General features: G+C 40.4%; 1 non-coding gene across 1 annotated transcript; it reads left to right on the forward strand.

Moving 5' to 3' along the window:
- The first annotated feature begins 31,444 nt into the window (after positions 1–31,444).
- LOC148880153 (small nucleolar RNA R71) lies at positions 31,445–31,551 on the forward strand. The gene has a single exon (XR_016106153.1). It is a non-coding gene; the product is annotated as a small nucleolar RNA R71 (small nucleolar RNA).
- Positions 31,552–72,089: the final 40,538 nt, after the last annotated feature.

Genomic DNA, 72,089 nt, shown 5'->3' on the forward strand with positions numbered 1-72,089 from the left:
GAACCATAATCAAACCAGATCTGTACCAAAAGATAAATGGGAGGAATATACCTGATCCGGAGAAACAGTATCTCCCAAAGTTGGTGTTCACACCCAAAGAATGCTCCAAGATACGTTCCTGCTGAAGATGACATAGCTGTGGATGGAACAGAACCAGCAGGGTGCGTCCTACACACTGGATCCTTCACAAGAATCCTCTAGAAACACTAAACACTGAATCCTTTTAGTCTTTGTTGCAAGACTAATGTCAAGAACAGATTTCTTGACTTTCTTTTTCTGCAAAGATCTAATCTTACAAAAACAGATGGCGGCGGCAGGAGGAGAACTCTAAAGGCGAAAAGGCTGAACTGCCTTTTTCTTTTCTGGAGTATGAAATTGAGATCCTATCTCAATTCGCAGGAGATATCCTATGTCTCTTCATGGTGGTTCAAAATCTGATATTTCTCTCTCTTGGTTAGGGTTTTTCTCCTTTCTTTTTGATTAAGAATCCTCCTAATTAGGAGTTATACCAATCCAAATCAGTATTTGGATAGGGGATAATCTTAATCCTATCTGCAGATAAAGTTAGCTTACTCCTGATCTTATCAGGAGGTTACCAGATTCAAATCCAATTTGAATTTGGTGTCCAAGAGTGGATAAGGCAAAAGGCCCAATCCTTTTACTAACATTAATCTCAGATTCGCCCCAAGGATGGGTGATCATATCAGCCCACCTCGAAATGGGCTTCTGGCCCATTAAGTGTTCAGTGTCTAATTACTTTCCAATCTGCTGCCCAGTTGGGCTTCTTTGTATGGCGTGGGACCCAAGCATTGATCTACACACCATCCACATGGGTTCGGCCCAGCCTTTAATACAAGGCCCAGCCAAATTCACTGAAAAACTCAATGAACCCCTTGAGTCCATCATATGGACCCTATGGGCCCAACACTTACATTAAGTGGTCCCTGGGCCAAGCCATCTTATAAAAACCTAGGGACTGTGGGCAGGTGCAAGATTAGCCCATCAGGTATTATCCTCAATGGTCTTACACTTAACCTCTCAGCCCTTAATGATCAAGCACTGCTCGACAAGAGAGGACCTCTCCCTCGGCTGCAAGGAACAATGCCGCACTCTCCTCTCACATGGATCCCGGTAATTAAAACCATTTGCAAACAATTCGAAACCGTACATATATATATATAAATATATTAATTTTGCAAAACAAAATTCCAACGATTGAAATCAACTGCCGGCAGTTTGGTTTCCATCAGAGAGAGTGCATTCCCGATCATTACCCTTTGTCTAACAAAGTGGCTGATTCTGTCACTATGATCACCCACTCAAATGAATTCTCAAACTGCCCCAACATACCCAGGTTTCGATCCCTGCTAAGGATCTCACTGATTGGCATATCAAAGGCAGCCTGATGCAACACCTAGTGAAGTGTCATAATCGAGTCTAGGGGTTAGGTGTAACTTTCCAGTTTTGCCCATCTATCTCCAAGGTCCAGGGCAAGACTAGAAATCTGGTCCGGTTCAAGGATTCAAGTAATCCCATACTGCATGTGCCTCGGGTCTTACCCTGATGGCTGAGACAGGCCATCCCAACACTTGGTGGCACACCAGCATCAGCCTTGGCAGGATAAATCTCCCCAGACTTATCCAACGGCTGTGAACATTTAAAACTAACACGAGTCTCTAAAAATGTCCAGTTTTAGGGTTTTACACAATTAAACCAAACAACATGAATCAAACATGCACTTTATTTATTTCCACTAAATAACAAAAGCACATCAAATCAGATTGAAGCTAAGGGCATACAAAAACTGTCTAACAGTCATCAAGAAGCTTTGCAAAAGATTCGTTTGCCATTTTCTGATAAAAGAGCAAACATCAGTCCACAACCTAATTTGATTCATGTTCATTTCATAGAAATGGATTTTAATCTACGATCCATTTCCATTTATTCATCTCTGAGGTTTACCTCCTTTCTCAGTGACGGAGACTGCGGGTTGTCTCTGGAAATGTGGGAAATCACATAGGGTGCATGGAGCCAACTGTTTCAGCTGCATAACCCCACCACCTTTCTATGAAGGATCATATCCACTCATCATATGAGTTTTCCCTTTGGCCTCTATCAGACAAGGTTCAGAGCCGTTTTCAGGTAAACCTTTCTGTCCAGTGAGTGCTTACCCATCATATTCGTGAATGCCAAGGTACCGTGAGAGAGTTCCCATTTTCTGGTGAAGCCCCTCCCACATCGGTCTATGACGCCCCTATCATCTTATGAAACACTCAGACAATCCCAACAGCAAATAGACAGCCCATTTTCTGGTTCGTCTTCTCATTACTGAAGGACCCATCCTCATGCTAATGATGGAAGGCCTTTAGAGAGTTCATCATATGAATCTCCCTATCACATGCACTCATATTAGCTGGAGGGAACAAATAATTACGCCCTACTTTGATTTAGGTCAAACCAAAGTGGCTCCCACAGACTTTCATAAAGCCAGATTTCGGTGGGCCTTAAATCGGCTAGGGTTCCACACGTAACCTCTCGATGAGGTGTGGGGCCCACCACTAAGGGAGGTCATCCAATGACCCAAAGGGACACCATGGCATTGATGTGCTTTCAGTCATGGTGTGCGCAAGAGCCACTATCGAATGAGCATGGGCCAAGTACTTATGGCCCATGTACGAAGCACATCACACATCCATACATCTCATGTAGGGATAAATTGATCCAATCAATTAATTATCTGTAAGGCCCATTGGAAGCCCGCTAAAATTCCATAATATTAACCATTAATATTATCTATGTATACGGGCTGAATTAGGGTTACCCAGTTCGGCCCATATAGCTTTGTCCTTTAAAATGGGCTTTTGTAGTTTTAACTATTTAAAACTGGGCCTTTATAGGCTTGGCCGATTTAACCATTTAATTAAATATCAATCCTTAGGCCCATTAGTGGGAAAATTAGGGCTGACTTTCTGCCTTGATTAAACCCAGAATTGGTCCAAACAGTTTGAACCAATCTTGGTTCGAATGGGTCTAGGGTTTGATTTTTAATTAAATCCTTAATTCAAGTAAATAATCTGAAATTAAATAACTGACAAAAGAAAAACAAAAATCAGTTAATCAGGGTTGTTCGCACACTCCATTCTGCAAAACAGAGGTTAGATCACAGATTGCAGTTTCTCAAACTGCAAATCGCAGATAGCGAATCTCGCATCTATGAAATCTCCTTCTCTGCGCCACCATATTCGATCCAAAATTAAAATAAATAGAAATCCTATTTCTATTAATTATTACATCAGATCGAATGCCTATACATTAAGTCTAAAAAAAAATATTTACAGACCAAGTGTAATAAATAAATTCAATAAACTACAAATCTTCCAGTTCTTCCTACGCAAACCAAGATTTCGATCTCCTCTTGTACGAACAGCCCATAAATCAAGAAAATTATAAAGAACTATTCTAAATAATAATCAGATTTATTTAAAATTAATTTTAGATTATTTGCCCATCTGTTTTGGGAACAAATTTCCCAAAACCCATGCTTTCCACGTGTTTCTCAAACACTTTCTGTGATAGTGGCTTTGTCAATGGGTCTGCTACATTTTCCGCTGACGCTACCTTCTGAATCAGGATGTCCCCTCTATCAACAATCTCCCTCTGTACATGGTACTTCCTCTCGATGTGCTTCAACTTTGAGTGGGCTTGTGGCTCCTTAGCCTGAGCTATAGCTCCATTGTTGTCACACAATAATGGGATGGGTGATGTGCTAGATGGAACTACTTCCAACTCGTGAACGAACTTCTTCATCCACACGGCTTCCTTAGTAGCCTCACTTGCGGCAATGTACTCGGCCTCGGTCGTGGAGTCTGTAGTGGACCCCTGTTTGCTGCTTTTCCAGCAAACAACACACAATCCTATCGTGAAAACATATCCAGATGTAGACTTTCTATCATCTGGATCCGACTGGAAATCGGCATCTGTATACCCTTGGATCTGTAGTGAGCTACCATAATACTAGACAAAACTCTTTTGTCCTTCAAAGATACTTAAATATGTTTTTCACAACAGTCCAATGCTCCTGCCCTGGTTTGGCCTGAAATCTGCTTACTACACTCACTGCCTGAGCAATATTAGGGCGAGTGCATAGCATGGCATACATGATGCTCCCTATGGCAGAGGCATAGGGAACGCCCTTCATGCCATCAATCTCCTTAGAAGTCTTGGGAGACATCTTTGTTAGACAGTTTTGTATGCCCTTAGCTTCAATCAAAATTCATGTACTTTATGAGTTTATTGTAAATGAATAAAAGTACATATTCGATTCATGTTCCCTTGGTATGTTTCTGTCTAATACCCTTAAACTGGACACTTATTGAGACTCGTGTTAGTTGATGAGACCAAAATGAACCCTAATTTTTTCCCCTAATATTCACTCTTTTACATTTATTTAGCACTTAAATGGACTCATTACTCTTGTATTTCGATTCAGGGAAAATCGGGTGATTTTGCATAGTTTCGGCGACAGTCAGTAATTTGGGCCTAACTCTCAATTCCGTACACCGAATTAGACAATTCAAGAAGAATTAGAAAGATGAAAGGAAGGCCCACAACTTTTATGTTTGGGGTTTTGACAGATTCGGCCCGAATCGAGTACGAAAACGAGCCCAAAGTCGGAGCAAGTTCGCAGCCAGGCCCATTTCACAACTTAAGCCCAACTCGCAGAAGTACCTTGAAGCAGCCCAACTCGAATTCAAGAGTTAAGAGTCAGAATTTCGAATGTAATCTCCAAGGAGAGAGTTTTATCAGATCTAAAGTCTTGAATGTAATCCTAGAGAGATAAGAAGATTGAGATTAGAGCATTAGATAAGAGATAGGATAGGATTAGTTCAAGATAAGATCAAAACTCCCTAAGGATAAGATGATCTCCTAAAAGGAGTTGGAAAACAGCCCGCTCCTTTGACTATATAAAGAGGGGGGCGAACCAGCTCTAGCAATCACTCATTCCAAGATCCAAGAGATCATCAAGAAGACCAAGAAGCAAGAAGGCAGTTCGGCTATGGAGAAGAAGAGCATGGAGATTGCGCAGATCATGAGTAGCTAAGCTTCTTTTTCTGGTTCAAGGGGGGAGGTTCGATTGTGTCATTGTGAGGTTCTGTAATTACTTTATTTTCTTTCTTTTTAATTCAAGTATTCATTGGTTCTTGTGCACATTTTTATTGGATGTTAATGTTAATTAGTCTGACAAACTGAATTAATGTTGATTTTCCTACTACTATCCATGATTTCGGTGATCTGTAATTGTCACGAATAATGGTACAAGTAGCAATTAGGTTAATATCTTTTTGGGTCAATTGTTCGTGACAGCCTTTGACCAATGTTTTAACATGGTTCAACCTAAAAGAATCGATGGAACAAAATTCAGTAATTGTAGCTATATCAAATATTGTTATTTTGTTTTAACTGTTTTCACAAATCTTGATGCTATCATTGTTTAACATGGAACGCTATCGTACCCAGTTGAGTGGTGATAAGTGTTGATCGAATGCTGGGTTTGGTCAACTGAATTAGGAAAACACAAGGTTTATTATGGCTATCCTAATAAATCTAAGGTTAAATGCTTGAATTGCAAGAATGCTGAATTGTACTTAGGATCGATGGCCAATCGATTCAACCCGAACCCTTGAACTAGAATTCGGTAAGATTGATTTTCTCTTGTTTGTTTAGTTGTTATTCTTTTAATTTTAGTTATTTAATTTCCCACACAATTACTTTACCCATTCGGCTAAGAGATTACTGATTTGCTCCCTGTGGGATTTGACCTAGAACCACTTTTACTGCAAATATTTTATTGTGGGACTAGTAATAATTTTGAGGGCTTTGACAAACCCGTCAAAATTTTGGCGTCGTTGCCGGGGAGCAACTTTAATTTCTTAGCTATTACCTTCCTCTTGTTAACCTCTTTTGTTTTATGACTCGTGCTTCTCAACGAGGTGAACTCGAGTACAATCCCGAAATTGAGAGGACCACCCGTCGTTTAAGAAAGGAGGCGAAGCAAAGGAAGGATCGTTCACCAAAGAAGGTGAATTCAGATTGTGATCTTCCCATATTCGAAGAAGTAGAAAGAATGGCTGACAGAGAGAGGACATTAAGGGAGTTGGCTGCACCAATTATGAACCAACAACCTTTATGCATCACGTACCCCACTCTTGAGGTAGCCTTTGAACTCAAATCTGGTTTGATTCAATTATTACCTCTGTTTCATGGTTTCCCAGGTGAGGACCCTCACAAACATCTAAAAGAATTTCATGTCGTCTGTTCAAGCATGAAACCCCACGGTATGACCGAGGACCAGGTAAAACTCATAGCCTTTCCATTTACTTTAAGAGATAAAGCAAAGGATTGGTTGTACATTCTTCCTTCCGGTTCAATATGCACATGGGATGAGATGAATAGGATATTTTTAGATAAATATTTTCCTGCATCCCGGGCTGCAAATATAAGAAAAGAAATATGTGGAGTTCGGCAGTTTGGTGGTGAGACATTATATGAATATTGGGAAAGGTTTAAGCAACTTGTTGCTAGTTGTCCCCACCACCAAATTCCTGAACAATTGTTAATCCAATACTTCTATGAAGGGCTTCAGCCCATGGATAGAAGTATGGTCGACGTAGCCAGTGGAGGAGCTCTAGTGAATAAGACACCTGAAGCGGCCAGGGAATTAATCTCCAATATGGCCGAAAATTCTCAGCAATTTGGTACAAGGACAGAAGGTACCATTCGAAGGGTTAACGAGGTAAGCTATGCAAATTTAGAAAACCAGATTTCTGATTTAACTGCCTAGGTTAAGCAGCTCGCAGCAGGACAGTTACAAACTGCCAGGGTGTGTGGTATCTGTTCGATCCCTGGACATCCTACGGACATGTGTCCATCATTACAAGATGGCCCGATGCAGCAAGTCAATACCATGGGAGGATTCCCGGGCCAGCCCCAACAAAAGTATGATCCTTACTCCAATCATTACAATCTGGGGTGGAGAGATCATCCAAACTTAAGCTACGGGACCCAAGGAGGACAGCAGAAATATCAGCCCCAATTTCTCAGTCGACAGCCCCAGTTTTCAACACACATCACAGTGCAAGGCCAACCCCCGAATTCAGGTATGTCTTTGGATGAAATAGTTAAGGCTCTAGCTACTAATACTCAGCAATTTCAGTAGGAAACGAGAGCTAGCATTCAGAATTTGGGGAACCAAATTAGCCAACTTGCCACTTCCATCAGCAAGTTGGAGGCGCAGAACTCTGGGAAACTACCCTCACAAACGGTAGTTAATCCGAATGAGAATGCAAGTGCGGTGGTGTTGAGAAGCGGAAGAGAGTTGCAGTCCCAACCAAGTTCACCATCGAAGAGGAAGGACAAGGGTCAAACAACAGCCCCATTGAGGTAAAATCGGACCCCCCTCTCCCTAAGGTTACTAATATTGTACCACCTTTTCCTAGCAGGTTGGCAAATTCAAAGAAAGAGGAATATGAACAAGAAGTGTTAGAAACCTTCAGGAAGGTGGAGATCAACATTCCCTTGCTAGATGCAATAAAACAAATCCCTAAATATGCAAAATTTTTGAAAGAGTTATGCACTAACAAGAGGAGGCTGCAAATTGATGAAAATGTAAGAGTAGGAGAGAACGTTTCAGCCGTGATCAAGAGGACCCTGCCAGAAAAGTGTGCTGATCCAGGTATGTTTACCCTACCCTGTGTGATTGGCAATAAACGAATCAAGCGTGCCATGCTGGACTTAGGTGCATCTATTAATGTCATGCCATACTCGATTTACTGTGCATTGAGACTAGGTCCTTTAAAAGAGACTAGAGTTGTTATTCAATTGGCTGATCGTTCTAATGCATACCCAGAAGGAATTGTTGAGGATGTATTAGTGCAGGTTAACGATTTGATCTTTCCAGGTGATTTTTACATCTTGAAGATGGAAGAAGACATAGCCACGAGTTCAGCCCCACTTCTATTAGGTCGTCCATTCATGAGAATGGCCAAGACCAAAATAGATGTGGACGAGGGTACCCTCTCCGTCGAGTTTGATGGAGAGATTGTAAAATTTAATATTTTTGATGCAATGAAATATCCTAGTGAGTGTCATTCAATCTGCTCTATTTATACTATCGATTCGATTGTGTAGGAAGTCTTTGGAGAGGAGGAAATGGATGATGAGCTAGAATATAAGGCACAATCGGATAGGGAGGAGGAGATCGATGCATCCTATGATACTCTGGAACCTGAACAGGAGGTAAGGATTTCTGATGTTCAATCAAAGGTTTCTCACACAAGGCTGCTGCCCTCTGTTTTGCAGGCTCCGGAGCTGGAACTAAAGACCCTACCTGATCACCTAAAATATGCCAATTGGGTGAAAAAGAGACACTGCCTGTGATCATTGCAAAAGGGTTGACTGAGGAGCAAGAGGAGAGGCTCATCAATGTCCTAAAGGACCATAAGGAGGCGATTGGCTGGACCCTAGCCGACATAAAAGGGGTCAGCCCCTCGATTTGCATGCATAGGATCCTTTTGGAAGATGATGCTAAACCGGTTAGAGAACCACAAAGAAAACTGAACCCGGTGATGAAAAAGGTAGTAATGAAAGAGGTGCTTAAACTGTTAGATGAAGGGATAATTTATCCAATTTCAGATAGCAAATGGGTAAGTCCTATTCATGTTGTGCCTAAGAAAACTGGGATGACTTTAGTAAAAAGTAAAAATAATGAACTAATTCCCATGAGGGTACAAGGTGGCTGGCAAATGGTAATAGATTTTCGAAAACTCAACTTGGCCACTCGAAAGGACCATTTTCCCCTACCCTTCATTGATCAGATGCTAGAGAGACTAGCAGGTAAGGCTTTCTTTTGTTTTCTCGATGGATTCTCTGGGTATTATCAGATTGTTATTGCGCAGGAGGACCAAGAGAAAATGACATTCACTTGTCCATTCGGCACCTTCGCCTACAGACGAATGCCCTTTGGTTTGTGTAACGCTCCGGGCACTTTTCAAAGATGCATGATGAGCATATTTTCTGATTTTATTGAAAAATGCATTGAAGTGTTCATGGATGATTTTACTGTTTATGGTGATTCGTTTGATGATTGTTTGAATAGTTTAAGTAAAATTCTGAATAGGTGTGTGGAAACAAATCTTGTCTTAAATTATGAAAAATGTCATTTTATGGTGAAGGAGGGTATTGTGTTGGGACATGTAGTTTCAGCTAGAGGAATAGAAGTCGACAAGGCAAAAATTGATTTGATTGTGAGTTTACCTTACCCTACAAATGTTAGGGAGGTTCGTTCCTTTCTTGGACATGCAGGCTTTTATCGCAGGTTCATCAAAGATTTTTCAAAAATTGCTCTGCCATTGTCTAGTTTGCTGCAAAAAGATGTGCCTTTCGATTTTGATGATGAGTGCAAGGAAGCTTTTAACAAGCTTAAAAATTTATTAACCATTGCACCCATCATTCAACCACCCGATTGGAACTTGCCCTTTGAGATCATGACAGATGCAAGTAATTATGCAGTAGGGGCTGTTCTAGGGCAGCGAATAAATGGGAAGAGCCATGTCATTCACTATGCTTCCAAAACGTTGAATGCTGCACAGTGCAATTACACAACCACTGAAAAAGAGTTATTAGCTATTGTGTTTGCTTTAGACAAATTTAGGTCATATTTGCTTGGCTCTAAAGTGATTGTTTTTTCTGACCATGCAGCTTTGAGATACCTACTAGCGAAGAAGGAGTCGAAACCGAGGCTGATAAGGTGGATACTCTTGTTCCAAGAGTTCGATCTAGAAATCAAGGATCGAAGGGGAGCTAAAAATTCGGTGGCTAATCACCTAAGTAGGTTGGTGAAAGACGAGGACTCCTCTCCCATTTGTGAGTTGTTTCCTGATGAGCAGTTGTTTCACATGAGAGGTATGACTCCATGGTATGCTGACATTGTGAATTACTTGGTCACAGGAATTTTGCCTAATAACCTTAGCAGATCCATAAAGAATAAAATCAAGTATGAGGCGAAATATTATGTATGGGACGAACCCTACCTATGGAAATTTTGTTCTGACCAAATGATTAGGAGATGTGTCCCTAAGGAGGAGCAGATGTCAATTCTAAAGTTTTGTCATAATTATGCTTGTGGGGGCCATTTTGGGCCAAAAAGGACTGCTCGAAAGGTCTTGGATAGTGGGCTATATTGGGCCACCCTATTTAGAGATGCCTACTTGTTTTGTAAAAACTGTGAAAGATGTCAACAAATAGGTACACTATCTCGCAGGAATGAGATGCCCCAAACCCCCATTCTTATATGTGAAATATTTGATGTTTGGGGCATTGATTTCATGGGACCCTTTCCCCACTCTTGTGGTTTTTCTTACATACTTTTGGCAGTCGATTATGTCTCAAAATGGGTGGAAGCCAAAGCCACCAAAACTGATGATTCTAAATGTGTTGTAGGGTTTATAAAGTCTAACATTTTTCAGTATGTTTGGCACTCCTAGAGCCATCATAAGCGATCAAGGGACCATTTTTGCAATAGAACAGTTGAAGCCTTGTTGAGAAGATATGGGGTGCATCACCGAATTGCCACTGCTTATCATCCCCAGACTAACGGGCAAGCTGAAATTTCCAATAGAGAGGTAAAGTCCATCTTGGAAAAGACCGTGAATCCTGGAAGGAAGGATTGGAACCTACGTCTAGATGATGCTCTCTAGGCATATCGGACAACTTACAAGACCGCAATAGGTATGTCCCCTTACAGGTTAATTTTTGGCAAATCTTGCCACTTGCCGATGGAAATTGAACATAGGGCCTATTGGGCAATCAAGCAATGCAACATGAATATGGAAGAAGTAGGGAAGGAAAGGAAGCTCCAGTTGCAAGAGCTGGAAGAGTTGAGGTTAGAAGCATACGAGAATTCAAGAATCTACAAAGAAAAGATCAAATCGTTCCATGACAATGCACTCTTAAGAAAACAATTTAAAATTGGACAAAAAGTCTTATTGTATAATTCTCGACTTCAACTCATGCCAGGTAAGCTGCGTTCCAGGTGGATGGGACCGTTTACTGTGACTAATGTTTTTCCCTATGGTGTAGTAGAGATCAAAAGTCTCGACACAGGTAAGATCTTCAAGGTGAATGGACATCGATTGAAGATGTTCCATGAGGATGCAAATGTCCCCTCTACGGTAGACATCTCGTTGGACATTCCACGGTATTTATTGGATTAAAGGAGAAAAAAAGAGGACGTCGAGCATAACGACGTTAAACAATTGCGCTTGTGGGAGGCAACCCATTGTGTTTAGTTAATTTTGTTATTTTGTTTGGTTTTGATTTTTGTGTTTAGCAGGAACCCAACAAGACAAACAGGGAAGTACCCCCAAATCCTTCTACTTTATGCATAATCACATACATTGGGGATAATGTATAACTTAAGTGTGGGGGGATTAGGAAAATCTGATGGAAATTTGGGATACCTTACCTTCTTCAAATTTCTGCTCCTGCAAACTTATCCTTGAATGATTTCAACTTATCAGGAATCATGTGCTTAGGCTGAATAGATAAGATAGGATGCAAGCATGACTAACTGAATCTTTCTTGGCTGCATATGGTACCTCATGATTTTAATCGATCAATAGGCAAGATGCATAAGGGTTTGATTGATTTTCACATAATTATCTGTCAAACATGGTTGATTATTCTAGAACTTGCTGTGTTAGGCATATAGAGACCATGATCAATGAATTCATGGATCAGGCGGTGAAACCCTGTGATTCTTTTGAAAAAAAAAAAAAAAGAGGGAGTTTGAAACTAAAATCATGACTAATGTGAGATGGAGCATAAAATGCACTCACATTTAGAAACAAAAAAAAAACAAGTGTGAGACGGAGCATAAAATGCACTCACATCTAGAAATGAAAGAAAGTGTGAGATGGAGCATAAAATGCACTTACATCTTGAAAAGAAGGCAAGGGTGAGATGGAGCATAAGATGCACTCACCCTAGAACCCCAACCCCATTCTCACCTTCAGATCCTAGGAATTCACACTAAGTGGTGAAGATGTGATACATAGCAAGCTTATGGCAATAAGCACACCTTGTTTTGATTCAAAGGAAAGTAATTGCATCTGGCTGAATTGGTTTGTTAAAAGCAATGAGCACCCATGCAGTCCAAGGAGTTTTAGCCCTGGAAGGCTTGTCTCCTTGACTATCGATTTAACTTGGGACCATGAGGAATGGTGATTTGCGATCACTCTTGGACAAGAAATAGGGGAGAAAGAGATGAAAAGGGAAAGGTTACCAAGTCTGAACTAAAGCATGAAATGAACCAGGCCTCATGTAGAGAAAAAGAAAGATTGAAAATCAATAGTTAGTCTCTCTTGTGTTACTTGAGTTTTTGCCTTGCCCGAGGACGGGCAAAGTTTAAGTGTGGGGGGATTTGATGAGACCAAAACGAACCCTAATTTTATCCCCTCATATTCACTCTTTTACATTTATTTAGCACTTAAATGGACTCATTACTCTTGTATTTCGATTCAGGGCAATAAAAAAGGCAATTGGAAGAAAACAGGGCAAATCGGGTCTAACTCTCAATTCCGTACACCGAATTAGACAATTCAAGAAGCATTAGAAAAAGGAAAGGAAGGCCCACAACTTTTATATTTTGGGTTTTGACAGATTCGGCACGCATCGAGTACTAAAACGAGCCCAAAGTCGGAGTAAGTTCGCAGCCAGGCCCATTTCACAACTTAAGCCCAACTCGCAGAAGTACCTTGAAGCAGCCCAACTCGAATTCAAGAGTTAAGAGTTGGAATTTCGAATGTAATCTCCAAGGAGAGAGTTTTATTAGATCTAAAGTCTTGAATATAATCCTAGAGAGATAAGAAGATTGAGATTAGAGCATTAGATAAGAGATAGGATAGGATTAGTTCAAGATAAGATCAAAACTCCCTAAGGATAAGATGATCTCCTAGAAGGAGTTGGAAAACAGCCCTCTCCTTTGGCTATATAAAGAGGGGGGCGAACTAGCTCTAGCAATCACTCATTCCAAGATCCAAGAGATCATCAAAAAGACCAAGAAGCAAGAAGGCAGTTCGGCTATGGAGAAGAAGAGCATGGAGATTGCGTAGATCATGAGTAACTAAGCTTCTTTTTCTGGTTCAAGGGGGGAGGTTCGATTGTGTCATTGTGAGGTTCTGTAGTTACTTTATTTTCTTTCTTTTTAATTCAAGTATTCATTGGTTCTTGTGCACAATTTTATTGGATGTTAATGTTAATTAGTCTGACAAACTGAATTAATGTTGATTTTCCTACTGCTATCCATGATTTCGGTGACCCGTAATTGTCACGAATAATGGTACATGTAGCAATTAGGTTGATATCTTTTTGGGTCAATTTTTCGTGACAGCCTTTGACCAATGTTTTAACATGGTTCAACCTAAAAGAATCGATGGAACAAAATTTAGTAATTGCAGCTATCTCAATTATTGTTATTTTGCTTTAACTATTTTCACAAATCTTAATGCTATCATTGTTTAACATGGAACGCTATCGTACCCAATTGAGTGGTGATAAGTGTTGATCGAATGCTGGGTTTGGTCAACTGAATTAGGAAAACACAAGGTTTATTATGTCTATCCTAATAAATCTAAGGTTAAATGCTTGAATTGCAAGAATGCTGAATTGTACATAGGATCGATGGCCAATCGATTCAACCCGAACCCTTGAACCAGAATTCAGTAAGACTGATTTTCTCTTGTTTGTTTAGTTGTTATTCTTTTAATTTTAGTTATTTAATTTTCCCACACAATTACTTTACCCATTCGGCTAAGAGATTACTGATTTGCTCCCTGTGGGATTCGACCTAGAACCACTTTTACTGCAAATATTTTATTGTGGGACTAGTAATAATTTTGAGGGCTTCGACAAACCCGTCATTAGTTTAGAATGTTCACAGCCAGTGGGTACCACCAAGTCGGTAGGCTGGCATGTCTCAGCTACCGTGGTGAGACCCTAGGCACATACAGTGTGGGATTAATTGAATCTTTGAACTGCACCAGATTTCCAGTATTGCCCTGGACCTTGGAGATTGATTGGCAAAACTGGAAAGTTACACCCGACCCCTAGACTCGATTATGATACTGCACTAGGTGTCAGATCGGGCTATCTTTGATGTACCAATCAGTGAGATCCTTAGCGGGGGTCAAAACCTGGGTATGTTGGGACAATCCGAGAATTCATCTGAGTGGGTGATCATAGTGACAGGATCAGCCCCTTTGTCGGACAAAGGTAATGATCGGGGATGCACTCTCACTGTTGGAAACCAAGACTGCCGGCAGCCGATTTCAACCGTTGAAATTTGTTTTGCAAAATATATTTTATATGAGATATAAAAGTATATATATTATGGTTTCTAAAATGTTTGCAAAAGGGTTTTAATTCCCGGGATCCATATAAGTGGAGAGCGCAACACTGTTCCTTGCAGTCGAGGGAGAGGTCCTCTCTTGTCGGGCAGTGTATGATCATTATGGGCTGAGAGGTTAAGTGTAAGACCATTGAGGATAATACCTGATGGGCTAATCTTGCATCTGCCCACAGTCCCTGTGTGTTACAAGGTGGCTTGGCCCAGGGACCACTTAGGGTAAGTGTTGGGCCCATAGAGACCATTTGATGGGTTTCAGGGGGTGCACTGTCTTTAACAGTGTATTCGACCAGGCCTTGTAACAAAGGCTGGGCCGAACCCCTGTGGCTGATGTGTAGATCAATGCTTGGGTTCCACGCCATACAAGGAAGCCCAACTGGGCAGCAGTTAGGAAGGTTAAGTGAACACATAAGCTTAATGGGCCTAAAGCCCATTTTGAACTGGGCTATTAATTTAGTTAATTAAAGGGGCGAATTCTGAGATGGATTAGCAGTTAGGATAGGGTCTTAATCCTATCCACTCAGAGAGTCCAGATCTGAATGTGATTCAGATCTAGAAACCTCCTAATAAGATTAGGATAAAGCTAATCTAATCTGCAGATAAGATAAGGGTTTATCCTTATCATTAGAAGAGAAGGCTGATCCAAATATGATTTGGATAAGCACCTCCTAATGGGATTAGGAGCTGATCTTTTCAAGTTAACAAAAGGAAGGAGGGGGCGGTAGCTTTGAAAGAGACCAAGAAACACATCAGATCCTCTTTAGTGCTGAAATCAAGAAGAGAGAATTCTGCACCCTGCGAATACTCTCTTGCTGCCTCCCTGCTCTTGCCGCCCTATTTTCCAGTTCGATCTCCAGCTGTGGGAGAAGTCAAGATTGGATCTTGACATCAATTCTTTGAGAAAGGATTGAAAAGGAATCTGTGCTCACGTTCCATCCTGTTGCTTCTTGCGAAGGACAGAGTTCTTGGGGAAGAACACTATTGATTCTGCTCCATCCTGCACTGCGCCATCTTCAGTGGTAGTAGTCTTTGGATCCTTCCTTGGGCATGAACACCTTCGTTGGGAGATATTGCTTCTCCGTATCAGGTATCATTCTCTCCCATTCCTTTTGGTTCAGATCTGGTTCAGTTTAAGGTTCAAGATTTATCCTTGAAATATGATTTTCTAAATAGGGAATGTGATTCCCAGATGAAGGGAGAGAAAAATTTTTGAAATTCGCCCCTTATTCCGCAATATTTGGGCGTCCATCTGATGGATCTCTCATCCCCTTCAGTGGTATCAGAGCCACAGGTTCAAATCTTGAACCATTCTATTTCAGATCTAAACCTGCACAATTAGGGAGAAGGCGTTCTACCCAATTTGCGTAGATTTGGTTTTGGGAAATTTGTCCCCAAATCAGATGGGCAAATAATCTGAAATTCATTTTAAATAAATCTGATTATTATTTAGAATTGTTCTTTATAATTTTCTTGATTTATGGACTGTTCGTGAAAGAATGGTAGGATCCATCTAATGGACGCCATAAAGGTTGCGGAATGGGTGGGCAAATTTCAAAAAATTTCCTACCTTCTCCCAACTGGGAATCATATTCCCTAAATTTAGAATACAATATTCAATGATCCTACTTGAACCATAATCAAACCAGATCTTTACCAAAAGATAAATGGGAGGAATATACCTGATCCGGAGAAGCAGTATCTCCCAAAGTTGGTGTTCACGCCCAAAGAATGCTCCAGGATCTGCTCCTGCTGAAGATGACACAGCTGTGGATGGAACAGAACCAGCAGGGTGCGTCCTACACACAGGATCATTCACAAAAATCCTCTGGAAACACTAAACAATGAATCCTTTTAGTCTTTGTTGCAAGACTAATGTCAAGAACAGATTTCTTGACTTTCTTTTTCTGCAAAGATCTAATCTTGCTAAAACAGATGGCGGCGGCAGGAGGAGAACTCTAAAAGCGAAAAGGCTAAACTGCCTTTTTCTTTTTCTGGAGTATGAATGAGATCCTATCTCAATTCACAGGAGATATCCTATATCTCTTCAAGGTGGTTCAAAATCTGATATTTCTCTTTCTTGGTTATGGTTTCTCCTCCTTTCTTCTTGATTAAGAATCCTCCTAATTAGGAGTTATCCCAATCCAAATCAGTATTTGGATAGGGGATAATCTTAATCCTATCTGCAGATAAAGTTAGCTTACTCCTGATCTTATCAGGAGGTTACCAGATTCAAATCTAATTTGAATTTGGTCTCCAAGAGTGGATAAGGCTAAAGGCCCAATCCTTTTACTAACATTAATCTTAGATTCGCCCCAAGGATGGGTGATCATATCAGCCCACCTCGAAATGGGATTCTGGCCCATTAAGTGTTCAATGTCTAATTACTTTCCAATCTGCTGCCAAGTTGGGCTTCTTTGTATGGCGTGGGACCCATGCATTGATCTACACACCAGCCACATGGGTTCGGCCCAGCCTTTAATAAAAGGCCCAGCCGAATTCACTGAAAAACTCAATGAACCCCTTGAGTCAATCATATGGACCCTATGGGCCCAACACTTACATTAAGTGGTACCTTGGCCAAGCCATCTCATAAAAACCCAGGGATTGTGGGCAGGTGCAAGATTAGCCCATCAGGTATTATCCTCAATGGTCTTACACTTAACCTCTCAGCCCTTAATGATCAAGCACTGCTCGACAATAGAGGACCTCTCCCTCGGCTGCAAGGAACAATGCCGCACTCTCCTCTCACATGGATCCAGGGAATTAAAACCATTTGCAAACAATTTTAAACCGTACATATATATATAAATATATTAATTTTGCAAAACAAAATTCCAACGATTGAAATCAACTGTCGGCAGTTTGGTTTCCATCAGAGAGAGTGCATTCCCGATCATTACCCTTTGTCCGACAAAGTGCCTGATTCTGTCACTACGATCACCCAGTCAGATGAATTCTCAAACTGCCCCAACATACCCAGGTTTTGATCCCCGCTAAGGATCTCACTGATTGGCATATCAAAGGCAGCCTGATCCAACACCTAGTGAAGTGTCATAATCGAGTCTAGGGGTCAGGTGTAACTTTTTAGTTTTGCCCATCTATCTCCATGGTCCAGGGCAATACTGGAAATCTGGTCCGGTTCAAGGATTAAAGTAATCCCATACTGCATGTGCCTCGGGTCTTACCCTGGTGGCTGAGACAGGCCATCCCAACACTTGGTGGCACACCAGTACCAGCCTTGGCAAGATAAATCTTCCCAGACTTATCCAACGGCTGTGAACATTTAAAACTAACACGAGTCTCTATAAATGTCCAGTTTTAGGGTTTTACACAGAATTAAACCAAACAACATAAATCAAACATGCACTTTATTTATTTCCACTAAATAACAAAATCACATCAAATCATATTGAAGCTAAGGGCATACAAAAACTGTCTAACACCAGCTCCGGAGCCTGCAAAACAGAGGGCAGCAGCCTTGCATGAGAAACCTTTGATTGAACATCAGAAATCCTTACCTCCTGTTTAGGTTCCAGAGTATCATAGGATGCATCGATCTTCTCCTCCCTGTCCGATTGTGCCTTATATTCTAGCTCATCATCCATGTCCTCCTCTCCAAAGACTTCCTGCACAATCGAATCAATAGTATCAATAGAGCAAATCGAATGACACTCACTAGGATATTTCATTGCATCAAAAATATTAAATTTTACAATCTCTCCATCAAACTCGACGGAGAGGGTACCCTCGTCCACATCTATTTTTGTCTTGGCCGTTCTCATGAATGGATGACCTAATAGAAGTGGGGCTTAACTTGTGGCTGTGTCTTCTTCCATCTTCAGGATGTAAAAATCAGCTAGAAAGATCAAATCGTTAACCTGCACTAATACATCCTCAACAATTCCTTCTGGGTATGCATTAGAATGATCAGCCAATTGAATAACAACTCTAGTCTCTTTTAAAGGACCTAGTCTCAATGCACAGTAAATCGACTATGGCATGACATTAATAGATGCACCTAAGTCCAGCATGGCACGCTCGATTCGTTTATTGCCAATCACACAGGGTAGGGTAAACATACCTGGATCAGCACGCTTTTCTGGCAGGGTCCTCTTGATCACGGCTGAAACGTTCTCTCCTACTCTTACCTTTTCATCAATTCGCAGCCTCCTCTTTTTAGTGCATAACTCTTTCAAAAATTTTGCATATTTAGGGATTTGTTTTATTGCATCTAGCAAGGGAATGTTGATCTCCACCTTCCTGAAGGTTTCTAACACTTCTTGTTCATATTCCTCCTTCTTTGAATTTGCCAACCTGCTAGGAAAAGGTGGTACAACATTAGTAACCTTAGGGAGAGGGGGGTCCAATTTTACCTCAATGGGGCTATCGTTTGACCCTTGTCCTTCCTCTTCCTTGGCTGCCTTCGATGGTGAACTTAGTTGGGACTGCAACTCTCTTCCGCTTCTCAACACCACCACATTTGCATTCTCTTTCGAATTAACTACCGTTTGTGAGGGTAGTTTCCTAGAGTTCTGCGCCTCCAACATGCTGATGGAAGTGGCAAGTTGGCTAATTTGGTTCCCCAAATTCTGAATGCTAGCTCTCGTTTCCTACTGAAATTGCTGAGTATTAGTAGCTAGAGCCTTAAATATTTCATCCAAAGACATACCTGAATTCGGGGGTTGGCCTTGCGCTATGATGGGTGTTGAAAACTGGGGCTGTCAACTGAGAAATTGGGGCTGATATTTCTGCTGTCCTCCTTGGGTCCCGTAGCTTATGTTTGGATGATCTCTTCGCCCCGGATTGTAATGATTGGAGTAAGGATCATACTTTCGTTGGGGCTGGCCCGGGAATCCTCCCATGGCATTGACTTGCTGCATTGGGCCATCTTGTAATGGTGGACACATGTCCGTAGGATGTCCAGGGATCGAACAGATACCACACACCCTGGCAGTTTGTACTTGTCCTACAGCGAGTTATCTTACCAAAGCAGTTAGGTCAGAAATCTGATTTTCTAAATTTACATGGCTTACCTCATTAGCCTGTCTAATGGTACCGTCTGTCCTTGCACCGAACTGCTGTGAATTTTCGGCCATGTTGGAGATTAATTCCCTGGCCGCTTCAGGTGTCTTGTTCACCAAGGCTCCTCCACTGGCTGCATCGACCATACTTCTATCCATGGGCTGCAGCCCTTCGTAGAAGTATTGGATTAACAGTTGTTCGGGTATTTGGTGATGTGGACAGCTAGCAACAAGTTTACATCTTTCCCAATATTCGTATAGTGTCTCACCACCAAATTGCTGAACTCCACATATTTCTTTTCTTATATTTGCAGCCCGGGATGCAGGAAAATATTTATCTAAAAATATCCTATTCATCTCGTCCCATGTGCGTATTGAACCGGGAGGAAGAATATACAACCAATCCTTTGCTTTATCTCTTAAAGTAAATGGAAAGGCTATGAGTTTTACCTGGTCCTCGGTCATACCGCGGGGTTTCATGCTTGAACAGACGACATGAAATTCCTTTAGATGTTTGTGAGGGTCCTCACCTGGGAAACCATGAAACAGAGGTAATAATTGAATCAAACCAGATTTGAGTTCAAAAGCTACCTCAAGAGTGGGGTACGTGATGCATAAAGGCTGTTGGTTTATAATTGGTGCAGCCAACTCCCTTAATGTCCTCTCTCTATCAGCCATTCTTTCTACTTTTTCGAAGATGGGAAGATCACAATCTGAATTCACCTTCTTTGGTGAACGATCCTTCCTTTGTTTCGCCTCCTTCCTTAAACGACGGGTAGTCTTCTCAATTTCAGGGTTGTACTCGAGTTCACCACGTTGAGAAGCACGAGTCATAAAACAAAAGAGGTTAACAAGAGGAAGGTAATAGCTAAGAAATTAAAGTTGCTCCCCGGCAACGGTGCCAAAATTTTGACGGGTTTGTCGAAGCCCTGAAAATTATTGCTAGTCCCACAATAAAATATTTGCAGTAAAAGTGGTTCTAGGTCAAATTCCACAGGGACCAAATCAATAATCTCTTAGCCGAATGGGTAAATTAATTGTGAGGGAAAATTAAATAACTAAAATTAAAAGAATAACAAACTAAACAAACAAGAGAAAATCAGTCTTACCGAATTCTGGTTCAAGGGTTCGGGTTGAATCGATTGGCCATCGATCCTAGGTACAATTCAGCATTCTTGCAATTCAAGCATTTAACCTTAGATTTATTAGGATAGACATAATAAACCTTGTGTTTTCCTAATTCAGTTGACCAAACGCAGCATTCGATCAACACTTATCACCACTCAACTGGGTACGATAGCGTTCCATGTTAAACAGTGATAGCATTAAGATTTGTGAAAACAGTTAAACCAAAATAACAATAATTGAGATAGCTGCAATTATTGAATTTTGTTCCATCGATTCTTTTAGGTTAAACCATGTTAAAACATTGGTCAAAGGCTGTCATGAACAATTGACCCAAAAAAGATATCAACCTAATTGCTACTTGTACCATTATTCGTGACAATTACGGATCACTGAAATCATGGATAGCAGTAGGAAAATCAACATTAATTCAGTTTGTCTGACTAATTAACATTAACATCCAATAAAAATGTACACAAGAACCAATGAATACTTGAATTAAAAAGAAAAAAAATAAAGTAACTACAGAACCTCACAATGACACAATCGAACCTCCCCCCTTGAACCAGAAAAAGAAGCTTAGCTACTCATGATCTGCGCAATCTCCATGCTCTTCTTCTCCATAGCCAAACTGTCTTCTTGTTTCTTGGTCTTCTTGATGATCTCTTGGATCTTGGAATGAGTGATTTCTAGAGCTGGTTCACCCCCCTCTTTATATAGCCAAAGGATAGGGCTGTTTTCCAACTCCTTCTAGGAGATCATCTTATCCTTAGGGAGTTTTGATCTTATCTTGAACTAATCCTATCTATCTCTTATCTAATGCTCTAATCTCAATCTTTTTATCTCTCTAGGATTACATTCAAGACTTTAGATCTGATAAAACTCCCTCCTTGGAGATTACATTCGAAATTCGGACTCTTAACTCTTGAATTCGAGTTGGGCTGCTTCAAGGTACTTCTGCGAGTTGGGCTTAAGTTGTGAAATGGGCCTGACTGCGAACTTGCTCCGACATTGGGCTCGTTTTCGTACTCGATGCGGGCCGAATCTGTCAAAACCCAAAATGTAAAAGTTGTGGGCCTTCCTTTCATCTTTCTAATGCTTCTTGAATTGTCCATTTCGGCGTCCGGAATTGAGAGTTAGGCACAGATTACTGACTGTCGCCGAAACTGTGCAAAATCACCCGATTTGTCCTGTTTTCTTCCAATTGCCTTCTTTATTGCCCTAGATCGAAAGACAAGAGTAATGAGTTCATTTAAGTGATAAATAAATATAAAAGAGTGAATATTAGAGGATAAAAATAGGGTTCTTTTTGGTCTCATCACCTACAAACAGGCAACGGCTAGTCTTGGATTCCAACTTGTCTGCACTCGTTCTTTTAATGTGTGTTGGACAACCCCAAATCTTCAAGTGTCTGACACTTGGTTTCTTTCCGGTCCAAAATTCATATGGAGTGTTCGGAACCGATTTGGTTGGAACCCGATTCAGCACATAAATCGTAGTCTCTAATGCGTAACCCCAAAAGGATGTGGGTAACTCTTAGTGTATGAGAAGTTACCGGACCATATCCAATAAGGTCCTATTCCTCCTCTCTGAAACACCGTTAAGTGGTGGTGTAGCAGGAGGAGCTAATTGTGATACTATCCCATTGTCCTTTAAGTAGTCCCTAAACTAGTCAGAGAGATACTTGCCACCTCGATCTGATCGAAGGGCTTTAATTTCTCTCCCCAACTGTTTCTCGACCTTTTCTCTAAAATCTTTGAACTTTTCAAAGGATTCAGACTTGTGTCTCATTAGGTACACGTAACCATATCGTGTGAAATCATCTGTGAAGGTGATGAAATACACGTGTTGATTTCATGTCGTAACACTCAGAGGACCACATAATCAGTATGTATTAGGTCAAGTGTGCTTGTAAATTTTTCAGGCTTACCGTTAAATGGCCGTTTCATCATCTTGCCTTGTAAGCAAGGCTTATCGGTGGGAAGATCTTCTACAGTTAGAAAATCCAAAGGACCATCCTTTACCAACCTTGTGATTCGGTCAACACCGATGTGGCCAAGTCGATAATGCCACAGACACGTGGGATTAACTGTATCATGGGCTCTCTTCTTGGGGATTTCAGCTGACGTAGTTTCGGTTATGTTAGTTTCTAGAGAAGGATGTAGAACATAGAGACCATTCTCCAGTTCGCCGTATGCGATGAATCTGTTATTCCTTTTAATAGTAATCGTATTACTAAAGAAGACAGAATAACCATCTGCACACAATTTTTAAATAGAAATCAAATTTCTTTTTATGTTTTGTACATAAAGACAATCTTTGAGTACAATCTTTCCTTCTCTAAAAATTAACTCCACGGTTCCTATTGCCATGGCTGCAACAGTTGCAGTAGTCCCCAAATGGAGAGTGACTTCTCCTTCACTCAGCCTTCTGCTTACCTTGAACCCTTGCAGTGAGTTACACGCATGAGTTGAAGCCCTAGAGTCAATACACCAGGACACAGAAGCTTCCAATAAATTGGTTTTTATAACACAAGTTTCGAAATTACCTTTCTTAAATTCCAGGTAGGCAGGACAATTCCGTTTTCAGTGGTCGGTCTTCTTGCAAAAGTGACAGGCATCCGATGCTTTGTCTTTCTTCTACCTTTTGCCCTTGGTGGCTTTCTTCTGAAGCTTCTTTGCCTTCCTCTTTCTCTTGCCAGTTTTGCTAGCTTCAACAAGCATAACTACAGGTTCATCTTTTTTAATCAGTTTTTTAGCTCTTTGCAACATATTGCTGAGCTCTTGCAAGCTGACATTCAATTTGTTCATGTTATAGTTCATGATGAATGGATTAAAGGAAGGAGGCAAAGAATTAAGGATAGCGTCTATCTAGGTTGCGAGGTCCAGCCCTGATCCAAGAGCCTCCAGTTCGTTGATGTAACCCATCATCCGAAGACAATGGTCGTGAACTTGTTGGCCCTTGGACATTTGAGTGGTCATGAACTGCTTCAAGACCATTTGCCGAGTAGAACGATTCTGCTCTTCATACATCATCCTCAGGCTGTCCAATATGTCCTTGGCAAGTTTGATCTGATCGAACTGCCTCTGTATTGGGTTGTCCAAGGAGGCGATGGTGTAACACCGGGCTAGGGAGTTTTTCTCCTCCCATTCCAGAAAGTCTCTCCTTCGGGCCTCAGATGCCTTGTCTCCCGGACGCTCCGAGGTCGGATTCTTTGCCACTTTGTCCAGCTTTTCTGAAGCTAGGACCAGCATAAGGTTCCTGTACCAGTCGGTGTAGTTTGGGCCCTTAAGCTTGTTGTCATCAAGAAGCTTTGCAAAAGATCCGTTTGCCATTTTCTGATAAAAGAGCAAACATCAGTCCACAACCTAATTCGATTCATGTTCATTTCATAGATATGGCTTTTAATCTATGATCCATTTCCATTTATTCAGTGGTATCAGAGCCATGGTTCAAATCTTGAACCATTTCGTGTAAGACAGTTTTTGTATGCCCTTAGCTTCAATCTGATTTGATGTGCTTTAGTTATTTAGTGGAAATAAATAAAGTGCATGTTTAATTCATGTTGTTTGGTTTAATTCTGTGTAAAACCCTAAAATTGGGCATTTATAGAGACTCGTGTTAGTTTTAAATGTTCACAGCCGTTGGATAAGTCTGGAGAGATTTATCCTGCCAAGGCTGATACTGGTGTGCCACCAAGTGTTGGGATGGCCTGTCTCAGCCACCAGGGTAAGACCCGAGGCACATGCAGTGTGGGATTACTTGAATCCTTGAACCGGACCAGATTTCCAGTATTGCCCTGGACTTTGGAGATAGATGGGCAAAACTGAAAAGTTACACCTAACCCCTAGACTCGATTATGACACATCACTAGGTGTTGGATCAGGCTGCCTTTGATATGCCAATCAGTGAGATCCTTAGCAGGGATCAAAACCTGGTATGTTGGGGCAGTTTGAGAATTCATCTGAGTGGGTGATCATAGTGACAGAACCAGCCACTTTGTCGGACAAAGGATAATGATCGGTAATGCACTCTCTCTGATGGAAACCAAATTACCGGCAGTTGATTTCAATCATTGGAATTTTGTTTCGCAAAATTAATATATTTATATATATGTACGGTTTCAAATTGTTTGCAAATGGTTTTAATTCTCGGGATCCATGTGAGAGGAGAGTTGATGTGTGGCTCATTGTGACACTAGCAAATGCACTAGCCGTTCAAGTAATAAAGTAGTGAGTGAAGTATCGTTCCCATGAGGATTTAGGAAACAATTACCAATACTAAATTGAACATTTCTTATCTGATCAACAAATAAATCAAAACTCTAATGAAAGCTAAGAAATCCTAAATTAAAATCTATCTAAATCATTGGCCCAATTGCCTTCAATTCAGGTTAGAAGAGTAAGCAGTAAATGTCAATCTCAGAATTCAGCAATGTATCAATTTGGATCATTCGAATGAATCATGATTGAGCCTTAGTTTGGTAAAACCCCAAGGTCATGAACTGCCTCTCTCAAGTGCATGTTCATCCTATGCATGAGTGACGGTTCTTCTATCTCTAGCAAGAATCTAATCCCCATGCATGCATTTCTTCAAACACTTCTAAGGCATCAATTCAAATCTGAATTGATCACCAACTGAATTGTGCAAGTTATCTCTAACCTTGCACTCAATTCAGTTCTTGAATAGTAGATCTGAATTCCTAGAGTCTCTCTCAAGCACTCTAGGAATTCCAAGCTGTAGATTAATTCGCCCAATCTGAAAATTGCAGATCTGAATTCTCTTTCAAGCAATTCAGATCTTGCAATCTCAGATCTGAGAATTCAGATCTGTGTTTTGAAGGTTAGTTGGCCGAATTAATCTACAATCACACCCTTATTCAAGAAACATCAAATACAATGCATGACCATTTGAATGAATAAAAAAGAATTAGATTGCTGAACTTGAAATTTTACAAGCTGAAATACATCAAGGAAGAATGGAAACAAGGAGAAAGAAGAAAGAACATATAACTAAGAAACTGAATTCAAATCAAAAGAGAATGAAACTACAAATGATTTATTACAGAAGATCTTTGAATCACAAACTCTCAATTTGAACTCACCTTCTTCTTCTAGCTTGCTTGTCTTGAACTTCCTTCAGCCCTTCTTCTTCTTCTTCCTTGCGCCTAGCCTTCTTCTCTTCTCTTCTCTCAAGGTGGTCGAACCTCTAAGAGTGGGAGAGCCTTCCTCTCAAGCAATTGAACAACTTTCTCCCCTCATAGAGGCCTCCTTATATAGTTTTTCAAGGGGGCTCTTGCCCCTTCTTGAAGCCTCTAGAATGGGGTGTATTGCACCCCTCATGAACCTTCAAGAGTGCTCCCTCCTTCTCTTCAAGAAACTTCTAGGAGTTGCCGCCCCTAGCTCCCTTTGGGCTGCTATTTGGGCTACAACTTAGCTTGCTTTTTGAGTTCAAGTGGGCTACACTCTAGGCTGTTATTTGGGCTAAAAATGGGCCTTCCTTGCTGGGCCGAATTCTCCTCATAGCCTCATAGCTAGGCTTTATTTTCTTGGGTTTTCTCAAGGAATTCACTTGCTCTTTTTGGGCCGAATGAAATTCTCTTGCTCTCATGGCTGGGCCAGGCTGAACTTGATAAATTTGGGGTTTTCTTTTCTTGCTTTTGCCTTCTTTTTGTTGATTTGGCTCCCCCTGAAATCTTTCTTGCAATCAAGCTAAATTAAGGCAAAAATTAATAAAACCGGCATAAAAATCCATGATAAAGTCCTCAAAAATTATAGATAAATTGTAAGTTCATCAAATACCCCCACACATAAGCTTTTGCTTGTCCTCAAGCAAAGACATCAGCCATAAACTTAACATTCCCCCCTTCTGTTCTCACCATTTACCTGGTGAACTTTTTAAGATAGAAATGCATTGAGTAGTCGGGGAACTTTTGTAAGTGCTCAACTCTTATTCTTGTAAATTACCATTTAAGATATGTATCAGATCCAAGGAAAGGAGTATATGAGTTTCATCATAGTCTAGCCTTAACTCCTAATTCATATATAAATCAGTTCCTTAATTGTCAAAGTTAATAATCAAATTTCACTAAGTTTCACATCTGTAACTGAATCTTAATGAGAGTTCAAATTTAGAGTGCCCCTTTGAACCTCAGCTATCACCACAATTTCTTAATTCTAGGGGTGAGTGCATCTTATGCTCCATCTCACCCTTTTCTTTTCTTTTTTTTTTTTTTTTTTTTCGGTGTGAGTGCATTTTATGCTCCATCTCACACACTTTTCTCTCTCTTTTTTTTTTTTTTTTTTTTTGTGTGTGAGTGCATCTTATGCTCCATCTCACACTGGTCACTTGCTTGAGGTAGGTAAATAGGACTCATGTTCTAAGCTGCTAGTTTTACTATTCAGCTCAGAATAGCGGAGTCAATTTGGGCTTTTGAACCTTCTTTGCAATTATTGAACCTCAAGAATCAACACTTCAGATGTGCACTAGCTTTCTTGACCATTAACAATGAAATCAAGGGCTTCCATACACATGAAGGAAGTTAGGGCTAGTCATGCTGAAAAGCATATTCAGCTCCCCTTTTCTCATGCATATATCAAATTGGTTCATTCACAAGAATAAAAACTTAACAAGTACATCAGTCTCCCTCAACTCATTGAATTCCTTCTTAAAAATCATCAAATAAATAGTAATGAACTTGAGGGGTTCAAGTCTTTTTTTTTTTTTTTTTTTTTTGTTATGTCATTGCCTGCATATGTGTGTTGGGGTGCATGGTTTCAGCCCCCATACCCTAGCCTCGGGCTCACTCCCCCACACTTAAGATGAACATTGTCCTCAATGTTCGTAGTGTTAGGGAGTCACACTTGCTAGAGCAAACTGAAGAAAAGAAAATGATGAACTGAGTCCTTAAAGAATTGGAATTTTGAGAAAAAGATCTTTATTTTACTAACTAATATTCTAAAAAGATAAATGACAAAAAGATTCCTTAATTTGTTCATGAGCAAGCATAAGAGATTATTGGTTATCTAGATAAACAGTGGATGGAGGGGGTACAGTACTGCCCATTAAATATGGTTTCAGGCGCTGACCATTTACTTTAAACGTGCCCTGAACCGGGTGGGTGAGTTCTATAGCCCCATGGGGAAAAACCTGTGAAATGGTAAAGGGTCCAGACCACCTGGATCTCAGCTTACCTGGAAACAAGCGGAGACGGGAATTATATAACAATACCTGTTGGCCTACATAAAAGTCCCGTCTCAGCAAGTTCTTATCATGCCAGTTTTTTATTCTTTCTTTATAAACTTTGGCATTCTCATAGGTGGTAAGTCTGAATTCATCCAATTCATTCAATTGCAACCGCCTTTTAGCCCCTGTGGCCTGAATGTCAAAATTTAAGAATTTAAGAGCCCAATAGGCCTTGTGTTCCAATTCAACTGGTAAATGGCATGCTTTACCAAAGACCAATCTGTAGGGGGACATGCCAATAGGTGTCTTAAATGCAGTTCTGTATGCCCATAATGCATCATCTAATTTGATGGACCAATCTTTTCTGGTGGATGCTACGGTCTTTTCCAGAATTCTTTTGAGTTCCCTGTTAGCCAACTCCACTTGGCCACTGGTTTGAGGGTGATAAGGGGTAGCTAATTTATGTGTAATTCCATATTTCTGCATTAACCTCTCAAATTGGCTATTGCAGAAGTGAGTTCCCCTATCACTAATTATAGCTCGCGGAGTGCCAAATCGGGAGAATAGCTTCTTTAGGAAGTGTACTACCCTTCTTGAGTCATTTGTGGGTAAAGCCATGGCTTCTACCCATTTGGATACATAGTCAACTGCAACGAGGATGTACTTATTCCCAAAAGAATTCGGGAAAGGTCCCATGAAATCTATACCCCAAACATCAAAGATTTCACAGATTAAAATATTGGAAAGGGGCATTTCATTCCGTCGGGAAATGTTTCCCGATCTTTGGCATTTGTCACATGTGGACACATACCGATGGGCATCTTTGAAGAGTGTGGGCCAATAAAAACCTGATTGCAAAACCTTGGCTGCCGTGCGACTAGCTCCAAAATGACCTCCTGCTTCTTTATCATGGCAAAATTGGAGTACCGACTCCATCTCCTCCTCGGGGACACATCTCCTTATGATCTGATCTGCACACAATTTATACAAAAAGGGTTCCTCCCACAGATAGTATTTTACATCAGAAAAGAATTTCTTTTTCTGTTGATATGAAAGGTTAGGAGGAAGGACTAGTGCAGCTAGATAATTAGCAAAATCAGCATACCAAGGACATGAGTATTTCTGTATTGAGTACAACTGCTCATCCGGAAATTCTTCTCGAATGTTGCTGGTTATCTCCTCTTTTGAGCTTACCGTGTCCAACCGGGAGAGATGGTCAGCAGCCAGGTTTGCAGCACCCTTCAGGTCTCTAATCTCAATGTCAAACTCTTGCAATAAAAGGATCCACCTGATCAGTCTTGGTTTTGAGTTTTGCTTGGTAAGCAAGTGCCTTAATGCCGAGTGATCTGTGTGGACAACAACCTTGGATAATATCAGATATGAACGAAACTTATCAAGTGCAAATATTACTGCTAACAGCTCCTTTTCTGTGGTGGTGTAATTGAGTTGGGGTCCAGTCAAGGTTCTGCTAGCATAGTAAATTGGCTGAAAATGTTTGTTCATTCTTTGTCCTAAAACAGCTCCTATAGCAAAATCACTCGCATCACACATCAATTCAAATGGGAGGGTCCAATCTGGTGCTACCATGATAGGTGCATGGATCAATTTGTCTTTCAAGATGTTGAAAGCATGAAGACATTCAGTTGAAAATTCAAAAGGCACTTCTTTCTGAAGCAAGGTAGATAATGGCTTGGAAATTTTTGAGAAATCTTTAATAAACCTTCTATAGAATCCGACATGCCCTAAGAAACTTCTCAAAGAACGAACAGATGTTGGGGTTGGTAATTTTTCAATTGCCTCCACCTTGGCCTTGTCGACTTCTATACCTCTTTGAGAGATCTTGTGTCCAAGCACTATGCCTTCTTGCACCATAAAATGACATTTCTCCCAATTCAACACAAGATGTGTTTCTTTACATCTAGTAAGCACCTGATGGTCCGGGAAATTTGCTTAAGTTCTCTAATTTAAGAAACCCCTTTCCCTTGTATTGAGGCTTATCATTCAGGTATGCTATCATGAGGTTTATTTTTTCATTTTCTGCTTCTTCAAGTTCTCCCTGCTGGAGGCAGAGTTCAAGAGGGTCAGTTATTCTACTTACCTGGAAGCATTCATCAATTGTCAATTCAATGGCATCAATCATAAAACAAGAATCATCACTAGAGGGTGCATGTTTCATAGCATCAGACATTTTAAAAATTATCTCCTCATCTTGTATCCTAAGGCTGAGTTGTCCTTGTTGGACATCAATCATTGCTTTCCCGGTAGCCAGGAAAGGTCTCCCTAGGATAAGCGGGACCTCCACATCTTCTTGCATGTCTAACACAATGAAATCAACTGGAAAATGAATTTGTCAACTTTAACTAACACATCTTCTATGATCCCCCTAGGATGTCTAATGGATCTATCAGCCAATTGTAATGCCACTCTAGTGGTTTGGGGTTCATTCAACCCCAATTTCTTGAATATAGAATATGGCATTAAATTGATGCTAGCTCCCAGGTCACATAAAGCTTTTTCAATTTTTAAACTGCCAATGGTACAAGGAATAGTGAAACTCCCTGGAACTTTGAGTTTCTGAGGCAGCTTGTTCAAAAGGATAGCAGAACATTCCTCATTTAATGCAACTGTAGCCACATCTCCCAGTTTCCTTTTGTTTGCCAATAATTCCTTCAGAAACCTTGCATAGTGTGGCATCTGGGCTAAAGCATCAGCAAAAGGAATATTAATATGTAAACTTTTAAATATTTCAAGAAACTTACCAAATTCCTTCTCCAATTTTTGTTGCTTCAGCCTGTTAGGGAATGGAACTTGTGGTTGTTGGTGCATCCCTTGTTGTGCTTCTGGTTGTTCCATCTTCTGTTGTCTGGTTCCAAGGCTTGTTTCTGCCTTGGGTTCAGCCCAATTCTTCTTTTCTACCTCAGGCAACTCTTTTCCACTTCTTAAGGTAATAGCTTGCACCTGCTCTCGTGGATTCACTTCAGTGTTGCTTGGAAGAGTTCCCGGCAGTCTGGAAGAGATTAATTGTGCCAATTGCCCCACTTGGTTTTCCAGGTTTTTGATTGAGGCTTCCTGGTTCTGGAACCTAGTTTCTGCACCTGCTATAAATTTTGTCATCAGTTCCTCCAAATTGGATTTCGGTTTAGGCTGATGATAAGTCTGGTGGAACGGCTTGGAAATATGCTGATTTGGCCAGGACTGGTTTGAATGTCCCCTCCATCCTGGATGAAAAGTATGGTGACTCTGGTAACCCTGCTGTCTTGACGAATTGCTGACATAGTCAACTTGTTCAGTAGATGGTCTGAACTGATTGCCAACTTGGCAATCTGTACTGATGTGGCCTCCCCCACACAATTCACAATTAAGAGGCTGCACATGCATGGCAGCTATCTGCATTTCATCTATTTTTTTACTGAGTGCTCCTATTTGTGCAGCTAGTGCTGTATAAGTGTCAACATTATGCAAACCTTGCTGCTTCCTAGTTTGAGTCCTTTCCGAATGCCATTGATAATTGTTGGCTGCCATTTCCTCAATAAGTGCATGGGCAACCTCAGGAGTTTTATTATTTATGGATCCTCCAGCTGCAGCATCTAATATGGTCTTATTTGAGTCAGTAAGACCATTATAGAAAGTCTGCACTTGCAGCCAAATGGGGAGGCCATGGTGAGGAACTCTCCTTAACAGCTCCTTGTATCGTTCCCATGACTCATATAAAGATTCCCCCTCTTGCTGGAAAAAAGTAGTGATGTCATTCCTCATTTTAGCAATTTTAGAAGGGGGAAAATATTTAGAGAGAAAACGGCTGGCCATTTCGTCCCATGTGGCTATAGATCCTGCCGGTAATGAGTTCAACCAAGCTTTGGCTTTATCCTTCAAAGAAAATGGGAATAACCTCAGCCGGATGGCATCATCACTTACCCCATTGTGTTTGAAGGTGTCACAGATTTCCAAGAAGTTAGCAATATGGGCATTCGGATCCTCATGGGCCATACCACAAAACTGAACCGTATTTTGTATCATTTGGATTATGGCTGGTTTAATTTTGAAGTTATTGGCAGCAATAGTTGGGCTGATAATGCTGGAGACAGTCCCGGTGAGGGTAGGCTTGGCATAATCCATCATAGTTCTTTGTTCAGCCATTTCTTGTGCTTCTTGTCTGACTTGCTTAGCAGCTCTCAAACGGACACGGAGAGTCCGTTCAATCTCCGGGTCGTAAAGGATCTCTTCCAGTTCAGGTCTGCTTGTCATAAACTGTTAAAGTCAAAGCAATAAAAATACCAATATTCACAAAAGAAAAATAAATAACTAATCCTATCACACTGAAAATGTAAAGTGAATTATTGGAATACAAAACCTACATCCTATCATGAATAAAAGCAGATTTAAACCAATCATCTTATTCAAGGTTCCTTTATCTACATCCATCGATTGCAACATCTGAATTCAGACCCAATTTAGATCTGAGTTCAGATCTACAAGTCTTTGGTATTGTTAGTCTAGAGAAATTAATAAATAATAATTCAGATCTGAGCTAGATATCTCATACACACTCATTGGTATACACTACAATATACATCCATTAAGGTTGGAATCAATTCTGTGATGCTTTAGGGCTGAAATCAGATCTGATCTGAAAAAAAAAAATTTTAAAGGATCTGAAATAAACTAAAACCAGTCCTGAGTTAGGCTTGGGTTAAAGATTTAAAACTCTACAATTGAAGCTCAAACCTGTATAGCTGATGCATATCAAACACTTGCTAAGACCTGAAAATTGGGTCTGCAATGTTTGGTATTGCAAGCTATTCGGCCCATACAACTTTTGTAGAAATCTGAAATCAGGTCTGCTAACTGTTGCACTATAGCAGCCCTGCTACAGATCTGAATGCTAAAAGAAATACTTGGAAAGTGCTAATTTTTCTTAAATATCTAAGGCATAACAATTATTCAATCCAAACATACACCTCCTTAGCTAATGTAGCTCGGTTACAAGTGGGTAAAGCCAAGAATTCAGTCCACCCAGAATTCATAGTATGTTCTATATCAGTTCAGTCCTCACATCATATCAACTGCATTTCAGATTTGAATTTCTCTCATTCCTTGCTATCCATTCACCCTTGAGGCAGGTTGGATGTATCATAGGGTGGATTGGGGTAGTGATGGCACCCAATTCACCTCAAACTTGCATCGGTTCAGATCTGAGTTCAGAGGAATTCAGATCTGAACTGAGCAGATCTGTAACAGCAGAATTCAGATCTGAACTCAAGTTTGAGTTTGGATCTGAATTCTCAATTGCCTTACCTTCAGTTATTGCTACCAAATTGTTTTTGGGGAATAGCAGAAGTGCCCTAGGGTGAATTGGGGTGGTGATGACACCCAATTCCCCTCAAAATTGCATCAGTTCAGGTCTGAGTTCAGAGGAACTCAGATCTGAACTGTTGCAGATCTGCTGTAGCAGAATTCAGATCTGAACTCAGATCTGAGTTCTGATCCGAATTCTCAATTGCTCCTCTTGTTGTTCAAAAGATCTCCCCCTTTTTTTTTTTTTAATTTGTTTTTTTTTTCTTTTTGTAATGAAAGAAAGAAAAAAAAATAAAGTCTGAAACACAAGCAACTCTTTTCGGCTGAGTGCTGCAGATCTGAAATCTGCTGATCTGAGTGCCGAATGCAACTCAGATCTGCAACACTCATGTTTTTTGTGAAATTTTTTTTTCTTTTTTTTTTTTTTCTTTTTGAAGGGAACAACATCAAGATTGAATAGAAATCAAATATGCCTTTATTAAAATGAAACTGAAACCAGAAAAAGAGAGTAATCTACTTAAGAAAGAAGAAACATAACTACATGAGTACAGCAGTTGCAGTCCAAGCTGAAATGAAAAATTTAGCAAATTAACCCAACTATGAATGCAATGCTGAATGAGATCAGATTAAGAATGCTCAATGTTTCCTAATATTGCTTCTCTAAAGTGCCCGGCAACGGCGCCCAAAACTTGATGTGTGGCTCATTGTGACACTAGCAAGTGCACTAGCCGTTCAAGTAATAAAGTAGTGAGTGAAGTATCGTTCCCACGAGGATTTAGGAAACAATTACCAATACTAAATTGAACATTTCTTATCTGATCAACAAATAAATCAAAACTCTAATGAAAGCTAAGAAATCCTAAATTAAAATCTATCTAAATCATTGGCCCAATTGCCTTCAATTCTGGTTAGAAGAGTAAGCAGTAAATGTCAATCTCAGAATTCAGCAATATATCAATTTGGATCATTCGAATGAATCATGATTGAGCCTTGGTTTGGAGAAACCCCAAGGTCATGAACAGCCGCTCTCAAGTGCATGTTCATCCTATGCATGAGTGACGGTTCTTCTATCTCTAGCAAGAATCTAATCCCCATGCATGCATTTCTTCAAACACTTCTAAGGCATCAATTCAAATCTGAATTGATCACCAACTGAATTGTGCAAGTTATCTCTAACCTTGCACTCAATTCAGTTCTTGAATAGTAGATCTGAATTCCTAGAGTCTCTCTCAAGCACTCTAGGAATTCCAAGCTGTAGATTAATTCGCCCAATCTGAAAATTGCAGATCTGAATTCTCTTTCAAGCAATTCAGATCTTGCAATCTCAGATCTGAGAATTCAGATCTGAGTTTTGAAGGTTAGTTGGCCGAATTAATCTACAATCACACCCTTATTCAAGAAACATCAAATACAATGCATGACCATTTGAATGAATCAAAAAGAATTAGATTGCTGAACTTGAAATTTTACAAGCTGAAATACATCAAGGAAGAATGGAAACAAGGAGAAAGAAGAAAGAACATATAACTAAGAAACTGAATTCAAATCAAAAGAGAATGAAACTACAAATGATTTATTACAGAAGATCTTTGAATCACAAACTCTCAATTCGAACTCACCTTCTTCTTCTAGCTTGCTTGTCTTGAACTTCCTTCAGCCCTTCTTCTTCTTCTTCCTTGCGCCTAGCCTTCTTCTCTTCTCTTCTCTCAAGGTGGCCGAACCTCTAAGAGTGGGAGAGCCTTCCTCTCAAGCAATTGAACAACTTTCTCCCCTCCTAGAGGCCTCCTTATATAGTTTTTCAAGGGGGCTCTTGCCCCTTCTTGAAGCCTCTAGAATGGGGTGTATTGCACCCCTCATGAACCTTCTAGAGTGCTCCCTCCTTCTCTTCAAGAAACTTCTAGGAGTTGCCGCCCCTAGCTCCCTTTGGGCTGCTATTTGGGCTACAACTTAGCTTGCTTTTTGAGCTCAAGTGGGCTACACTCTAGGCTATTATTTGGGCTAAAAATGGGCCTTCCTTGCTGGGCCGAATTCTCCTCATAGCTAGGCTTTATTTTCTTGGGTTTTCTCAAGGAATTCACTTGCTCTTTTTGGGCCGAATGAAATTCTCTTGCTCTCATGGCTGAGCCGGGTTGAACTTGATAAATTTTGGGTTTTCTTTTCTTGCTTTTGCCTTCTTTTTGTTGATTTGGCTCCCCCTGAAATCTTTCTTGCAATCAAGCTAAATTAAGGCAAAAATTAATAAAACCGGCATAAAAATCCATGCTAAAGTCCTCAAAAATTATAGATAAATTGTAAGTTCATCAAGAGTGCGGCACTGTTCCTTGCAGCCGAGGGAGAGGTCCTCTCTTGTCGGGTAGTGCTTGATCATTAAGGGCTGAGAGGTTAATTGTAAGACCATTGAGGATAATACCTGATGTGCTAATCTTGCACCTGCCCACAATCGCTGGGTTTTTATAAGATGGCTTGGCCCAGGGACCACTTAATTTAAGTGTTGGGCCCATAGGGTCCATATGATGGACTCAAGGGGTTCATTGAGTTTTTCAGTGAATTCGGCTGGGCCTTGTATTAAAGGATGGGCCGAACCCATGTGGCTGGTGTGTAGATCAATGCTTGGGTCCCACACCATACAAAGAAGCCCAACTGGGCAGCAGATTGGAAAGTAATTAGACACTGAACACTTAATGGGCCAGAAGCCCATTTTGAGGTGGGCTGATATGATCAACCATCCTTGGGGCGAATCTGAGATTAATGTTAGTAAAAGGATTGGGCATTTAGCCTTATCCACTCTTGGAGACCAAATTCAAATTAGATTTGAATCTGGTAACCTCCTAATAAGATCAGGAGTAAGCTAACTTTATCTGCTGATAGGATTAAGATTATCCCCTATCCAAATACTGATTTGGATTGGGATAACTCATAATTAGGAGGATTCTTAATCAAGAAGAAAGGAGGAGAAACCATAACCAAGAAAGAGAAATATCAGATTTCGAACCACCTTGAAGAGATATAGGATATCTCCTGCGAATTGAGATAGGATCTCATTGATGAACTTACAATTTATCTATAATTTTTGAGGACTTTAGCATGGATTTTTATGCCGGTTTTATTAATTTTTGCCTTAATTTAGCTTAATGCTAAGAATAGGTTCAGGGATAAACAATCCAAGAAAAGGAAGGAAAAAGGCAAGAAAAGAAGGTTCAAAAAGACCAATTTCAGTCCAGCCCGGTCGTGGAAGCAAGAGAAAGCACTTCGGCCCCAAAAGAGCAAGTGAATTCCTTGAGAAAACCCAAGAAAATAAAGCCTAGCTATGAGGAGAATTCGGCCCAGCAAGGAAGGCCCATTTTTAGCCCAAATAACAGCCTAGAGTGTAGCCCACATGAGCTCAAAAGCAAGCTAAGTTGTAGCCCAAATAGCAGCCCAAAGGGAGCTAGGGGCGGCAACTTCTAGGAGTTTCTTGAAGAGAAGGAGGGAGCACTCTAGAAGGTTCATGAGGAGTGTAATACACCCCATTCTAGAGGCTTCAAGAAGGGGCAAGAGCCCCCTTGAAAAACTATAAAAGGAGGCCTCTAGGAGGGGAGAAAATTGTTCAATTGCTTGAGAGGAAGGCTCTCCCACTCTTAGAGGTTCGGCCACCTTGAGAGAAGAGAAGAGAAGAAGGCTAGGCGCAAGGAAGAAGAAGAAGAAGGGCTGAAGGAAGTTCAAGACAAGCAAGCTAGAAGAAGAAGGTGATTCGAATTGAGAGTTTGTGATTCAAAGATCTTCTGTGATAAATCATTTGTAGTTTCATTCTCTTTTGATTTGAATTCAGTTTCTTAGTTATATGTTCTTTCTTCTTTCTCCTTGTTTCCATTCTTCCTTGATGTATTTCAGCTTGTAAAATTTCAGTTCAGCAATCTAATTCTTTTTTATTCATTCAAATGGTCATGCATTGTATTTGAAGTTTCTTGAATAAGGGTGTGATTGTAGATTAATTCGGCCAACTAACCTTCAAAACTCAGATCTGAAATCTCAGATCTGAGATTGCAAGATCTGAATTGCTTGAAAGATAATTCAGATCTGCAATTTTCAGATTGGGCGAATTAATCTACAGCTTGGAATTCCTAGAGTGTTTGAGAGAGACTCTAGGAATTCAGATCTACTATTCAAGAACTAAATTGAGTGCAAGGTTAGAAATAACTTACACAATTCAGTTGGTGATCAATTCAGATTTGAATTGATGCCTTAGAAGTGTTTGAAGAAATGCATGCATGGGGATTAGATTCTTGCTAGAGATAGAAGAACCGTCACTCATGCATAGGATGAACATGCACTTGAGAAAGGCTGTTCATGACCTTGGAGTTTCACCAAACCAAGGCTCAATCATGATTCATTCGAATGATCCAAATTGATAGATTGCTGAATTCTGAGATTGACATTTACTGCTTACTCTTCTAACCTGAATTGAAGGCAATTGGGCCAATGATTTAGATAGATTTTAATTTAGGATTTCTTAGCTTTCATTAGAGTTTTGATTTATTTGTTGATCAGATAAGAAATGCTCAATTTAGTATTGGTAATTGTTTCCTAAATCCTCGTGGGAACGATACTTCACTCACTACTTTATTACTTGAACGGCTAGTGCACTTGCTAGTGTCACAATGAGCCACACATCACTCATTCATACTCCAAAAAAAGAAAAAGGCAGTTCATCCTTTTCGCCTTTAGAGTTCTTCTCCTGCCGCCGCCATCTGTTTTAGCAAGATTAGATCTTTGCAGAAAAAGAAAGTCAAGAAATTTGTTTTTGACATTAGTCTTGCAACAAAGACTAAAATGATTCAGTGTTTAGTATATCTAGAGGATTCTTGTGAAGGATCCTACGTGTAGGACGCACCCTACTGGTTCTGTTCCATCCACAGCTGTGTCATCTTCAGTAGGAGCGGTTCTTGGAGCATTCTTTGGGCGTGAACACCAACTTTGGGAGATACTGCTTCTCCGTATCAGGTATATTCCTCCCATTTATCTTTTGGTACAGATCTGGTTTGATTATGGTTCAAGTAGGATCCTTGAATATTGTATAATAAATTTAGGGAATATGATTCCCAATTGGGAGAAGGTAGGAAATTTTTTGAAATTCGCCCACCCATTCCGCAACCTTATGGCGTCCATTAGATGGATCCTGCCATTCTTTCATTTTGAAATCATAATATATATACTTTTATATCTCATATAAAATATAATTTGCAAAAGAAATCTCAATGATTGAAATCGGCTGCCGGCAGTCTTGGTTTCCATCAGTGAGAGTGCATCCCTGATCATTACCTTTGTCCGACAAAGGGGCTGATCCTATCACTATGATCACCCACTCAGATGAATTCTCAGACTATCCCAACATACCTAGGTTTTGACCCCCGCTAAGGATCTCACTGATTGGTACATCAAAGACAGCCTAATCCGACACCAAGTGCAGTATCATAATCGAGTCTAGGGGTCGGGTGTAACTTTCCAGTTTTGCCCATCAATCTCCAAGGACCAGGGCAATACTGGAAATCTGGTCCAGTTCAAAGATTCAATTAATCCCACACTGTATGTACCTAGGGTCTCACCCTGGTAGCTGAGATAAGCCACCCCAACCGACGTGGTGCCACCACAGTGTCAGCCTTGTCAGGATAGGTCTCCCCAGACCGACCCACTGGCTGTGAACATTCTAAACTAACATGAGTCTCATCAAGTGTCCAGTTTAAGGGTATTACACAGAAACATACCAAGGGAACATGAATCAAATATGCACTTCTATTCATTTACAATAAATTCATAAAGTACATCATTTTGATTGAAGCTAAGGGCATAAAAAATTGTCTAACAAAGTCCATAAATGGATCTATTTAGTTTACATACTGATAGCTATAAATATATAACCCTAACAAGTGCACTAGTTATCAAGTAGTATAATAATATCGTTCCCACGGGGATTTAACAAAATAAGTATTAGAATCATAGTTTTCCCTAATTATTTGGACAATCAAAATTTAGGATTGAGCAAGAACTACTAAAAATAAAACTGGAACAAAGAAAATAAAAACAAGGGTGATCACTAATTGAATATGCAAATGATGAAACCATTAAATTCAGATGGATCATGTATATATCTCTATATACCATTCAATTCACACTATGAATTATTCAGTCGATTATGTGAATTCCTCTCTCGATTCATTCACATAACTCAAATCAATTAAGAGGTGGCCAAGCTCTTAATTGCATTAAGCACAATAATTCATAGACTATATGGAAAACACAATCTTGGATAAATCAAGAAGATAAAAATATATTCATTAACATGGTTAGGCTTTCCATAGCCCTAGCAAGAAACAAATCAATTCATAATAGAAGAATTAAAGCAAACAAAGGGAAAGAAAGAACTCTTGAATTCGCCCATGGTGCTGAGATCTCCTCCTCTTGCCGCCACCTTCTTCTTGAGATTTCTTGAATTCTTGAACCTTTTCTTGAACCCTTCTTGACTGATTGTTTCTTGTTTCTAGATTCAAATCCAAAATTGAGTGGTTCAGTGATGCCAAAAGCTGGTCCTTCCCCTCCTTTATATAGCTTAAGGGGAGGGGGTGGTCTCCTACTTCCTCTTGAAGTTTATCTTACAAGAATAGAAAGTCCTATTCTAATCCTACTCTTATCTCTTTATCTAATGAACTCAATCATTTTATCTTTCTAAGATTACATCAAGAATTTAGATCTGGAAGGACTCTTCTCAGTTTCTTGTTCTTGGATTCGTATTAGACCTCCTCTGCGAATTGGGCTGTTGCCAGACTTTTCTACAAGTTGGGCTTCAGCTGCGGATTGGGCCTTCCTATGAAATTGCTGCGACTTCGGACTCAGATTTGGCTTCGATGCAGGCCGAATCTGTGAAAGCCCAAAACATGAAAGTTGTGGATTTTTCTCTTATCTTTCTATGGATATTGAATCAGCCCATTCGGAGTTCTGATACAAGTGTTAGGCGCAGATTACTGAACAATGTTGAAACTGTGCAAAATCATTCAATTTGTCTTTCTTTGCTCCTAATGCCTTCTTTAATGTCCTGAACAGAAATATGAGTCCAATTAAGGTGATAATTTAGTATAAAAGATAGAATAATTGGGGATAAAAATATGATAAATTCTACTCTCATCAAATCCCCCACACTTAAACTCTTGCCCGTCCTCGGGCAAGACAAAACTCAAGCAAGAAATAAAGCAAGAAAAAACTAACTTTCCTACCGGTTTTTAAACTCAACTCCCCATCCTCTTTCTCCACAAATATTCTAGGTTAACTATTGCAAACCATTAAATCAACACAACCAAGTTATACTCAACTCATCCATCAACCAATCCAATTTTTGCTACTGCAAACCAGGTAGTAAATCAGGGAAAACCTCTCTCTCTTTTTTTTTCGGGAGTGAGTGCATTTTATGCTCCGCCTCACTTTTGTATCACTCGGCCAGTAGGTGCATTTTATGCTCCATCCTACTGTTGAATATTCCGGATAGTATGTGCATTTTATGCTCCATCCTACTATTGAATTGCTTGGTTGGTAGGTGCATTTTATGCTCCATCCTACCATTGAATTACTTGGTTGGTAGGTGCATTTTATGCTTCATCCTACCATTCACCTTATTTACTTAAACCTAAATTTAGGACTAGATTAATTGGAAATGGCTTTAGATAGGTCGTGTACTTCCTAATTGTACCTCATTACAAGGTTCACAAAAATTTTCCTAGAACATTGTTTCAATTGATCTAAATTAAATTTTAAAGCGCCACCTAAATTCTAACCTAAATCCTAAATTCCCTCCCCCACACTTAAAACTTACATTGTCTCCAATGTAAGGTTAAATGCAAAGAATGAAGGGATAGGAAATCCATCACATGGACGCCCAAAGATTGCGGAATAAGGGAGGGCGAATTTCAAAAATTTTTCTCTCCCTTCAACTAGGAATCAAATTCCCCATTTAGAAAATCATATTTTCAATGATCATTCGTGAACCATAAACTAAACTAGATCTGAACCAAAAGGAGTAGGGAGAGATAATATCTGATACAAAGAAGTAGTATCTCTCAATGGAGGTGTTCACACCCAAGGAAGGATCCAAAATCTGCTCCCACTGAAGATGGCGCAGTGCAGGGTGGAGCAGAATCAGCAGCGTTCTTCCAAAAGGACTTGATCCTTCTCAAGAATCACCTGGATGGCTTGTGAATACAACTCCCACCAATCTATTCTCCAAAAGATTGGAATCAAGATCCAATCTTGATTTCTTCCAAGAACTAGAGATTGAACTGCTGTAGGCTGCTGCTGCAGGAAGGAGGCGGCAAGAGAGTATTTGCAGGGTGTAGAATTCTCTCTTTTGTGATTTCAGCTCTGAAGACAAGACTGTCTATTGCTTGCTTGTGATGTCTAAAGGCTGCTGCCCCTCTTCCTTTTATAGACTTAAAGGGATCAACTCCTAATCCCATTAGGAGTTGCTAACCCAAATCATATCTGGATTAGAAGTCCCTTTAAGATAAGGGATAACCCTTATCTTATCGGCAGATTAGATCAGCCATCTCCAAATCTAATTAGGAAGTTTTCAAATCTAAATCTCATTTAGATCTTGGACTCTCTAAGTGGATAGGGTGTGGGCCCAATCCTATCAGCTGATCCATCTTAGAATTCACCCCTTAAGTGACTAATCAAATTAGCCCAGTTCAAAATGGGCTTAAGGCCCATTTAAGGTTATGTATTCATTTAGCCTTCCAAACTGTTGCCCAGTTGGGCTTCCTTGTATGGCGTGGGACCCAAACATTGATCTACACATCAGCCACATGGGTTCAGCCCAACCTTTGTTACAAGGCCTGGCCAAATACACTGTTATGGACAATGCACCCCCTAAAACCCATCAGATGGGCTCTAAGGGACAACACTTACCCTAAGTGGTCCCTGGGCCAAGCCACCTTGTAACACCCAGGGACTGTGGGTAGATTCAAGATTATCCCATCAGGTATTATCCTCAATGGTCTTACACTTAACCTCTCAGCCCATAATGATCATACACTGCCCGATAAGAGAGGACCTCTCCCTCGGGTGCAAGGAACAGTGTTGCACTCTCTGCTTATATGGATCCTGGGAATTAAAACCTTTTGCAAATCATTTCGAAACCATAATTTATATACTTTTATATCTCGTATAAAATATATTTTGCAAAACAGATCTCAATGATTGAAATCGGCTACCGACAGTCTTGGTTTCCATTAGTGAGAGTGCATCCCCGATCATTACCTTTGTCCGACAAAGGGGCTGATCTTGTCACTATGATCACCCACTCAGATGAATTCTTAGACTGTCCCAACATACCCAGGTTTTGACCCCCACTAAGGATCTCACTAATTGGTACATCAAAGATAGCCTAATCCGACACCTAGTGCAATATCATAATCGAGTCTAGGGGTCGGGTGTAACTTTTCAGTTTTGCCCATCAATCTCCAAGATCCAGGGCAACATTGGAAATCTGGTCCAGTTCAAAGATTCAATTAATCCTGCACTGTAAGTGCCTAGGGTCTCACCCCGGTGGCTGAGACAAGCCACCCCAACCGACTTGGTGGTGCCATAGTGTCAACCTTGTCAGGATAGGTCTCCCTAGACCGACCCACTGGCTGTGAACATTCTAAACTAACACGAGTCTCATTAAGTGTCCAGTTTATGGGTATTACACAGAAACATACCAAGGGAACATGAATCAAATATGCACTTTAATTCATTTACAATAAATTCATAAAGTACATCATTTTGATTGAAGCTAAGGGCATACAAAACTGTCTAACAAAGAAAGGGCAAAAAAAAAAAAAGCAAACTTCCCTATCATAAGTCGGATCCTCTAACTCTCATGGTTTTAGCTTTTAGTGTGCTCCCCTTCCATCCATCATGGGTGGGTTTAAATATGAAATAGGGGCTTGCAAAACAGAGGGAAACGGTCTCTTATTAGAAATCAAAAACATATTATAATGAACCTTACCTTGTCTTGGCTTGCAGCCTTCCTGGCTAGCCTTCAAATTGTTCAAAACCTCCTTAACTTCCTCATCCAAGGGAGCTTTCAAGACTCTTTCAGGGTAAGGGAGAGGAGGTTTAATAGCTTCTAAACTCAGTTTAGGTGTACTCCCTTTGATCCCCATTTGAGAATCGACTGCCTCAACTTCCTTGGGTTCTTCTCTATATTGCTAGGCAATCGTCCTTCTCTTCTTTCCGACAACAGATTTACAATCTGTCCCACTTGAACTTATAAGTTCTTGATTGATGCTTCATGACTGAAGAACCTCTTATCGTGCTCTTGGAACCTTGCTTCAGTAGCATTAATGAACTTAGAGATCATTTCTTCCTGATTACTCATTTTTTCTTGTGGAGGCTATTGTTGTTGGAATCCCATGGGTGCCATTGGTTGATTGTTGCTCCATGAAAAGTTTGGATGATTCCTCCACCCTAGGTTGTATGTATTTGAGTAGGGGTTGGAATTCAACCTGCTAGTATGAGAGATAAAATTAGCATTCTCATGTGAAGAAAAATGACTACCTAATGGACAATCAAAATTAGTATGTCCTATTTGACCACGGAAATCACATGGGAAGCTAGATAATGTATTTATTGTTGCAATATTAAGAGTATCAAGTTTCTTATTCAGACTAGCAAGTTGAGCCGATAGAGCAGCAAAGGAATCGATATGGTGTACTCCCCTTTGATTGGTTCGAACATTACTCCATTGGTAGTTGTTTGACACCATCTCTTCTATTAGGTCATAGGCTTCCTCTGGTGTTCTTCTCATGATAGTGCCACCTACGGCTGCATCAGTAATAGATCGATTAGGGGGGTAATTCCATTATAAAAGGTCTGATTTTGATACCAAACTGGTATTCCATGGTGAGGGTACTCCCTAAGCATCTCTTTAAATATAGAAGGGTTCTTTCTATTTCAGGATCGAATCTTGCTAGTCCTTCTCTTCTAGTGTGTCTCATGCACTAATAAATCTGAACACAGCAAGAGTTCAAACAAATAAATTAAAATAAAATAAAATAAATAAGGAACAAAACAAAAATAAAAATAAAAAAATTCTAAATTAACCAAGGTTAACAAGTTCCAATATTATTTTAGGATTAAATCCCTGGCAACGGTGCCAAAAACTTGATAGCTATAAATATATAACCCTAGAAAGTGCACTAGTTATCAAGTAGTATAATAATATCGTTTCCACGGGGATTTAACAAAATAAGTATTAGAATCACAGCTTTCCCTAATTATTTGGACAATCGAAATTTAGGATTGAGCAAGAATTACTGAAAATAAAACTGGAACAAAGAAAATGAAAACAAGGGTGATCACTAATCGAATATGCAAATGATGAAATCGCTAGGACTTTTGGTCCACCTAACCAATGTAATGAATATTGATGGGTCTGATTATTGATGAACTTACAATTTATCTATAATTTTTGAGGACTTTAGCATGGATTTTTATGCCGGTTTTATTAATTTTTGCCTTAATTTATCTTGATTGCAAGAAAGATTTCAGGGGGAGCCAAATCAACAAAAAGAAGGCAAAAGCAAGAAAAGAAAACCCAAAATTTATCAAGTTCAGCCCGGCCCAGTCATGAGAGCAAGATAATTTCATTCATCCCAAGAAGAGCAAGTGAAACTCTTTGGAAAATCCAAGGGAAGAAGCCTAGCAAGAAGGAAATTTCGGCCCAGCCCATTTTTAGCCCAAATAACAGCCTAGAGTGTAGCCCACTTGAGCTCAAAAGCAAGCTAAGTTGTAGCCCAAATAGCAGCCCAAAGGGAGCTAGGAGCGGCAACTCCTAGATGTTTTTTGAAGAGAAGAAGGGAGCACTCTAGAAGGTTCATAAGGGGTGTAATACACCCCATTCTAGAGGCTTCAAGAAGGGGCAAGAGCCCCCTTGAAAAACTATATAAGGAGGCCTCTAGGAGGGGAGAAAGTTGTTCAATTGCTTGAGAGGAAGGCTCTCCCACTCTTAGAGGTTCGGCCACCTTGAGAGAAGAGAAGAGAAGAAGGCTAGGCGCAAGGAAGAAGAAGAAGAAGGGCTGAAAGAAGTTCAAGACAAGCAAGCTAGAAGAAGAAGGTGAGTTCGAATTGAGGGTTTGTGATTCAAAGATCTTTTGTAATAAATCATTTGTAGTTTCATTCTCTTTTGATTTGAATTCAGTTTCTTTGTTATATTTTCTTTCTTCTTTCTCCTTGTTTCCATTCTTCCTTAATGTATTTCAGCTTGTAAAATTTCAGTTCAGCAATCTAATTCTTTTTGATTCATTCAAATGGTCATGCATTGTATTTGAAGTTTCTTGAATAAGGGTGTGATTGTAGATTAATTCGGCCAACTAACCTTCAAAACTCATATCTGAATTCTCAGATCTGAGATTGCAAGATCTGAATTGCTTGAAAGAGAATTCAGATCTGCAATTTTCAGATTGGGCGAATTAATCTATAGCTTGGAATTCCTAGAGTGCTTGAGAGAGACTCTAGGAATTCAGATATACTATTCAAGAACTGAATTGAGTGCAAGGTTAGAGATAACTTGCACAATTCAGTTGGTGATCAATTCAGATTTGAATTGATGCCTTAGAAGTGTTTGAAGAAATGCATGCATGGGGATTAGATTCTTGCTAGAGATAGAAGAACCGTCACTCATACATAGGATGAACATGCGCTTGAGAGAGGCTGTTCATGACCTTGGGGTTTCACCAAACCAAGGCTCAATCATGATTTATTCGAATGATCCAAATTGATAGATTGCTGAATTCTGAGATTGACATTTACTGCTTACTCTTCTAACCTGAATTGAAGGCAATTGGACCAATGATTTAGATAGATTTTAATTTAGGATTTCTTAGCTTTCATTAGAGTTTTGATTTATTTGTTGATCAGATAAGAAGTGCTCAGTTTAGGATTGGTAATTGTTTCCTAAATCCTCGTGGGAACGATACTTCACTCTCTACTTTATTACTTGAACAGCTAGTGCACTTGCTAGTGTCACAATGAGCAACACATCAATTATCCAAGACTAATTATCATTCCCATAAGCTGAGATTTTTTCAAATTTATTTAATATTCTCTCTCGAGATATACTAAACCTACGCCCATCAGGTAACCCTTCAATCTCTCGAGCAGAGCTCTCAAGATGGGAGTGCATTAAGTCCAAGAAAACCATTAAATTCAGATGAATCATGTATATATATCTCTATATACCATTCAATTCACACTATGAATTATTCAGTCGATTATGTGAATTTCTCTCTTGATTCATTAACATAACTCAAATCAATTAAGAGGTGGCCAAGCTCTTAATTGCATTAAGCACAATAATTCATAGACTATATGGAAATCACAATCTTGGATAAATCAAGAAGATAAAAATATATTCATTAACATGGTTAGGCTCTCCATAGCCCTAGCAAGAAACAAATCAGTTCATAATAGAAGAATTAAAGCAAACAAAGGGAAAGAAAGAACTCTTGAATTCGCCCATGGTGCTGAGATCTCCTCCTCTTACCGCCACCTTCTTGAGATTTTTTGAATTCTTGAACCTTTTCTTGAACCCTTCTTGACTGATTGTTCCTTTCTTCTTGATTCAAATCCAAAATTGAGTGATTCAGTGATGCCAAAAGCTGGTCCTTCCCCTCCTTTATATAGCTTAAGGGGAGGGGGTGGTCTCCTACTTCCTCTTGAAGTTTATCTTACAAGAATAGAAAGTCCTATTCTAATCCTACTCTTATCTCTTTATCTAATGAACTCAATCCTTTTATCTTTCTAAGATTACATCAAGAATTTAGATCTGGAAGGATTCTTCTCAGTTTCTTGTTCTTGGATTCATATTAGACTTCCTCTGCAAATTGGGCTGCTGCCAGGCTTTTCTACAAGTTGGGCTTCAGTTGTGGATTGGGCCTTCCTATGAAATTACTGCGACTTTGGACTTGGATGTGACTTCGATGTAGGCCGAATCTGTGAAAGCCCAAAACATAAAAGTTATGGCTTTTTCTATTATCTTTCTAGTGGATCTTGAATCAGCCAATTCGGAGTTTGGATACGCGTGTTTGGCCCAGATTACTGAAAGATGTTGAAACTGTGAAAAATCATCTAATTTGTCTTTCTTTGCTCCTGATGCCCTCTTTCATTCCCTGAACAGAAATATGAGCCCAATTAGGTGCTAATTCAGTATAAAAGACAGAATAATTGGGGATAAAAATATGATAAATTCTACTCTCATCACATACCTTGTGTTCCTGACCAGCAGCAAGGAAGCCTTGCAGTTGCTACATGTAGATATCTTCAATATGATCTCCATTCAGGAATGTAGTTTTGACATCCATCTGCCAAATCTCATAAACATGGTATGCTGCTACAGCTAGCAGGATCCTAATGGATTTAAGCATGACCACGGGCGAAAAGGTTTCCTCATAATTGATGCCCTCATTTTGAGTGTACCCTTTCACCACGAGACGAGCTTTGAAGGTCTCAACCCTACCATCGGGTCCCTTCTTCCTATTGTAAATCCATTTGCAACCGATTGCTTTTACCCCGGAGGGCGGATCTACTAGAGTCTAGGTTCCATTGGTCTCCATTGAGTCCATCTCAGCTTTCATGGCTTCCACCTATTCTGGGAGTCTATGTCCAACATAGCTTTCGCGTAAGTCATGGGATCCTCCTCACTAGTCAAAGTTTCCACCAGGTAACTATCCTGGTCATAACCATAACAGACTGGTGGTGAGTGTGGTAAGTAGATTCCAGGCCAACCCAGGGCAGGAACATTGGACTGCTATGAAAAACATACTCAAATACCTTCGAAGGACAAAAGAGTTTTGTTTGGAATTCGATGGTAGTTCACTACAAGTTCTAGGCTTTACTGATGCCGATTTCTAGTCAGATCCAGATGATAGAAAGTCTACATCTGGGTATGTTTTCATGATAGGATCATTTGCTATTTGTTGGAAAAGCCACAAACAGGGGTCCACTACAGATTCCACAACCGAGGTCAAGTATATTGCCGCAAGTGAAGCTGCCAAGGAAGTCGTGTGAATGAAGAAATTCGTTCACGAATTGGGAGTGATTCCATCCAGCACATCACCCATCCCATTGTTGTGTGACAACAATGGAGCAATCGCCCAGGTTAAAGAGCCTCGGGCCCACTCAAAGTCAAAGAAAATCGAGAGGAAGTACCACATACTACGGGAGATCGGTGGTAGAAGGGACGTCTATTAGATAGTTTTGTATGACCTGAGCTTCAATCAGAATGCTGTATTTTATGAGTTTATTGTAAATGAATAAAAGTGCATATTTGATTCATGTTCCCTTGGTATGTTTCTGTGTAATACCCTTAAAATGAACATTTAATGAGACTTGTGTTAGTTTAGAATGTTCACAGCCAGTGGGTCAGTCTGGGGAGACCTATCCTGATAAAGCTGACACTGTGGTGTCACCAAGTTGGTTGGGGTGGCCTGTCTCAGCTGCTAGGGTGAGACCCTAGGCACATATAGTGTAGGATTAATTGAATCTATGAACTAGACCAGATTTCTAGTATTGCCATGGACCTTAGAGATTGATGGGCAAAACTGGAAAGTTACACCTGAAGGGATAGGATATCCATCACATGGACGTCCAAAGATTACGGAAAAAAGGGGCGGATTTCAAAAATTTTTCTCTCCCTTCAACTAGGAATCGAATTCCTTATTTAGAAAATCATATTTTCAAGGATCATTCTTGAACCATAAACTGAACCAGACCTGAACCAAAAGAAGGATCCCAATGGAGGTGTTCACACCCAAGGAAGGATCCAAAGTCTGCTCCCACTGAAGATGGCGCCGGGAGTCTTGGTTTCCATCAGTGAGAGTGCATCCCCAATCATTACCTTTGTCTGACAAAGGGGCTGATCCTATCACTATGATCACCCACTGAGATGAATTCTCAGACTGTCCCAACATACCCAGGTTTTGACCCTTGCTAAGGATCTCACTGATTGGTATATCAAAGACAACCCAATCCGACACCTAGTGCAGCATCATAATCGAGTCTAGGGGTCGGGTGTAACTTTCCAGTTTTGCCCATCAATCTCCAAGGTCCAGGGTAATACTAGAAATCTGGTCCCGTTCAAAGATTCAGTTAATCCTACACTGTATCTGCCTAGGGTCTCACCCCGGCAGCCGAGACAAGCCACCCCAACCGACTTGGTGGCACCACAGTGTCAGCCTTGTCAGGATAGGTCTCCCTAGACCGACCCACTTGCTGTGAACATTCTAAACTAACACAAGTCTCATTAAGTGTCCAGTTTAAGGGTATTACACAGAAACATACCAAGAGAACATGAATCAAATATGCACTTTTATTCATTTACAATAAAATCATAAAGTACATCATTTTGATTGAAGCTAAAGGCATACAAAACTATCCAACAGCTCCCACTTGCACCTAGGTCCAATCAGGTACTAGCCGGAATCCCATGATTTCCACGTGTTTCTTAAACACTTTCTGTGTCAGTGGCTTAGTCAATGGGTCTACTACATTCTCCGCTGATGCTACCTCTTAAGATCATCCTCCCGTAGGTCCAGCATTGTCATACAACAGTGGAATGGGTGATGTGCTGAATTCCAAATTCAGGAATGAACACTTTCATTCATAAGGCAGCCTCACTTATGGCAATGTGTTCGGCTTGGGTTGTGGACTATTAATTTGCTACTTAGGACCTCTGTTTGCTGACATTCAGGAAACAACATACGATCTTATTGTGAAAACATATGTAGATGTACTTTAATCATCCGGATCCGACTGGAAATCGGCATTTGTATACTCTTGGACCTGTAGTGAGATACCATTGAATACTAGACAAAACATATCCAAATGTACTACACTCACAGCCTGAGCAATGTCAGGACGAGTGCACAGCATGGCATACTTGATGCTCCCTATGGCAAAGGCATAGGGAACGTCTTTTATGCCATCAATCTCGTCAGAATTCTTGGGAGACATCTTCTTAGAGAGAGTGACTCTGTGCCTGAAAGGAACATTTCCTTTCTTGGAGTTTTCCATGCTATATCTTTTGATTATTTTGTCAATGTAGGTAGATTGGGATAATCCTATCATCCCTAGACCTTGGAGATAGATGATCAAAACTGAAAAGTTAAACCTGACCCCTAAACACGATTATGACACATCACTAGGTGTCAGATCGGGCTGTCTTTGATGTGTCAATCAGTGAGATCCTTAGTGGGGGTCAAAACCTGGACATGTTGGGGCAGTTTGAGAATTCATCTGAGTGAGTGGTCATAGTGACAGGATCAGCCCCTTTGTCGGACAATGGTAATGATCGGGAATGCACTCTCTCTGATGGAAACCAAACTGCCGGCAATTGATTTCAATCGTTGGAACTTTATTTTGCAAAATTAATATATATATATACATGTATATGTACGGTTTCAAAAGATTTCCAAAAGGTTTTAATTCCCGGGATCCATGTGAGTAGAGAGTGCGGCACTATTCCTTGCAGCCGAGGGAGAGGTCTTCTCTTGTCGGCCAGTGCTTGATAATTAGGGTAATACCTGATGGGCTAATCTTGCACCTGCCCACAGTACCTGGGTTTTTATAAGATGGCTTGGCCCAAGGACCACTTAATGTAAGTGTTTGGCCCATAGGGTCCATGTGATGGGCTCAAGGGGGTCATTGAGTCTTTCAGTGAATTCGGCTGGGCCTTGTAATAAAGGCTGGACCGAACCCATGTGGCTGGTGTGTAGATCAATGCTTGGGTCCCACGCCATACAAAGAAGCCCAACTGGGCAGCAGATTGAAAACTAGTTAAACACTGAACACTTAATGGGCCAAAAGCCCATTTCGAACTGGGCTGATATGATCACCAGTTCATGGGGCGAATCTGAGATTAATGTTAGTAAAAGGATTGGGTCTTTAACCTTATCCACTCTAAGAGACCAAATTCAACTTAGATTTGAATCTGGTAAACTCCTGATAAGACCAGGAGTTAACTAACTTAATCTGCAGATAGGATTAAGATTAACCTCTATCCAAATACTGATTTGGATTGGGATAACTCCCAAAATATTGGGAGGTTTCTTAATCAAGAAGAAAGAGGAGAAAACCCTAACAGAAATATCAGATTTCGAACTAGGGGTTTGAGTAAACAAGAAACACATCCTATAATTTGAGATTAGATCTCTCACAGACTCTAGAGAGAAGAGACAGTTCTTCCCTCTTCGTCCTTGGATTTCTCCTCCTCCAGCCGCCGCTACTCCCTGTTGGAAGATTGGATCTTTGCAGCAACAGGAAGTCAAGAAATCAGTTCTTGACAATAGTCTTGCAAGAAAGACTAAAGGATTCAGTGTTCAAGGTTTCTAGAGGGTTCTTTCAAAGAATCCAGTGTGTAGGACGCATCCTGCTGGTTCCATTCCATCCACAACTGTGTCATCTTCAGCAGGAGCGGATCTTGGTTTCTTCTTTGGGCGTGAACACCAATTTTGGGAGATATTATTTCTCTAGATCAGGTATAATCCTTCCTGTTTCTTTTTGGTTCAAATCTGTTTTGTTTATGGTTCAAGTAGGATCCTTGAATAATGTATTCTAAATTTAGGGAATATGATTCTAAGTTGGAAGAAGGTAGGAAAATTTTTTGAAATTCGCCCCCCCATTCCGCACCCTTCATGGCGTCCATTAGATGGATCCTACCATTCTTTCAGTGGTATCAGAGCTAGGTTCAAATCTTGAACCAAAAGAAAATCAGATCTGACCCTACACAGATGAACAAAAAATGTTCTGCCAAGATCTACGTAGATTGTTGTTTTTTTCAAGAAATGGTTTCTTGGTAAGGGCATTTGATCTGAAATTAATTTTGTTAATTCCAAAAATTTATTTTGAATTGTTTTTTATTTAACTTTGATTTAATGGATGTTCGAACCTGGAGATTGCAGTGCAGATTTGACGCAGATAGTCTGCGCACCTTTTTTTTCCTTTTATTATTATTCGGTCTGTAAATAATTTTTTTCTTCTAGACTGAATGTCTAGGATTTGATCAAGAATGTAATTAATTAATAGAAATAGGATTTCTGTTTTTTATTTATTTTCTTGATTAAAGAAGAAGGAAGAAGATGGCGGCGCTGGAGATTTGTAGATGGAGAAATCACATACTGCGATTTACAGTTTATGAAACTGTAACTTTTGTGATTAACCTCTGTTTTGCAGGTGGTGCGAACAGTCCATATTTGATTTGTGATTGTCTAAAATCAAAATTATTAATTTTAGATCTCTCTTGAATTAATTCTTGAATTCAAAATCAGTTTTGGACCATTTCGGACTAGATTGGACCAAAACTGTTTGGACCAAATCTGAGATTCGAAGGGGGCTGTTTTTCAGTCCATATTTCTCACACTAGTTATTCCAAATCTGATGTTCAATTACAGGGATTAATTCGGCCCAACTGTAAAGCCCAGTTTTAAAGGGTTAAAACTACAAAAGCCCATTATTGTGAGAAAAGCTGTATGGGCCGAACTACTAACTGCAATTCAGCCCATACACCTAGTAAACATTAATTGTTAATGTTTTAAGTTTTAAATGGGCTATTTGATGGGCTTTACAATATTTAATTGATTGGATCAATTCCTCCTTTACATGTGATGTTTGGATGTTTGATGTGCTGCGACCATGGGCCATAAGCACTTGGCCCATGTTGACTAGTTAGTGGCTCTTGCGCACACCATGGCTGAATGCACATCATTGCCATGGTGTCCCTTAAGGTCAATGGATGACCCCTCTCTACTTGGTGGGCCCCACAACCCTGAAAAGGGATGCGTACGGAACCCCTAGCCGATTGAGGCCCATCAGAAATCTGACTTTATGAAAGTTAGTGGGAACCACTTTGGTTTGACCTAAATTAGAACTAGGGCGTAATTTTGTTCCCTCCAAGCAAATATGAGTGTGTGTGATAGGGAGATCCATTTGATGGACTCTCTAAAGGACTTCTGTCATTAGCACCATGATGGTTTCATCAGTAATGAGGAAACGCACCATAAAATTGGGCTATCCATTTGCTGTTGGATCTGTTAGAGTGTTTCATTAGATGACAGGGGCGTCATAGACCGATGTGGGAGCGGCTTTACCAGAAAATGGGAATTCTCTCATGGTACCTTGGCGTAACCTGAATATGATGGGTGTGCACTCACTGGACAGAAAGGTTTACCTGAAAATGGCTCTGAACCTTGTCAGACAGAGGCCAAAGTGAAACTCATTTGATGAGTGGATATGATCCGTCACAGAAAGGTGGTGGGGTTATGCAACTGAAACAGTTGGCTTCATGCACCCTATGTGATTTCCCACATTTCCAGAGACATTCCGCCATCTCCGTCACTGAGAAGGGAGGGAAAATCTCAGAGATAAATAAATGAGAATGGAAGATAGATTAAAAGCCATATCTATGTAGGTAACATGAATCAAACTAAGGTTGTGGACTAACGTTTTTGCTGTTTTATCAGAAAATGGCAAACGGTCAATTTGCAAAGCTTCTAGATGATAACAAGCTTAAGGGCCCAAACTATGCCGACTGGTACAGAAATCTTATGCTGGTCCTAACTTCTGAAAAGTTAGATAAGGTGGTGAAAAATCCTGCCCCGGAACATCCGGGTGATAGGGCTTCTGAGGCTCGTAGGAGGGACTACCAAGATTGGGAAGATAAGAACTCCCTAGCCCGCTGCTTTGTCATTGCCTCTTTAGACAACTCAATACAGAGGCAGTTCGATCAGATCGAACTAGCCAAGGACATATTGGACAGTCTAAGAACAATGTATGAAGAGCATAACCGTTCTACTCGACAGAAGGTCCTAAAATTGTTCATGACTGTGCAGATCACCAAAGGGTAGAAAGTTCATGACCATTGTCTTCGGATGATGGGATACATTAACGAACATGAAGCTCTTGGATCCAGGCTAGATCTTGGCATGCAAGTGGATGCCATCCTGAATTCTTTACCCTCTTCCTTCAATGTGTTCACTATGAACTACAATATGAATAAGCTGAATGTCAGCATCCAAGAACTCAGCAATATGTTGCAGAGGGCCGATGATATTTTAAAGAAGGATGAGCCTGTGGTTATGCTTGCTAAAGCTAACAAATCGGGCAAGAAAAAGAGAAAGGCAAAGAAGCCCCAGAAGAAAGCTGCCAAACCCAAGAAGCAGAAGAAGAACAAGGCATCTGATGTCTGTCACTTCTGCAAACAGACCGGCCACTGGAAGAGGAACTGTCCTGCCTACCTGGAATCTATGAAAGGTAATATCAAAACTTGTGTCATAGAAACTAATATGTTAGTTACTTCTATGTCCTAGTGTGTTGACTCCAAGGCTTCGACTCATGCGTGTAACTCACTGTAGGGGTTCAAGGTTAGTAGAAGATTGAGTGATGGTGAAGTAACACTATTCTTGGGAACGACTGCAAGTGTTGCAGCTGCGGCGATAGGAACCGTAGAATTAGTTTTTAGAGAAGGAGTCCTTGTACTTAAAGATTGTCTTTATGTACAGAACTTGAGAAGAAATTTAATTTCTGTTTCTAAACTGTGTGCTGATGTTAGACAGTCATGTATGCCCTTATCATCAATCGGATTTGATGTACTTTTGTTATTTAGTGGAAATAAATTTAAGTGCATATTTGATTCATGTTGTTTGGTATAATTCTGTGTAAGACCCTAAAACTGGACACTTATAGAAACTTGTGTTAGTTTTAAATGTTCACAGCCATTGGATAAGTCTGGGGAGATTTATCCTACCAAGGTTGATACTGGTGTGCCACCAAGTGTTGGGATGGCTTGTTTCGGCCATCAGGGTAAGTCCCAAGGCACATGCAGTATGGGATTGCTTCAACCCTTGAACCGGACCAGATTTCCAGTATTGCCCTAGACCATGGAGACAGATGGGCAAAATAGGAAAGTTACACCTGACCCCTAGACTCGATTATGACACATCACTAGGTGTCGGATCAGGCTGTCTTTGATGTGTCAATCAGTGAGATCCTTAGTAGGGGTCAAAACCTGGACATGTTGGGGCAGCCTGAGAATTCATCTGAGTGAGTAGTCATAGTGACAGGATCAGCCCCTTTGTCGGACAATGGTAATTATCGGTAATGCACTCTCTCTGATGGAAACCAAACTGCCGGCAGTTGATTTCAATCGTTGGAATTTTGTTTTGCAAAATAAAATATATATATATATGTATATGTACGGTTTCAAAAGATTAGCAAAAGGTTTTAATTCCTGGGATCCATGTGAGTAGAGAGTGCGGCTCTGTTCCTTGCAGCCGAGTGAGAGGTCTTCTCTTGTCGGGCAGTGCTTGATCATTAAGGGTTGAGAGGTTAAGTGTAGGAACATTTAGAATAATACATGATGGGCTAATCTTGCACCTGCCCACAGTCCCTGGGTTTTTATAAGATGGCTTGGCCCAGGGACCACTTAATGTAAGTGTTGGGCCTATAGGGTCCATGTGATGGGCTCAAGGGGGTCACTGAGTCTTTCAGTGAATTCGGCTGGGCCTTGTTATAAAGGATGAGCCGAACCCATGTGGCTGGTCTGTAGATCAATGCTTGGGTCTCACGCCATACAAAGAAGCCCAACTGGGCAGCAGGTTGGAAACTAGTTAAACACTGAACACTTAATGGGCCAAAAGCCCATTTCGAACTGGGCTGATATGATCACCAGTTCATGGGGCGAATCTGAGATTAGTGTTAGTAAAAGGATTGGGTCTTTGACCTTATCCACTCTAAGAAACCAAATTCAAATTAGATTTGAATCTGGTAACCTCCTAATAAGATCAGGAGTTATCTAACTTAATATGCACATAGGATTAAGATTAACCTCTATCCAAATACTGATTTGGATTGGGATAACTCCCAAAATATTGGGAGGTTTCTTAATCAAGAAGAAAGAGGAGAAAACCCTAGCAGAAATACAGATTTCAAACTAGGGGGTTTGAGTAAGCAAAAACACATCCTGCAATATGAGATTTGATCTCTCACAGACTCCAGAGAGAAGAGACAATTCTGCCCTCTTCGTCCCTAGACTTCTCCTCCTTCAGCCACCGCCACTACCTGTTGGAAGATTGGATCTTTGCAGCAACAGGAAGTCAAGAAAGCAGTTCTTGACAATAGTCTTGCAAGAAAGACTAAAGGATTCAGTGTTCAAGGTTTCTAGAGGGTTCTTTCGAAGAATCCAGTGTGTAGGACGCACCCTGCTAGTTCCGTTCCATCCACAGCTGTGTCATCTTCAGCAGGAGCGGATCTTGGTCACTTCTTTGGGCATGAACACCATCTTTCGGAGATATTATTTCTCTGGATCATGTATAATCCTTCCTGTTTCCTTTTGGTTCAGATCTGGTTTGTTTATGGTTCAAGTTGGATCCTTGAATAATGTATTCTAAATTTAGGGAATATGATTCCCAGTTGAAATTCGCCCCCATTCCGTACCTTTCTTGGCGTCCATTAGATGGTTCCTACCATTCTTTTGGTGGTATCAGAGCCACAGGTTCGAATATTGAACCAAAAGAAAATCAGATCTGACCCTGCACAGATGAACAGAAAATGTTCTGCCAAGATCTACATGTTAAACAGTTTTGTATGCCCTTAGCTTCAATCAAAATTGATGTACTTTATGATGATATTGTAAATGAATAAAAGTGCATATTTGATTCATGTTCCCTTGGTATGTTTCTGTGTAATACCCTTAAACTGGACACTTATTGAGACTCGTGTTAGTTTAGAATGTTCACAGCCAGTGGGTCGGTTTGGGGAGACCTATCCTGACAAGGCTGACACTGTGGTGCCACCAAGTCGGTTGGGGTGGCTTGTCTCAGCTACCGGGGTGAGACCCTAGGCACATACAGTGTGGGATTAATTGAATTTTTGAACTGGACCAGATTTCCAATATTGCCCTGGACCTTGGAGATTGGTGGGCAAAACTGGAAAGTTACACTCGACCCCTAGAATCGATTATGATACTGCACTAGGTGTCGGATCGGGCTATCTTTTATATACCAATCAGTAAGATCCTTAGCGGGGGTCAAAACCTGGGTATGTTGGGACAATCCGAGAATTCATCTGAGTGGGTGATCATAGTGACAGGATCCGCCCCTTTGTCGAACAAAGGTAATGATCGGGGATGCACTCTCACTGTTGGAAACCAAGACTGCCGGCAGCCAATTTCAATCGTTGAGATTTGTTTTGCAAAGTATATTTTATATGAGATATAAAAATATATATTATAGTTTCTAAAATGTTTGCAAAAAGGTTTTAATTCCCGGGATCCATATAAGTGGAGAGTGCAACACTATTCCTTGCAGCCGAGGGAGAGGTCCTCTATTGTCGGGCAGTGTATGATCATTAAGGGCTGAGAGGTTAAGTGTAAGACCATTGAGGATAATACCTGATGGGCTAATCTTGCATCTGCCCACAGTCCCTGGGTGTTACAAGGTGGCTTGGCCCAAGGACCACTTAGGGTAAGTGTTGGGCCCATAGAGCCCATTCGATGGGTTTCAGGGGGTGCACTGTCTTTAACAGTGTATTCAACCAGGCCTTGTAACAAAGGCTGGGCCGAACCCATGTGGCTGATGTGTAGGTCAATGTTTGGGTCCCATGCCATACAAGGAAGCCCAACTGGGCAACAGTTAGGAAGGTTAAGTGAGCACATAAGCTTAATGGGCCTAAAGCCCATTTCGAACTAGGCTATTTATTTAGTTAATTAAATGGGCAAATTCTAAGATGGATTCGCAGATAGGATAGGGTCTTAATCCTATCCACTCAGAGAGTCTAGATCTGAATGTGATTCAAATCTAGAAACCTCCTAATGGGATTAGGAGAAAACTAATCTAATCTGTAGATAAGATAAGGGTTTATCCTTATCACTAGAAGAGAAGGCTGATCCAAATATGATTTGGATAAGCACCTCCTAATGGGATTAGGAGCTGATCTTTTAGGTTAACAAAAAGAAGGAGGGGGCGACAGCCTTTAGAAGAGATACATCAGATCCTCTTTAGTGCTTAAATCAAGAAGAGAGAATTCTGCACCCTGCAAATACTCTCTTGCCGCCTCCCTGTTCTTGTCGCCCTGTTTGCCAGTTCGATCTCCAGTTGTGGGAGAAGTCAAGATTGGATTTTGACATCAGTTCTTTGAGAAAGAATTGAGAAGGAAGCTGTGCTCACGTACCATTCTACTGATTCTTGCGAAGGACAAAGTTCTTGGGGAAGAACACTGCTGATTCTGCTCCATCCTGCACTGCGCCATCTTCAGTGAGAGCAGTCTTTGGATCCTTCCTTGGGCATGAACACCTTCGTTGGGAGATATTACTTCTCCGTATCAGGTATAATTCTCTCCTATTCCTTTTGGTTCAGATCTGGTTTAGTTTAAGGTTCAAGAATGATCCTTGAAAATATGATTTTCTAAATAGGGAATGTGATTCCCAGTTGAAGGGAGAGAAAAGTTTTTGAAATTCACCCCTTATTCCGCAATCTTTGGGCGTCCATGGGATGGATCTCTCATCCCTTCAGTGGTATCAGAGCCAAGGTTCAAATCTTGAACCATTCTGTTTCAGATCTGAACCTGCGCAATTAGGGAGAAGGCGTTTTACCCAATTTGTGCAGATTTGGTTTTTGGGAAATTTGTTCCCAAAAAAGATGGGCAAATAATGTGAAATTAATTTTAAATAAATCTGATTATTATTTAGAATTGTTCTTTATAAATTTCTTGATTTATGGGCTGTTCGTACAAGAGGAGATCGAATTCTTAGTTTGCGCAGGGAACCTGCGATTTTGCAGTTCTTGAATTATTTTGGGTCTGTAAATTTTTTTTTTATTTTCTAGACTCAATGTATAGGTATTCAATCTGATGTAATTATTAATAGAAATAGGATTTCTATTTAATTTTATTTTGGATCGAAGATGGCGGCGCAGAAAAGGAGATTTCGCAGAGAAGGAGATTTCGCAGATAAGAGAAATGCTATCTGCGATTTGCAATTTGTGAAACTGCATTCTGTGATCTAACCTCTGTTTTGCAGGAAGGATTGTGCGAACAGCCCTGATTGACTGATTCTTATTTTTTCTTTTATCAGTATTTAATTTCAGATTATTTTCTTGAATTAAGGATTTAATTAAAAATCAAACCCTAGACCCATTCGAACCGAGATTGGTTCAAACTGTTTGGACCAATTCTAGGGTTTAATCACGGCTGAAAGTCAGCCCTAATTTCCCACTAATGGGCCTAAGGATTGATATTTAATTAAATGGTTAATTTGGCCCAGCCTGTAAAGGCCCAGTTTTAAATAGTTAAAACTGCAAAAGCCCATTTTAAAGGATAAAGCTATATGGGCCGAACTGGGTAAGCCTAATTCAGCCCATATACCTAGATAATATTAATGGTTAATATTATGGATTTTTAACGGGCTTCCAACGGGCCTTACAGATAATTAATTGATTGGATCAATTTATCCCTGCATTTGATGTATGGATGTGTGATGTGCTGCGTACATGGGCCATAAGTACTTGGCCCATGCTCATTCGACAGTGGCTCTTGCGCACACCATGGGTGAATGCACATCATTGCCATGGTGTCCCTTTTGGTCATTGGATGACTTCCCTTAGTGGTGGGCCCCACACCTCATCAAGAGGTTGCGTGTGGAACCCTAGCCGATTCAAGGCCCACCGAAATCTGGCTTTATGAAAGTCAGTGGGAGCCACTTTAGTTTGACCTAAATCAAACTAAGGCGTAATTTTGTTCCCTCCAGCTAATATGAGTGCATGTGATAGGGAGATTCATATGATGAACTCTCTAAAGGCCTTCCATCATTAGCATGAGGATGGGTCCTTCAGTAATGAGGAAACGCACTAGAAAATGGGCTATCCATTTGCTGTTGGGCTTGTCTGAGTGTTTCATAAGATGATATGGGCGTCATAGACTGATGTGGGAGGGGCTTCACCAGAAAATGGGAACTCTCTCACGGTACCTTGGCATTCACGAATATGATGGGTAAGCACACACTAGACAGAATGGTTTACCTGAAAATGGCTCTGAACCTTGTCTGACAGAGGCCATAGGGAAAACTCATATGATGAGTGGATATGATCCTTCACAGAAAGGTGGTGGGGTTATGCAGCTGAAACAGTTGGCTCCATGCACCCTATGTGATTTTCCACATTTCCAGAAACAACCCATAGTCTCCGTCACTGAGAAAGGAGGGAAATCTCAGAGATGAATAAATGGAAATGGATCGTAGATTAAAATCCATATCTATGAAATGAACATGAATCAAATTAGGTTGTGGACTGATGTTTTCTCTTTTATCAGAAAATGGAAAATGGATCTTTTGCAAAATTGCTTGATGACAACAAGTTGAAGGTCCCAAACTATGCTGACTGGTACAGGAACCTTATGTTGGTCCTAGCTTCTGAAAAGCTGGACAAAGTGGCAAAGAATCCTGCCCCGGAGCGTCCGGGTGATAGGGCTTCTGAGGCCCGAAGGAGAGACTATCAAGAATGGGAGGAGAAAAACTCCCTTGCCCGGTGTTACATCATTGCCTCCTTAGACAACCCGATACAGAGGCAGTTCGATCAGATCGAACTTTCCAAAGACATATTGGACAGTCTCAGGACAATGTATGAAGAGTAGAATTGTTCTACTCGACAAAAGGTCTTGAAATAGTTCATGACCGCACAAATGTCCAAGGGTCAACAAGTTCACAACCATTGTCTTCGAATGATGGGATACATCAACGAATTGGAGGCTCTTGGATCCGGGCTGGACCTTGCAACCCAGATAGATGTTATCCTTAACTCTTTGCCTCCTTCCTTTAATCCGTTCATCATGAACTATAACATGAACAAGCTGAATATCAGCTTACAAGAGCTCAGCAATATGTTGCAAAGAGCTGAAGAACTGATTAGAAAGGATGAGCCTGTAGCCATGCTTGTTGAAGCTGGCAAGACAGGCAAGAGAAAGTGGAAGGCAAAGAAGCCTCAGAAGAAAGCCACTAAGAGCAAGAAGCAGAAGAAAGACAAAGCATCGGATGCCTGTCACTTCTGCAAGAAGACCGGCCATTGGAAAAGGAACTGTCCTGCCTACCTGGAATCCAAGAAAGGTAACTTCGAAACTTGTGTTATAGAAACCAATTTGTTGGTAGCTTCTACATCCTAGTGTATTAACTCCGGGGCTTCAACTCATGCGTGTAACTCACTGCAGGGGTTCAAGGTTAGCAGAAGGCTGAGTGAAGGACAAGTCACACTCTTCCTAGGGACTACTGCAACTGTTGCAGCCGCGACCATAGGAACCGTGGAGTTAATTTTTAGAGAATGAACAATTGTACTGAAAGACTATCTTTATGTGCAAGATTTAAGGAGAAATTTGATTTCTGTCTCAAAACTGTGTGCAGATGGTTATTTTGTCTGAAAGAAGGGTAGGATCCATCTAATGGATGCCACAAAGGTTGTGGAATGGGTGGGCGAATTTCAAAAATTTCCTACCTTCTCCCAACTGGGAATCATATTCCCTAAATTTAGAATACAATATTCAAGGATCCTACTTGAACCATAATCAAACCAGATCTGTACCAAAAGATAAATGGGAGGAATATACCTGATCCGTAGAAGCAGTATCTCCCAAAGTTGGTGTTCACGCCCAAAGAATGCTCCAAGATCCGTTCCTGCTAAAGATGACACAGCTGTGGATGGAACAGAACCAGCAGGGTGCATCCTACACACTGGATCCTTCACAAGAATCCTCTGGAAACACTAAACACTGAATCCTTTTAGTCTTTGTTGCAAGACTAATGTCAAGAACAGATTTCTTGACTTTCATTTTCTGCAAAGATCTAATCTTGCAAAAATAGATGGCGGCGGCAGGAGGAGAACTCTAAAGGCGAAAAGGCTGATCTGCCTTTTTCTTTTCTGGAGTATGAAATTGAGATCCTATCTCAATTCGCAGGAGATATCCTATATCTCATCAAGGTGGTTCAAAATCTGATATTTCTCTCTCTTGGTTAGGGTTTCTTCTCCTTTCTTATTGATTAAGAATCCTCCTAATTAGGAGTTATCCCAATCCAAATCAGTATTTGGATAGGGGATAATCTTAATCCTATCTGCAGATAAAGTTAGCTTACTCCTGATCTTATCAGGAGGTTACCAGATTCAAATCCAATTTGAATTTGGTCTCCAAGAGTGGATAAGGCAAAAGGCCCAATCCTTTTACTAACATTAATCTCAGATTCGCCCCAAGGATGGGTGATCATATCAGCCCACCTCGAAATGGGCTTCTGGCCCATTAAGTGTTCAGTGTCTAATTACTTTCCAACCTGCTGCCTAGTTGGGATTCTTTGCATGGCATGGGACCCAATCATTGATCTACACACCAGCCACATGGGTTCGGCCCAGCCTTTAATACAAGGCCCAGCCGAATTCACTGAAAAACTCAATGAACCCCTTGAGTCCATCATATGGACCCTATGGGCCCAACACTTACATTAAGTGGTCCCTGGGCCAAGCCATCTTATAAAAACCCAGGGACTGTGGGCAGGTGCAAAATTATCCCATCAGGTATTATCCTCAATGGTCTTACACTTAACCTCTCAGCCCTTAATGATCAAGCACTGCCCGACAAGAGAGGACCTCTCCCTCGGCTGTAGGAACAATGCCGCACTCTCCTCTCACATGGATCCCGGGAATTAAAACCATTTGCAAACAATTCGAAACCGTACATATATATATATATATATATAAATATATTAATTTTGCAAAACAAAATTCCAACGATTGAAATCAACTGCCAGCAGTTTGGTTTCCATCAGAGAGAGTGCATTCCCGATCATTACCCTTTGTCCGACAAAGTGGCTGATTCTATCACTATGATCACCCACTCAGATGAATTCTCAAACTGCACCAACATACCCAGGTCTTGATCCCCACTAAGGATCTCACTGATTGGCATATCAAAGGCAGCCTGATCCAACACCTAGTGAAGTGTCATAATCGAGTCTAGGGGTCAGGTGTAACTTTCCAGTTTTGCCCATCTATCTCCAAGGTCTAGGGCAAGACTGGAAATCTGGTCCGGTTCAAGGATTCAAGTAATCCCATACTGCATGTGCCTCGGGTCTTACCCTGATGGCTGAGACAGGCCATCCCATCACTTGGTGGCACACCAGCATCAGCCTTGGCAGGATAAATCTCCCTAGACTTATCCAACGGCTGTGAACATTTAAAACTAACACGAGTCTCTATAAATGTCCAGTTTTAGGGTTTTATACAGAATTAAACCAAACAACATGAATCAAACATGCACTTTATTTATTTCCACTAAATAACAAAAGCACATCAAATCAGATTGAAGCTAAGGGCATACAAAAACGGTCTAACACTGTCTTCTTTAGTAATACGATTACTATTAAAAGAAACAACAAATTCATCGCATACGGGGAACTGGAGAACGGTCTCTATGTTCTACATCCTTCTCTAGAAACTAACATTACCGAAACTACGTCGGCTGAAATCCCTATGAAGAGAGCTCGTGATACAGTTAATCCTACGTGTCTGTGGCATTATCGACTTGGCCACATCGGTGTTGACCAAATCACAAGGTTGGTAAAGGATGGTCCTTTGGATTTTCTAACTGTAGAAGATCTTCCCACTTGTGAGCCTTGCCTACAAGGCAAGATGACGAAACGGCCATTTAACGATAAGCCTGAAAGATGTATAAGCACACTTGACCTAATACATACTGATGTATGCGGTCCCCTGAGTGTTAGGACGCGAAATCAACACATGTAATTCATCACCTTCACAGATGATTTTTCATGATACGGTTACGTGTACCTAATGAGACACAAGTCTGAATCCTTTGAAAAGTTCAAAGAGTTTAGACAAGAGGTCGAGAAACAGTTAAGGAGAGAAATTAAGGCCCTTCAATCAGATCGAGGTGGCAAGTATCTCTCTGACGAATTCAGGGACTACTTAAAGGACAATGGGATAGTATCACAATTAGCTCCTCCGGCTACACCACAACTTAATGGTGTTTCGGAGAGGAGGAATAGGACCTTATTGGGTATGGTCCGGTCGCTTCTTATACACTCAGAGTTACCCACATCCTTTTGGGGTTACGCATTAGCGACTGCGATTTATGTGCTGAATCGGGTTCCAACCAAATCGGTTCCGAATACACCATATAAACTTTGGACCAGAAAGAAACCAAGTGTCAGACACTTGAAGATTTGGGGTTGTCCAACACACGTTAAGAGAACGAGTGCAGACAAGTTGGAATCCAAGACCAGCCGTTGCCTATTTGTAGGCTACCCAAAAGGCTCTGTAGGTTACCTATTCTATGACCCAAGTGAGCAGAAAGTGTTCTGCAGTCGTAATGCGCAATTCTTGGAAACCGACTATATCCTGGACACCCATCGTCAGGAAGTTGTTCTTGATGAGGAGAGCTCAGGAGCAGTGGGAGATGTCCCACAAGTTCCAAGTAGTGACCAACCTAGAAGATCCACTCGGGTATCCAGGCCACCAGTCCGTCATGGTTATGACCAGGATAGATACCTGGTGGAAACCTCGACTAGTGAGGAGGATTCCGTGACTTACACGGAAGCTATGTTGGACATAGATTCCCAAAAGTGGGTGGAGGCCATGAGAGCAGAGATGGACTCAATGGAGACCAATGGAGTCTGGAATCTAGTAGATCCGCCCTCCGGGGTAAAAGCAATCAGTTGCAAATGGATTTACAAGAGGAAGAAGGGCCCCGATGGTAAGGTTGAGACCTTCAAGGCTCGTCTGGTGGTGAAAGGGTACACTCAGAAAGAGGGCATCGATTATGAGGAAACCTTTTCACCTGTGGCCATGCTTAAATCCATTAGGATCCTGCTAGCTGTAGCAACATACTGATGTGTGGCTCATTGTGACACTAGCAAGTGCACTAGCCGTTCAAGTAATAAAGTAGTGAGTGAAGTATCGTTCCCATGAGGATTTAGGAAACAATTACCAATACTAAATTGAACATTTCTTATCTGATCAACAAATAAATCAAAACTCTAATGAAAGCTAAGAAATCCTAAATTAAAATCTATCTAAATCATTGGTCCAATTGCCTTCAATTCAGGTTAGAAGAGTAAGCAGTAAATGTCAATCTCAGAATTCAGCAATCTATCAATTTGGATCATTCGAATGAATCATGATTGAGCCTTGGTTTGGTGAAACCCCAAGGTCATGAACAGCCTCTCTCAAGTGCATGTTCATCCTATGCATGAGTGACGGTTCTTCTATCTCTAGCAAGAATCTAATCCTCATGCATGCATTTCTTCAAACACTTCTAAGGCATCAATTCAAATCTGAATTGATCACCAACTGAATTGTGCAAGTTATCTCTAACCTTGCACTCAATTCAGTTCTTGAATAGTAGATCTGAATTCCTAGAGTCTCTCTCAAGCACTCTAGGAATTCCAAGCTGTAGATTAATTCGCCCAATCTGAAAATTGCAGATCTGAAATCTCTTTCAAGCAATTCAGATCTTGCAATCTCAGATCTGAGAATTCAGATCTGAGTTTTGAAGGTTAGTTGGCCGAATTAATCTACAATCACACCCTTATTCAAGAAACTTCAAATACAATGCATGACCATTTGAATGAATCAAAAAGAATTAGATTGCTGAACTGAAATTTTACAAGCTGAAATACATCAAGGAAGAATGGAAACAAGGAGAAAGAAGAAAGAACATATAACTAAGAAACTGAATTCAAATCAAAAGAGAATGAAACTACAAATGATTTATTACAGAAGATCTTTGAATCACAAACTCTCAATTCGAACTCACCTTCTTCTTCTAGCTTGCTTGTCTTGAACTTCCTTCAGCCCTTCTTCTTCTTCTTCCTTGCGCCTAGCCTTCTTCTCTTCTCTTCTCTCAAGGTGGCCGAACCTCTAAGAGTGGGAGAGCTTTCCTCTCAAGCAATTGAACAACTTTCTCCCCTCCTAGAGGCCTCCTTATATAGTTTTTCAAGGGGCTCTTGCCCCTTCTTGAAGCCTCTAGAATGGGGTGTATTACACCCCTCATGAACCTTCTAGAGTGCTCCCTCCTTCTCTTCAAGAAACTCCTAGAAGTTGCCGCCCCTAGCTCCCTTTGGGCTGCTATTTGGGCTACAACTTAGCTTGCTTTTGAGCTCATGTGGGCTACACTCTAGGCTGTTATTTGGGCTAAAAATGGGCCTTCCTTGCTGGGCCGAATTCTCCTCATAGCTAGGCTTTATTTTCTGGGGTTTTCTCAAGGAATTCACTTGCTCTTTTTGGGCCGAAGTGCTCTCTCTTGCTTCCACGACCGGGATGGACTGAAATTGGTCTTTTTGAACCTTCTTTTCTTGCCTTTTTCCTTCATTCTCTTGGATTGATTATCCCTGAACCTATTCTTAGCATTAAGCTAAATTAAGGCAAAAATTAATAAAACCGGCATAAAAATCCATGCTAAAGTCCTCAAAAATTATAGATAAATTGTAAGTTCATCAAATACCCCCACACTTAAGCTTTTGCTTGTCCTCAAGCAAAGACATCAGCCATAAACTTAACATTCCCCCCTTCTGTTCTCACCATTTACCTGGTGAACTTTTTAAGATAGAAATGCATTGAGTAGTCGGGGAACTTTTGTAAGTGCTCAACTCTTATTCTTGTAAATTACCAATTAAGATATGTATCAGATCCAAGGAAAGGAGAATATGAATTTCATCATAGTCTACCCTTCACTCCTAATTCATATATAAATCAGCTCCTTAATTGTCAAGGTTAATAATCAAATTTCACTAAGTTTCACATCTGTAACTAAATTTCAATGAGAGTTCAACTTTAGAGTGCCCCTTTGAACCTCGATTGTCACCACAATTACTTATTTCTAAGGGTGAGTGCATTTTATGCTCCATCTCACCTTTTTTTTTTTTTTTTTTTTTTCTTTTTTTTTTCTTTTCGGTGTGAGTGCATTTTATGCTCCATCTCACACTTTTCTCTCTTTTTTTTTTTTTTTTTTTTTTTTTGGTGTGAGTGCATCTTATGCTCCATCTCACACTGGTCACTTGTTTGAGGTAGGTAAATAGGACTCATGTTCTAAGCTGCTAGTTTTACTATTCAGCTCAGAATAGCGGAGTCAATTTGGGCTTTTGTCCTTCTTTGCAATTATTGAACCTCAAGAATTAGCACTTCAGATGTGCACTAGCTCTCTTGACCATTAACAATGAAATCAAGGGCTTCCATACACATGAAGGAAGTTAGGGCTAGTCATGCTGAAAGGCATATTCAGCTCCACTTTTCTCCTGCATAAATCAAATTGGGTCATTCACAAGAATAAAAACTTAACAAGTACATCAGTCTCCCTCAACTCATTGAATTCCTTCTTAAAAAATCATCAAATAAATAGTAATGAACTTGAGGGGTTCCCGTCTTTTTTTTTTTTTTTTTTTTTTTTTTTTTTTTTTTGGTTATGTCATTGCCTGCATATGTGTGTTGAGGTGCATGGTTTCAGCCCCCATACCCTAGCCTCGGGCTCACTCCCCCACACTTAAGATGAACATTGTCCTCAATGTTCGTAGTGTTAGGCAGTAACAATAAAACTAGCAAGAGCATCATCAAGTAATAGGAGGTATTTAGAGGACTTCCCTGAAGATCATTCTTAAATTCTGCAATATGTTGTCGGTGGAAAACTTCTTCTGCTAGAAATCACTTGCAAACTAGAAGAGGAGATCAGTATCTTTATTCAATTAAATTCTAAGAAAAACTAACTAAACTTAAATGCTATGAAAAATAAAAACAAAAAGCAAGTAAGACAGTTTATGACTAAGTATCTGAATTGGGAATTCTCCCAACAGCCTCTTGTTCCCTTGGGTTTACCATGGTGTTACTAGGTAAGGTACCCGGAGCCCTTTCTGAAATCATCTGTGCCAGCTGCCCAACCTGAGTTTCCAAGTTCCTTATCGATGTTTCATTTTTCTGAAATCTATTTTCCGCACTAGCTATGAACTTGGTCATCAGCTCCTCCAAGTTAGATTTTGGTTCCGGCTGATAGAAGTTTTGGTGGAAAGGCTTAGGTGCATGCTGATTCAGGTGGCCTCTCCATCCGGGGTTATGGGCATGATGGTACTGATTTCCTGGCTGTCTTGTAAAGTTGCCAACAAAGTCTACTTGTTCTGTGGACTGAAAAGTCTGACTCCCAACTTGGAATTCAGTGCTATCATGGCCTCCCCCACACTTATCATACTGTATATGCATAGCTGCCATCTACATCTCATCAAATTTTTTTGCTAAGTGCTCCTATTTGTGCAGAGAGAGCTGTGTATGTATCCACATTATGAAGGCCATGCTGCTTTCTAACTGGTGTCCTTTCTGAATGCCATTGGTAGTTATTGGCTGCCATCTCCTCGATGAGTGCATGGGCAACCTCGGGAGTCTTATTGTTTATGGAGCCCCCAGCTGCTGCATCTAAGATGGTCTTGTTTGAATCGGTCAGACCATTATAAAATGTTTGCACCTGCAGCCAAATCGGAAGGCCATGGTGAGGAACCCTCCTTAGTAGCTCCTTGTAACGTTCCCAGGACTCATAGAGAGATTCCCCCTCTTGCTGGAAAAAAAGTAGTGATGTCATTCCTCATTTTAGCAGTTTTAGAAGGGGGAAAATATTTAGAGAGAAAACGGCTGGCCATTTCGTCCCATGTGGCTATAGATCCTGCCGGTAATGAGTTCAACCAAGCTTTGGCTTTATCCTTCAAAGAAAATGGGAATAACCTCAGCCGGATGGCATCATCACTTACCCCATTGTGTTTGAAGGTGTCACAGATTTCCAAGAAGTTAGCAATATGGGCATTCGGATCCTCATGGGCCATACCACAAAACTGAACCATATTTTGTATCATTTGGATTATGGCCGGTTTAATTTCGAAGTTATTGGCAGCAATAGTTGGCCTGATAATGCTGGAGACAGTCCCGGTGAGGGTAGGCTTGGCATAATCCATCATAGTTCTTTGTTCAGCCATTTCTTGTGCTTCTTGTCTGACTTGCTTAGCAGCTCTCAAACGGACACGGAGAGTCCGTTCAATCTCCGGGTCGTAAAGGATCTCTTCCAGTTTAGGTCTGCTTGTCATAAACTGTAAAGGTCAAAGCAATAAAAAGGCCAATATTCACAAAAGAAAATAAATAACTAATCCTATTACAACTGAAAATGTAAAGTGAAGTATTGGAATATACAAACCTACATCCTAAAATAAATAAATGCAGCTAACTAAAAGCATATCAACATTTTATTCAATATACAGAATTCAGTAGCAATTTACAAACAGGTCTGAATTCAGTAATCTCTGAGTAGAACAACAGTTTACAAATTCCTCTTCTTTATATTGCTGAAATCAGGGACGGGATTTAATTACACAGATCTAAACTGCTGAGAGCTGAAATCTCAGTAGCTACTGAGAACAGTAATATACAGTTATGAAATCTTAGCAGCTACTGAGGACAGCCAAGTGCGGATCAGCAGTGATTGTGTTCAGGTCTGAGTTTCATATTAAAAGGCTCTTCTGTGCTACTGAAGGTCAATACACTAAACTGAAGTCAATGTACAAAGGATTGATAGCAATTCAGACATCAGTTCTACACAAAATTGAGATCAGCTCTGAAATCTCAGAAGCCACTGAGAACAACAATAAATATAATAGCAGCTGCTGATAACAGTACAGTTGTGCTCAGGTCTGATTTCCATATTGGAAGGCTACTAAATATCAGATCTGAGCCCACTGTTTTGATGAGCTATGCATCACCAAACACCAGATGGAGTAGCCATACTAAAACTGAGCAATTCAGTAGGATAACCTACTGATATTAGCAATGAAACATGTTGTATACAGATCTGCACAAAACCGAAATCAATCAGTAGAAAAAAATAATCTGAAATCAGACCTGTATTCACCATGGTGTGGATGCTGGGATCTTATTTTCTTTTTCTTTTCTTTTTCTATTTTTCTTTTCTTTCCTTTTTTTTTTTTTTTTTAAAGGAAGAAAACTAAAACAAAATACAGCAATGCAACCAAAATCTTTTTGGATGAGTGCAGGTCTGATTGATGAATGCAATTCAGATCTGAACTCATTTTGAGATTTATTTATTTATTTATTTGTATTTTTTTTTTTTAGAACCAAAAGAAGAAGAGAAATTTGATTTGCATAAGCTACATTAAAACTGAAACTAAGGATGGAACAATCAAGTATCAAGAGAAGAAACATGGCTCCATCAATGTAGCCCTTGATGGAGTATACACTTATTGGAATGTAGTACACACGGCTGCACACACCCATTCAGATCTGTTAGACTTTCTATTCATGCACAGCTGAAATCAGAGCTATCTATCTTGAAAAAAAAATTTCAAAGATCTGCCTGGGACAATTCACAATGCCAATTTAGTAATGTTAATTGTAATACAAACCTGTTCAAAACCTGCCCTGGTTCAGTCTTGCTGTAGCAGGTCTGCTATAGTAGCCCTGTTATAGGTCTGAACTCTAATAGAAAAATGGTGTGGAAGTGCCACTTTTCATGAAATCTCTTGAGGCATAAAAAAATTCTCAGATTAAATATACTTTTCTTCAACCAAATCAGCTTAGATAGATCGGAGTACAAGTTATTTAATACAGCAAAGTATGCCCTGTATCCTGCTCTGTTCACAACCCCAGTTCAGATCTAGGTGATTGCAGATCCGAATTTCTTCAACCATGACTATCCAATTGTTTTTGGGAGATAGCAGATTTTTTGTAGGGTGTATTGGGGTGACGATAACCCCCAATTATCCTTTAAATTTACATCAGTTCAGGTCTGAGTTCAAGAGAACTCAGATCTGAACTGTTGCAGATCTGCTACAGCAGAACTCAGATCTGAACTCAGATCTGAGTTCTGATCCGAATCCTTGGTTTCCATGGTTCTTTCTCTCTCTTTTTTTTTTTTTTCACTATCTAAATATATTTTTTTTCTTTTTGCAATGAAAGAAAAGAATAATAAAGGGCTGAGAACAGATATTTTTTTTTTTTCTGAGTATTGCAGTTCTGCTATAGTAGAATTCAGGTCTGAACTCAAGTCTGAGTTCGGATCTGAAATCTCAATTGCCTTACCTTCAGTTATTGCTACCAAATTGTTTTTGGGGAATAGCAGAAGTGCCCTAGGGTGAATTGGGGTGGTGATGACACCCAATTCCCCTCAAAATTTCATCAGTTCAGGTCTGAGTTCAGAGGAACTCAGATCTGAACTGTTGCAGATCTGCAATAGCAGAATTCAGATCTGAACTCAGATCTGAGTTCTGATCCGAATTCTCAATTGCTCCTCTGGTTGTTCAAAAGATCTCCCCCTTTTTTTTTTCATTTGTTTTTTTTTTCTTTTTGTAATGAAAGAAAAGAATAATAAAATCTGAAACACAAGCAACTCTTTTCGGCTGAGTGCTGCAGATCTGAAATCTGCTGATCTGAGTGCCGAATGCAACTCAGATCTGCAACACTCATCTTTATGTGAATTTTTTTTCTTTTTTTTTTTTCATTTTGAAGGGAACAACACCAAGATTGAATAGAAATCAAATATGCCTTTATTAAAATGAAACTGAAACCAAAAAAAAGAAAGTAATCTACTTAAGAAAGAAGAAACATAACTACAGTAGTACAGCAGTTGCAGTCCAAGCTGAAATGAAAAAGTTAGCAAATTAACCCAACTATGAATGCAATGCTGAATGAGATCAGATTAAGAATGCTCAATGTTTCCTAATATTGCTTCTATAAATCCCCGGCAACGGCGCCAAAAACTTGATGTGTGGCTCATTGTGACACTAGCAAGTGCACTAGCCGTTCAAGTAATAAAGTAGTGAGTGAAGTATCGTTCCCATGAGGATTTAGGAAACAATTACCAATACTAAATTGAACATTTCTTATCTGATCAACAAATAAATCAAAACTCTAATGAAAGCTAAG

This window comes from Nelumbo lutea, chromosome 1, assembly GCF_056320005.1.
Source record: "Nelumbo lutea isolate HS-2025 chromosome 1, American lotus-T2T, whole genome shotgun sequence".
NCBI classification, from domain to species: Eukaryota; Viridiplantae; Streptophyta; class Magnoliopsida; order Proteales; family Nelumbonaceae; genus Nelumbo; species Nelumbo lutea.